The 60948-nt window shown below is 42.4% G+C and overlaps 1 protein-coding gene across 3 annotated transcripts; it reads right to left on the bottom strand.

The window, feature by feature from the left end:
- Positions 1–346: 346 nt before the first annotated feature.
- On the bottom strand, positions 347–44788 carry MCUR1 (mitochondrial calcium uniporter regulator 1). 3 transcript variants are annotated; one of them, XM_056331209.1, is made up of 9 exons: positions 44391–44788; positions 43411–43524; positions 41873–41976; positions 38951–39052; positions 37273–37314; positions 35118–35189; positions 31554–31607; positions 30310–30424; positions 347–2903 (listed from the first exon to the last, which is right to left on the bottom strand). In XM_056331209.1, exons 1-9 carry the CDS (start codon positions 44656–44658, stop codon positions 2863–2865), a joined length of 912 nt encoding a protein of 303 aa, XP_056187184.1. In that variant the 5' UTR covers positions 44659–44788; the 3' UTR covers positions 347–2862. The 3 variants fall into 3 exon arrangements, with proteins under 3 accessions (XP_056187184.1, XP_056187185.1, XP_056187183.1); XM_056331210.1 differs by lacking the exon at positions 347–2903 and adding an exon at positions 27552–27781 and having other exon boundaries at positions 44391–44787; XM_056331208.1 differs by lacking the exon at positions 347–2903 and adding an exon at positions 27552–29024 and having other exon boundaries at positions 44391–44786.
- Positions 44789–60948: the final 16160 nt, after the last annotated feature.

Genomic DNA, 60948 nt, shown 5'->3' with positions numbered 1-60948 from the left:
AAACAGCCACTTCACCTGAGTTATAGACATCTCAATTTCCACTGCTAATGCACGAATTGCTGTACATAGTATGAGACATTGATATTGGCCCTAATTCTGTTGACTGCCTCTCATGTCCAGGAGAAGATCTGACCTTTTGCAGTCTTGCTACTTTGCCGCACTTTCTCTCTACCCTCCAAACCTCAGTCTCATTTCTTCATTGAACTTTCCTGCTCTGTATCCTTTCATCTCCTTTATGCAGAAGTAAAAGTTCCTTGTGGGCAGAGGTGCTTATTTGTTTGTTACAAGTTATCACTGTATGGAATCACATAGTTACATAAACCAGTAATACTATTAATGGCAGAAAAGGCAGCAACTTCTCTTTCAAACTTTTAATACAGATTCTCTATCAGTTTAAGTGGAAGCATGATCCATAATTAAAGTGGCACAATCTTATGTACAGTAATACTGAAGTACAGTGAAAAATGCAGGAAAAGAAGGTATTATAACAACGTCTAATCACAGAGACTATAAATGCAGCCACACAGATCTTTTAAAGGTTCCTTGGTCAGGTATATGCTTACAGCTCAGGATTAGCTCAGGCAGGATTGATGTGAACTGGAAGACAAAACCAGCAAATGCTGCTGGGGCAACAGTGCAGGAAAAGTTTAGGACCCCTGCCCCATAACAAAGAACTAATCATTGCTCATTAATGAACGGCTAGTAACAAATGTGTGTGAAAGCAGTAGTTAAAAATTGGCCAGCAAGAAGTACCAAGTGATGGTTATTTGCGCCTGTGTTTTCTGGCTCTGGCAAGCAGGGGTTCTTTGTGTTTCTGACGAAATGAATGCTAACAATGACACATCCAGCGACACCTTTTCAGGAGGTGCACTGGAGGTGGACATCAACGCTGCCTGAAAGACAACTCTCCTTCCTTTTAATATAGGTCCTAAAAGCAGGGGAAGGTAGGAAGAGGAGGAGGGGCTGTACACAACTAGAGTTAGCCTCATATTTTATCACAACCCTGTACAGTTTCTGAGCCTGTTCAAGATGACCTTTTACTTTAATTTTTAACTGAGAAGAAAGGACATACTGTACAGGTATAATACCTAGCCTCCAAAGCTTAGTGCAGAACTTAAAAAGCATGGCAGGAAGGGGCCAGGTATCTACTCTATTGAATTTAAAGACATTGTCAAATTAACAAGGCCTGAATTGTTATTCTATTTATTAACTTATAATTAAGTGACAGAACATTTTCTTCCACATCCTGAAGGTCATTACCACTGTATATGTATTTTGGCTCCTCAGTGATGTCGAATATCCAGTACTGTGCCTTTTACAAACACATACATGAAAAAAAAAAAAAATCACTAATTTATGCTCTTTCAGTGCTGCCAAGAATGCAGCAAAGTATAACCAAGCTGCATATGGCTTGACTGTGGTAAAATGTCTGCATCCTGCCTACACTACAGGTGTAGCTCTACTGGAAGAAATCCCCAATTAGGTTTCAAGGGTTGGATAAAATCCTCCTAGGGGAACTTGAGTGCCTGGTAGAAGAGCTGTCCTCAGCTGGCTCCAGTTTGATTCCTCTATCTCATATCCTGTGCCTTAAATGAGAGTTATATTCATTGTTGTGGTGCACAATTCTGATCCACTTAATGTTTTCCTCCCACAATTACGAAGCAGTAAGGAAAACAATTTGACTAACGGTGCTTTAGTTACAAAATCAACAGATGCATGAAACAAATTCTTGAATTTGGCATTGCAAGATGACACTCTTAAACATGAAAATACCAAGCACTGCCCTTTGTTTACTAGGGTTCAGATGATGGACAAAGCATTGACTCTAATACTGCAAAAATCTCTTGACTAGCAGCTCCAAAACAAAAGTCCTAGTTCTGGTCCTCCAATCCCACTTGTGCTGGTAGGATTTTGAACTCCCTTGGATTCTCACTGGTAAATCAACAATCAGATTGGCGCACAGCATATTAAGTATCAAAGCCAGGCCCCTGTATCTGGAACAGGACTGGAGATGTTTGCTGCTAAGGGGCACAGAGTGTTTCAACAATGCAAAGAGTAACTGAGGAAATAAACATGAGGTAATAAAAAAAAGGCAAGACAGTTTAATCTGACAAATCCCCACCCCCCTTTTAGGGGGGATTTTTTTGATATATAGTTGAACCCCAAATATGAACTTCAGAGATAAGTATCATGATTATACAGGTTATGGAGTTGAAAGAACCTTTCCCATAGTTGATGCTATTTAAGAAAATGCATTTAATACTAATTTGAATTTACTTTTTTAAAGAGAAGGTCATGCATAAGAGTGGTACAGGAAACATCTTTTAAAACTAACTTCTAGCACAATTACCTGGCTGTTGCACTTGCATCTCTTTAGAGTCTCCTCTATCTGATGACATGAAAGTCACTGCAAGACAGATTAATCTGGCTTTTGAGTATTTTTGGAAGAGGCGGAGACTACAGGAAACTTTCCTAACTTGACAGACCTTCTGTGGCGAGTTCAGGGAACTCTCTGGCAGGACCAAAAAGCAAGTGTCACAGCAAGGCTTTCCTCTCAGATTCAGGCAGTTCTTCCCTACCACATCCTGGGGCTTCTGCAATTTAAGCAGCACCCTGGCCTGGCTGAGTTGAGGGTGCATGTAGTCACAGGTGTAAGGAAAGTTGCATTTGTTTCCCCAGAGGCCACCTTAAGAAGACAAAAATCAGAAGCAACGAGAAAGGTTTCCACTGATTGTACATGTTCCAAATAGGTCACAAACATCAAGTTTAAAAGCTTGTCTCTCTTACTGTTGTGCCTGTTTTCAACAGGCTGAGGAAAAGAAGCATTCAGTGATCATCTGGTTTTTCCAGTACTGTTACAGGTTAATAAGGACTTTGACAGGTTCTGGTCTTCAGGTTTTCATCTGGAAAAAAAAAAAAAAAAAAAAAGGAAAATTCAGTACTTAACTCATCAGTGAAGTTGTTGCTGTAAATAGGGACTATAAACTATACAGCACTTCATCTGCAGATCTCTGTGTGCTTTCAAAAAGGGTTATTGCCCCACTCTTACTGCTGGGAACACAGTGGTGAAGAGGTGCAGTGGCTTGGCCAGAAATCACCCAGATGGCCAGTGTCAAAACTGCAGATAAATCCCAGGACTAATTCTTTATCCCAGAAGCTGCCTTAAATAAATAATACAGAGAATTGTGCAATGGAGCATACACTTGGGAACAGTTGCAGAACATGAGATGAAAATACATATAACAAACTGAAATACTAGGAAGTAATTGGATTTAAGACAAGAAAATAACCATGGAAGTATATGTGAGATCAAACATCACATAGTAAAGAAACTTTGCTTTGGAAAGGCAATTTTTTTTATTAAAACATGCTACATTTTCTAGATGATTGTGTCTGTGTCATGTCTTTTTTGTTAGCGACAATGACTACAGCCCTAAAAAAATAATTTCCTGAAACACAGCTTCTGGCAGTAGAATAGATATATATACACAGACTCTGAATGTAACTGATGGTTTTGACTTGTGTGCGCTAGCTGATGAGTGCTGAATCTTGTTTTGTCAAGTTACTCCATACTCTCCCCAACAGAGTGTTCAGGTGGAAGTTAATGGCTGTGGCAAGCATTAGGACGTACAGGCTTCTTGATTACAGGTGTCTGGGGGCACCCTCAGTCCAGCTGGACAGCCCTAGGCCCTTGTGTTTGGGTGCTACCATGAATACGTGCTCTTTGGCTCTTCACGCTGCCTAGGCTGTGCGGCTGACCACACAGTCCCAGGAGTAACGGTTGACAGACGGATTTCCCGCAAGCTTATTTTGCAGCTCTGGTATTTTGAGTGCTCTGCGCTTCACTCATCCCTTCAGAAAATCAGTTGAAGCAGTCAGTCCTGAAGGAGTCAGCTCCTTTAGCCCTGGGCAGTAGGAGAAATGCACGGAGGGAGATAAAGTAGTTAACATTTACTTTCATTTGTCTGTGTAATTTTTTCCTCACTTCCATTCTTTTCCGTAAGATTCTCTTGCAAACTCCTCTGAGTTTAGGATACCGCACACAACTGCAAATCACAGACAGTCTCTGATATTCATCCTGTACCTTCTGGTTTTCTTTCAAACAGCCCTCAAGACCTTCTACTTGTCTCTTCAGGCCAGTCATACCTTTAAAGTAACCTGAAATCCCTCGATGTGGAATATGTTGCTTAGCTACCTCTGAGCTGAAGGTCAGGCTTAAAAACTGCTTTGCCCTGGGTTGCAGCTACCCACCTTTTGGGCTCTGCGTGAAGAGATCATTAAGGTTTAGTAACACCTGGCCAGCCCTTCGCTGGGAGCCCTTGGAAACACGGCCCAGCAGGAGGTTGTACACCAAGAGCAGAGTCACTCGAAGCAGAGTTAGTGTCACATGCACGCAGGTATGAAGATGTAAATATTGAGTGGGCTGGGATGGATTCCTCAAATTGTTGTGTGTGTTATCCCAGGGTATGGGGCCAGCTCCCTCGCTGCCCCTTCCCCACAGCAGCGGCATCATGAAGTGCAAGTCCTTAAGTCTCCCAGGGCCACGCTCCCCCGCCCTGAGCTGCAGCTGGGGGACCAGTCCCTCTCAGAGGCAGTGGGACAGCCCCGCAGCGAGCCCGGGGGCCACGAGGTTACCCGGGTGGAAGAGAGCGGGTTGCTGCCCACCTCTTGCTGGGGCAGCAGCCCTCTGCCTTGCCCGAGTGCCAGGGATCCCGCTCCAGTGCGCACGTTCCCCGGGACGCCAGATGAATTATGGATGAGTCAGCCAGAATTTTTCCATGCGCTTCCGCTGCTGCACAGTGCTCATCGCCAACTGAGCTGTGGTTTTCAACCGCCGTCTAGGCCTAAATGCTTCTAACATTAGAAATAAAAATAAAATTTTAAAAAATTGCTCTTGGTTTTCTGACAGAGTGCTCTGGGGCAGGGCATGGGGAATCCCAATGTTTGTGCAGTGTCTGGCCCCCGTGTCCATAACGTTTTGCTGAATAGCCTAGCATGTGTTAGAAATCATTCGGGCCTTTCTGCCTGCTTTGCTCCTCTGTCCCTCCCACTAGCTGAGTGTATCGACAGAGTCAATTAGAAGAGACAGCAGCAATGCTGAAACTGATTTGAATTTCAACCAGGATCTGCTAGCAACTAGAGCTATGTACAGAGAGCTGAGGGCAGGCAGTTACTCAAGGACCCAGTGACTGCCTGTGTATGCTAAAAGTATGTTATTTTTTTTTATTTCAGTTCTTAGCTAGATTCAGATTAATTTCTGTTCAACAAATGTTCATTTCTTTTGCTTTTCTTTGAGTACATCAAATGCGCATGCTCTTAATTTGTGATGATCACAGAAAAGAAACAGTCCAGTTCTGGAAATACTTGCTATGAGACAAAGCACAAAATCCTTCTACAACAGCATTTGATGAGTCCTCTCAGAAAAGACTGTAGCTTTTGTAAATGCTTGCAGTGATAAAGCAGCACTGATGTCAAGCTATACAGCATGGGAAACTAAGCATTAATTCAAGCCTTATTATAAATTTCTATTATCTGCAAGTTGCATCTAGAACTCCCAATCAAGACAGGCTTCAGCTGTGCTGAACACTACATCCATAGAAATGCCAGTTTGCACTTTAAAGCACTTAGCCTCTAAATAGACAATGTGAAATAAACGGGTGTGAAGTCAAAGAAATGAAAGAAAGATCCCTGCCGGCGCTTCACCCAGACACCAGCAGTAGCTGCTTGGCTGCATTCGCAGACTGAACTCCGTGTTTATCTTCAGGCAGCCTGAAAACTCATTGATTTTAATGGGAGAGAAGCACTGGAGGATTTTTCCCTGAATACACCTACGATCCCCGAGGAGAAAGCTGAAGATGAACGACGTATTGTTCTACAGGCTAACATGGCAGAGATGGCACAGGAAGGAACACAGGACAATCAAGCTTTTGGGAAGGTCATAACCAGCGTCTCCTGGCGTTGCCGGCAGCAGCGAGAGTCCTTGATTTGCACAACCCTCCCTTACGAGCTATTCAAATGCAGATGTCCCAGTCAGTCCTTTTGAGTTCTCCCCAGCTCTGGTAGTTGCATTTGGCCTTATTTACATAGCATATCATCTCAATTATTCATGCACACATTTCATGACACCTTTGCCATAGTAATTAAAAGGACTCCTGTGGCTGTTAAGCCAGAATATGGTCCAAGCACAATATTGTGATGAAGCTAATTGATCTTTACCCTGAACTACACTATCCACCTTATTTCTAGATTTCACCTCCTGCCATGGGATGTGGCTATGTCCTTGTCTGCAGGATGATGGAGCCCCTTGCAGTTAAGAACCTGCACAGCCTACCGTTCATCATCGGGTTCCCTCTTGGTCTTCTTTTCAATAAACTACAGAGACTGATCCTAAGTCTCTCACCATAAATCAGCTTTGCTTAGATATCATGTAACTCTTATTGCTCCTTCGTGAAGCCTAAATTGTCAATATCATTTTTCTCAAGTGTGGGCACCAGAACAAGACACACTATTCCCTTAATGTTACTGTAACGTCACTGCTTTCCTCCTGTGGAAGGTATCCTGCATCCAGGGATCACATCAGCCTCAGTCACCGCATTGTTTGGGCAGCTCCTGTGCTGTGACTTGCCCACGTGACGAGGTTTGTTGCTAATTCTTGGAATCCTGTGATTCATTCAAAGCTGTCCGCACTGCTGCAGTGAGCGCGGGCCCTCCTGCAAGTCAGAGAGTATAAGTCGCTTTAAGTCACCTTTTTTTTCTTTCCTTTTTTTTTTTTTTTTTTTTTTTTTTGCCTCTTGACCACATCAGCATAGCACCTGCTGAGGTGGCCGCAGGCAGTGAGGAGTGCCCCAGTTCCTCTGCAGGCTGCTATTTAAACATTCCTGTTGTCCTGTGAAATAAACCCCCACACATTTAGCCATGTACAATTAGTCACTGAACAAATTTCGGTCTCGGTCTGAAATAAGTCCACTTTGCCACGCTGCAAAGGCCCCGCAGCCCAAGGTTTCCTGTGGAACGCTGTGATGGCATAAACTGCCTGAAGAGGAGCAGGCTACTTTCTTTAGAGACAGGAGAATCTCTAAGTAAACAAACAGAGCTAAAAAGTGGTAATTAAATAATAGTTCCCTATTTTACCTTCAAAATGAACATACAGTGCTATGTTTAGAAACCTATGTAACAACATGAGGTTTCTATATGTGTATCTATTTAGCCAGAAGGTTTTATTGTACTATTTAAAGTTTAGACAAAAACAAATCAAAGGATTACAGAAGTAGTTGTGCTGTATGTTACAGGTATGATAGCACCATGATGTAAGCCACCATAATAGAATGCCTTTAGCTTGACAAATTAGTTTTTAATTACCAGATCTGAAGACAACATAGTTGTTCTCATTTCTCAAATATTCTATCAGGTTTTCTATCTTAGATATATGTTGGATCTAAGTAAAATGATTACGTTCCATGCAGGATATAAATATACCTCAAAGACTAAAGTGTGCAATGTTGCCCTGCTTTCAACTTTTCTTGTCTGAGATTACAGAGCCAGGATCCACAGAATTAAAAAATAACAATTAAAAGGCAGTAGGTTGGCTGCTTAGCCCTAGGAACATATTGCTGGAAGTTGGGTATAGCTCTGTGCCAACAGATAAAGCATGAAGGAAGAGAAGACAGACACACAGACACACACAGAAAATACATCAATGTAATGTCACTGCAGGCTGGAGTAGAGTGCCAAAAGTTTTCTGAGGGACCTCTGTTCAAAGGATTAAAATAATGCAATTCATTTACACCAATAAACTGGAACACAAAAGATGGCATAGCTTACATATCTGCATATTAATAATAGTGCTGGAAACTGAAATGTATGTCAGTCTCAATACAAAATAGGCACAAATTCATCTCAATTCAGTATCTGCTTACCCCTGTCCTGTGGTTCTGGCACCAGAGCCAATATAATCAGGAAAAAAGTAACACGTGCTCTGGGTCGATGTGTAGGTGCTTTGTCGCACCTAACTGTGACAATTTGGGGACCGTGCCTCTGTGTGATTTTTATATTCTGATTTAAGATGAGAAATTGCTGAGTTACCGAATGCCTTGGTAGATGCGGAGCTGAACTATCAGGCACATGCCTTCCAGAGATGAGAAAGCAGAGTTACTAAAACTCAACTGCTCCCATTCCAAGTGGGAGCATCTTTGTAAAGTCGGAGAGCTGGAGGCTGAATCAGTCCCACCGAGTCTGCCTGATGTCCAGGAGTGAGGAATGGAAGAATATTCTCAGATGCAGAATATGGACCAGGATTGAGCACGGCTTCTTCAGTGCTGTGAGGAATGGCATGGTGATGCAGCCAAGCCTCTCTAATGGCTCTCTGACACCAAGTGGGGCAGTGTCCTGCCCTCCCCAGGCTGTGATCCTGTGGTGGGATGGCTCACCTAGCTAATCCAGGAAAAATACCGCTCACCTTCTTTGGCTGAGTTAGGGTTTTTTTTCCCTTGAAATCCCTGCTGTGAGGCAAGATAAGCTCCAGTGCCGTAGGAAGGGAAGATGCTGGGGTGCATGGCTAGGGAGGAGGTGGAGTGGGATCATCCCTTCTGGCAACGAGTGATTATTGGATCAGGTGAGATGAGCTGCCTAATCCTACCGTGGACCTGACAAGCTGGGGATGAACTCGGAGGCACCGAACACTTGAGCAAAGGAACAGAAAAGACAATCCTGCTTTCACAGCACATTGGTTTAGCTGCGAGATCCAACTAAATTTTCCTATGACGTGGAGGAGAGCGAAAGGCTTCAAAGTCTCTGACCCCCCCAGCCCAAAGGAAGCTCAGAAAACTCAGGCAAGGAGAAACACATAGATACTAATTAATTTGCACAGATCTGTATGTTCCTTGAGCTGCCTCAGTAGGGCTCAATCAATGCTAGCACTGCTCAAACGCATGCCAAATCGCATCCACAAGCACACATCCACGAAGGGATGCTCTGTACTCAGTAACTGTTATAGGAAGGGAGGGACAAAACCTGTGCTTGAGCTATCAGGGAGCGCAGGGTAAAGGGAGAAGCAATTATGTTTTGGGAGATTACAGGAGCCAAGCTGTAAAAGGTCTCATTTGCACAGAGGGGTAACAGAGGGCTTCTGTGCAAGAAACCAGGGACAGAGCCAGCTCTGTGAGCTGCTCAGATTAAACACGGTGCGACAGCACACGGACCCCATACAGCGGGAGCTAACCATCACCACCGTGGAGCAGGACTGTCTGATAAACGCGGGGTTAGCCTCACCTCTTTTTTATTGTAATATTTCCTTGGTTATATATTCAGAGCCCTTTTAGTCCAGGCTACATCTGTATTTCCCAATGAAATTAAATACAACCCCCTCCAAGCCTCCCCCAACACTACCTCATTTACTTTAGGGGGGAAAATGACTTGCAGTCACTGACCCTATTTTTCCCATTATGAAATCATTTATCAGTATGCTAGACTTTGCCTGCTGAGCTAGCCCATATTAATAAAGCAAAATGCAAATGATATGCTTGTCTCTGCTGACCCTGACTTTGAAAACAGGGTTTTTTTCCCCTGCTTCTCATCTTTGACAAAAGAGATGCAGGCATAAGCTTAGAAGTCAGCAGGTACATCTGCCTGTCTGTCAAGTGACCTGAATCCCACTTTTCATTACACAGACTTTCACTACGGTAGATACTGAGAACCGGTGATGCTGTAGGAAATGATAGATGATGCCAATTAGGCTAATTAGACGGCTCCATATTCCTCTACCAGAATCTTTCCCTCCTTTCCCTTAACTCTCTCTCCTTGCAGTCGATTCTTCCCTTCCATCTTGCCTGTTTGCCCGAAAACTAGCTTTGACACTAAAGGATGTATATATATCCATCAGGTTTCAGACAGTGGAAAGAAGTCTCCGAAAACATCTTCCCTACCCACGCTGGCAAGCTTTCTCCTGTGACTTTTCCTTTTCACAGCACAAGACTGCATAGACCAATTCCTAAAGATATTAAGGCTCACACCGCTTCTTTCACATGCTGTTAACACTTCTCTCTCTCTCTCTTGTTCCCTCTGCCCTTCAGACCCTCCACTAACTTTCCTGTACCGTGCACACTGTTATTCTCAATATTCTCAGCATTTCCTGATTTCCTTGGCTCATCTCTCCCCAAGACTAATACCATAACTCATGTACAGCAAGTACTTCCAAGCCTCTTTCCTACTCTGTCTCACATTTCTGACATTCTGCTGTCTACTCTCATTGCACCACTGCTCTCGTGACTTCTGCTTCCTTAAATGATGTTGTCTTTATTTATATCTTCACTAATGCCTGTCTCTTACTTTTGTCATCTCCCTGCCAACTTTATCTTTCCTCTCAACACTTTCTCTCCTTGGCTTTCACAACTCCATCCTCACTTCTCCCTTTTGACAGCTGAGGCTTCCTTTTCCATTCCCATTCGCCATGGAAATCTCAGCAGGCTTTCTCTCCTCTGCCTCTCCCTGGGGATGTGTACCCAGTCATGTTGGCAACATTCTGCATCAGTGACACGTGCATTTATCTTGGTCTCTTCATCCATCCAGTCCTATGTTTTAGCCACTATGTCCTCTTGGGGATGTGTCTTTGCCAATTTATTTTTACATGGCTGCTTGCTGAACTTCTGAGGAGCCCCCTGAAGTGCCACTCCAATCCTTCTACTCTGTTTATAAGTGTTGGCCTTTCTTTTGTCCCGCCCTGTTGCTTGGACTACTCAAAGCCAGTCCTACCCCAAGGCAGCTGGTTTGCAACCTTTCCTCTCAAAGTCACAGCACTCTTGTACATTCCCTCCCTTTTCCTCTCCCCTGTACCCACATGGGAGATATCTATAATCGCCCCTTCCCCACTATTACCAACCAAAAGACAACACAATGATCACTGCCCATTTTCTCACCTGTTTAAACCTCTCCCGACTCCCTCTTTTACCATCATTCCACTTTTAATTTTCTTTCTCCTTCACAGTCACACCCTCTTCTGATTACTTTTACTTATCATGCCATGCGTTTCTTCTTCTGCTTTATCATCGATGCAAACATTAATCCTTATGAAATTTGTTGACGCTCCTTGTTTCACACTTCTTTTTGTTCTGCCTGAATATCTATAATACAAGTCAGAAAACCTGGGCAAGTGATCTTCCCCTGCACCCTGCCCCTTTCAGGTAAACTTGAAGAAACTAGCTAGGAAACTGGAGTCAACTCCTAATTTAGCCACCTAAAAGAAAGAAAAAATGCCCATCAGTGATTAAAGAACAATTTGATAAAACTGAAAAAAATGTTTTTAGTGGTCAGTGGTTTTTTTTCCCCACTGAGAGATTAAAAAGCACAATGAACCAATAAACAGATCAAGCAATCACAAATACAGGAAAGAATCTATTAACTGCCTGGAGTGCACTGAAACAAATATTAAAGTATTTTTAAGTACAATATAAGGGACAGAAATTGTGGTTGCGCTGCACTGAGAAAGGAAGAAAATGAATGAGACACTTACCAGGCTGACAGCTTTTTTTGCCCAGTCCAACAATTCCATAGTCCGTTTGAACTCCTGCCTAGTGCTTTCTAATGTAGGGCTTCACCCTCTGAACAGTGCTGTTGTATGTAGCTCTGTCAATGCCAATCTAAACAAACTAATTTTGCAAGTTTGGAGCCCTTGAGCCTGATCCTCTGTAAATGTAGCTCTGACACCTCTACCATAAGCCATATGAATACTCATATTTGTGTGGGATAACCGGTCCCATAAAAACTCTGCTGACACTTCTGCCTAATACTCAAAGCAATGAGTAAGGCTGAATACAAGTTTGGATACACTTCAAGATGAGTTTTCTCTCCTTCAGATTTTTAAATCAGTATCACCTCTGAATTTGAAGCAGAACAAGTGAGCTGTAGAATGTAACGATACAGAACATGTCTGTGATCAACCACCACCTTGGGCACTGCGCTTTGTGCTAGCGAAGTGTAGTTTGAAATATGGACATGACAGACAGGACAGAATAAAACAAACCTACACAAAGAAAGGGGTGCAGCAGAGAAGGCTTGAATTAAAGAAATGGAATTATGTAATTACTCAGTTTAGCCATGCATGGAGCTGGATCATAGAATCACAGAATGGTTTGGGTTGGAAGGGACCTTAAAGATCACCTAGTCCCACCCCCCTGCCGTGGGCCAGGACACCTTCCACCAGCCCAGGTTGCTCCCAGCCCCGTCCAGCCTGGCCCTGAGCCCTGCCAGGGATGGGGCACCCACAGCTGCTCTGGGCAGCCTGGGCCAGTGCCTCGCCGCCCTCACAGTAGGGAATTTCTTCCTTATATCCAATATAAATCCTGACCCATAAGCTCTCAGCTGGCTCCTCACCCATCCCCAGGCAGAGCCCCGTGCACTCCAGCTGGGTGCTGACCCAGAGGGTGACATTCCCCAAGAGCCCATACCCTTCCATTCCAACGCTCCAGTCACAGGGGCCATCCCACCACACCTCTGTGATGCCAGTAAGATCACAGCCCTGCACACATGCGCACGTCTCTAACTCCTCTAGTTTGTTCCTCATGCTACCTGTGTTTGTGTAGAGGCATTCAAGTTGCCCCCCTCCCCCCAGCCGACTTACTGGCTGGAGTGGCTGGAATTGCTTTATGTTCACGTGTTCCTTTGTTCTTCAGGTGCTTTCCTGCTGACCTGCAACCCACCTCCAGGCTCTGGGCATCTATTGCTGGCACTGGCGTCAAACTGGTAGGAGTGGGCCTTCCTCACCACCTTGTGAGCCCATGGCTGAAGATGCTTTTCCCCTTCTCTGCCAGATGGACCCCAGCAGCCCCCACCAGACCGCCAGATTTCTCAAAGCAAGTCCCACGGTAAATCGGCGGCTTTATGAGTAAACTTACTTGTCAAATGATTAATCAGCCCATTATAAACAAGAGCTTCTCCTACGTACGGAGAATAGCCGGACACCTGAAAGAAAAGTTGTGCATGTGAAGGTTTTTCTAAAACTGGCCAGCAAAATTTCTCTTCCTTAAGGGATTTTTCTCATCCTATTTTTACATGGAGAACTATGTGTTGCTGTAACTACATCAACATAATTAAAACACCATGAATTCCCTGTTAAGGGAGGCTGATAAGCTGGGACTTAACACCGGCCTATTCCCATTGTATGTTATATCACTGTAACAGGATATGTAATATACACATATTTATAGATATGAAATGCTCTACTTGGCGCTCAAAGATAAAACAGGGAAATCAAACACCACCTCAGTGGGGGCTGATAGCATTGCCATGCCTGCAGGGAGAAGCAAGCTGTGCTCCCTGGAGAAGGGGGCTCCAGGCAATGCAGAGAAGATCCCCCATAGCATACTGGGGGGCTCTGGGAGGCCCCAGCTGTGGGGATGGAAGCCCCAGCACAGAGTGGGGCGGAAAGCAGCTGGCGGCGGGGGGGGGGGTGGGGGGGGGGTGGGGGGCGCTCCGTTTTCAGCCAGTTCCCAGGCTGGACCCTGGGGGAAAAGCAATCTCAGCAAACATCAGCGGAGAAGCTAAAAAGCCTGGAGGGTGTGTGCAGTGCTGCCTGGAGAGCTCGGCTGGAGGACAGTGGCCGGTGGCACAGAGAAGGCTAAAAGCAAAAGTTCCCTGTAACTCTCCTGGATAGCTGTGAGTCCCTGTGTGCCAGGGAATCGAGGCACTCCCTGGCAGCTGTATAGCTATTTTAGTCATTAAAAATAAATCTTAGCCTCCCCCTCCCCATGACATAGGCCAAGACAAAGCGACTCAGTCTCTCTCCACAGGAGTAGATCTCAAAGCAAAACAATTTCATTAGCACAATAACCCAGGTTACTCATCCACAGTTTCTGCAGGCTCCTTCCAGATCCCCTTCTTTCTCCGGTGTGCCATTTATTTAGTCCCAGAATGCTTTACTTTACATTAGGGCTGCTGTCACAGCTATTCAAGAGACTTCATCTCCCCGGAGTTTGCGTTCCTGGATTAAAAATTGCTGCAAGTCATCCTTTCTCCCCTTGTGAGCAAGGGGAAAGGTTTCAGCTTGTGCCATTCAAAAAACTCGTCACTATTTCTCACCAGCCACGTGCTGTAACAAAAGTGTAGCTACTTGAACTGCACAGGAAAGGGCTGGGAAGGGTCGGAAGCGCCGCACTACACTCAGTCATACGTATTAACTGCTTAAATGAACATATTACCAAGAGCAAGTGATTTCAAGCAGTTAAACCTGAATTCCAGGCAAGGCCACTGCAGCCCAGACACCCCCCAACTGCCATTCCAGCACCCCCCAAGCCCCCCAGCCTCTCAGCCCCCAAGCCCCAGAACTTGGACACGTTCTAATACCAACTCTAGCACAACTGTGAGCATCAGCACAGTGGAGGGTGGGGTTGGAGAGATGAGAGAGAGAGAGAATTACTTACAGATGATGAGGCTGGAGACAATGTAAACCAGTTTGACTAGGTGCAACTGAGCAAACATCCACGGCCTATAGCAAGTTACGGCAAAAATTGTATAAAACAAATCCCGTCCCCTTCACCACCGCTCTTAGCAGGATCCCCTTGACTCAGCCTAGGACTCATGGGGCCACATTACTGGGATGCAGGCCTTGCCAGTGGGTGTATTTTAGCCTTTTAATGACACGTTTAAGGTGGTTGTTTTGAACGTGGATCTGAGCTGCTAGGTTGTAAGTGTACCGATGCGTTCATTTTGACCCAGTGTAAAATTTCTTAGCAGTTAAGCTGATGACTGGAGCTAATTCATTAGCCACCGTATGTGTGCAACACAAGCTTTATTTTAGCCTCAGAACACAGAAATGCAAGGTGAACAAAATTGGGCTCCTCTGTTCCTCTACCAGACACACCCAACTAAATTAATCCAACAATGCACCAGGAACTAAAGTCTATTTTTCATCCTCTTTTTTTGTCCAATATATCTGGGAGTACTAATCCGTACTGTGTACAAGGAGCCTGTAAAAACTTCCTTCTAAAATTGTTAACAACAGAAGAAATTAGGTCAGCTACTGAAGAGTAGGTTGGATGCAATCAAGTTATAGCCCCCCGGGACACAAAAGGTAGTGCTTTTTGCATTTTCCTTTTGTCAACTTACACAGCTTATTGCTGTGGGAGGAATGCAAGGCAAATAACACTAAGGCAGGATTTGCCAAAACGTTGGAAAACTGTTTGATCATTAATCGCATTTGCTAAGACTGCAATTAGGGTAATTGCTCTGTATTTATTTTCACAACCCCCCTGTCCATGGGGGGATCGGGAAGGACCATCCCCTACTCCCGTGAAGTGCGGCGCAGCTTAGTTGGCTCTTTGTGCCTCTTTTTGCCCCTGAAGCATCAAATACTTGCCCCTGGAAAGGCACAGTCCTAATGGCTGGATACCGAGTAGCCCAGTGGCAGGATCTAAAAGTAGTATCTATTTCATTGTAACTGTATCTCGTTTTCTTCACAGGTGACTAGTTATTCTTTGGAGCGAATTTTCAAAGCGGCTAGCAGGGGGAACATTCAGCTGGGGTTTGGATGGACTTCAGTAAGAGCTGAGCTCCTGAAACACTACCTCGTATTTGAAAACATTCTTTCCTCTGGTGTGGTTAGCAAGGTCTCCGGTTGTGTCAGTGGCTGTCATGTATTAATGCTGCCCCCCCAGTTTGGCTCTAGCTTCCTTTTTTATGACACAACCGCATAAAAAAAGTTCTTGTCTGAATCTGAAGCAATATTTGAAAACTCTGTTTTAATTGCCAGCACATGCATTTCTGTGACACGCATCCCTGTGGAATCTGGGCATTGCTACTTTAATTTAGAAGCACTGATATCATTATAATGAGCATAATACAGACCTTGGACTACGTAAGACAGAAAGAAGAGCACAGCTCCTATTCTCTCCCCCTGCAGATTAAAAACTCCCTTGGATAGTACATCATTCTTCTGAACAGTGGCTGTAAAAGTTTTCTTGTGGTTTGTGTTTCCCACCCCCCCACCCCCCACCCCCCCCCCCATGCTTAGTATTTCAACCAGTACGTATAAAAAGCACTCAGTTTACAGCAAAAAAATCCTGTTCTTCCTGTCAGTGCTACAGGCTCATCCTATGCTTCAGAAATCCACTGGATTCTTTCCCTCTCAGATCATCGGCTACGAGGGTTCTGTAGGATAAATTTATGCCTTGTTTACATTGCACAACAATACTGCGTTCAGGTTCTGCTCTCAGTGTGTGCACACAACACGGAATTGCATCCAGCTCATTTGCTCTCTCTCTGTTTTGTTGTTTCTGAAGAGCCAAGAGGATTAAAAAAAGCAGCAAACATTTGATGTTGTTATTAAACCCAGTTCATCTGACTTTAAGTAAACAAAGTAATAAATCTATTAAGAAATAAGATGTAACTTTCACAGTTACTATTGAAGAGAGACCCATGTCTTAAGGAAGAAAAATAAATTGAGGAGCTTTATGCCAGAGGCATTCTTGAGAAAGGTAAGAAGGTATGCAAATAGAAATCTAATCTGGTTCTGACGTATGTGCTCGGGCAGAAAGCTATTGTTAGACAAACATGTTGTTCCTGAGCAGCAGAACTAACGAAGCCTGATTTCCTACGGATTTGTGTCCTTTGTCCTACATCTCTCTCTCCTTCACCACAATAATCCCCGCTCTCTTCGTGCCTCCGATGACACTGTCACTACCGAGAGACAACAAACTCCGGGACTAGTCCGGAGCTATAAAAATACCCACTGTGGGCACGTGTGTGCTGGCTGGCTGGCGAGCAACGTGCAATGGCTGGGATCCTCTTGCCTTTTCTTCAGTCAAGGCAGTAACCCAACTCTCTGTCCCTTATCCTGCTGCCAGGTTTGATGAACCATTTAAAAAAACCATAATTATATCTAACATTATCACTCTTTCAACTTTAGTCAAAATCTGATTTGTCAGAGGGTCACAACGATTATGAGGTACAGGACAAACACAGATTGCGTAAGCTTTGTTTCCACAGGAAACCAGATTCAGAAGTTCAGCTACTTTTCTCTTAAAAAAATAAACAACAGGGCTAATTAGGAAGTTTTCCCTCAGTCATTTTCAGCTGCAATAGTTTGTGTAATAAATGGTGACTGACCTCCTACCCCACAGTGAAAGTTAATGTCTCTGATTTATTTTTTTAATAAAGAAATGTGCGAGAGCTGCTATTGCTGCTGCTAACACTGAGACATTTTATACGGCTAAATATTTCCAGTCTACTGCACAATCGTTATCGCCCCTTTCCAAAGGAAAACACGGAAAACATGCTGCCTCCTCTGTGGTCCGCTCCCCGTGCGCCTCTCCGTGCCAGCTCAAGGAGAGCTCCTTTGGCCTGTGCCTGCTGCCTGGACCGCAGAGATAATAAGAGCAATAAACACGATCTGCTCTGAGAGCTCCCTCTGGCACATTCCCCTGAATCACGACCTTCTGTTTTGGTTTTGTTGTTCATTCCTGTTTCTTCGATACACGCTCCTACTGCCCCTTAACCAAGCTGCCAATTAAGAACCTTCTTGAAAGGTTTAAAGGCCTTATCTATTTCTCCCCAGGAAACCTAAACAAAGAAGCCAATAACTGAGGATGGGCAAGCTGAAACCTTTCACCTCCCAAATCACTTAATTTCCTCTCCCCATCGCACCTCAGCATCTCAGTTACAGCAACTCTTCTCTTGGCCGAGGAGGGCAGGATAACAGCACCTCGGAGCAGCAGACGTGGGACATCTGCTCCAAGGTGAAACACGGTGCTGCCGGCAGCACGGGGATACAGAGCAAAGCCTGGGAAAAAAGAGGCTTGCAGCGCAGCGTTGCGACATCGGAGAACTGGATGATGATCAGCAGTTGGAGTTGGCGAACGGAAAAGGAGCAGAAGTTACTTGTGCCACCAAGATACCAGGAAAGGCTTCCATTTTATCTGTTTCGCCTCAAAATGGCTGCAGCTTCCCTCAGTCTCAATTGGGCTGAGGCCAGCTGTGGAAATACCACTCCAGCTCTCCAGCAAGAGATCTTGTGGGACCAGGAGAGTGAGGAGCAGCAGAGGTACCCCCGGGAGGAGGGCAGCAAGGCGCTGCGGCTGCGGGGACACGAGCGGACTTCTGCAGCCGGGGGCTGAGTGGGGAAGGGAAGGTGCAGGTCGTAGAGGGAGGTCAAGATGACTGCAGAACACCCGAATTGCTTATCGGCCTGGGAGTCTGGCACTCTAAGAAATGGCTTTCACAGCAGCGTGAGGAACTCCTTCGCTCGTACCAGGACTGCGTGTACCGACGTAACTCTGCATAAACACTAAGGCTGAGCACAGAGAACGTAAAACAGGGCAGATGTGTCCTTCCTTGCCCTCCCTGCATGTGTCCACACGTATCCATACACACGCTTGTCCTCGGTCACCTTTGGGCTGCTGGGAGCAGGACAGCAGATCTGTCAAGGTATAGTGAGTCAGAGAGCAGCCAGGCTAAACACTCTTCCTGGGATTGTTCATCTGCCAGGACCTAGCAGGAAGGGAGGATAATTGACGTCCAGTTTATCTTTAGCTATAATTAGATGTTCTCATATATTAAAAGTATCTTTAAAGAAATTCAGTAGATGATTTCAAGATGAAAATAAGGCTTAGTGCACTTCAGAATCTACATGTTTCGCCTTTCAAACGCATGTTAGACTGAGGGGAGTAGCCCATTAGTCCTGTCTTGAGTTTTACAGTAAATTATCTCAGATGCATTGGCAGAAGATTAGAAGACTAAAAAAAACCCCCAACAACCTTTTAAAAATCACATTTTTCATACTCATTAAACACGAGGGCATGACATGTGTTTTTTGATCTACTGAAATTACTGTCAAAAAATGCTGACATAGTCCTGACACTTGAACCAATGGATATAAAGTTGTGGTTACAACTCTGGTAAAAATTTACATCTAGCCAAGAAAACAAAAATCAGTGTTTATATAAACTTACAAGAGAGGCAAGTTCCCTATGGAGTCCTGTCTTTGCTAATGTAAACAACACTCAGCATAACGTGACTATGTTGGTTCACGCTAGTCTTCCAACTGGATTTCTTCTTGCTGGTTCTACTGGACCACTATTCCAAATCCTAAATTCTCTGGTGGTCAAAAACATCTTTATAATTTCTATCCTAAATGTATGTATGGCAAGTCTATGTCCTTTACCTTAAATAATTCTTTCCTTTCTCTTGTGTCTGCTGCTAATATAGTACCCTTGAGAACATGCCCAGGCTCAGCCTAGCTTCTGTTTTCATTTGTTAGGCTAAATAAATCACATTTCTGAACATCTTAGCAGCCCATCTCCAGCACGCTTACAGTTTGAATTGGTCCTTCTGGAACACCAGCAAACAGAATTCTTTTTGTCTCGCCGTCATGAGGTTACTTCTTAACAGCATTATCTTTGTATCTTCAAGTTTATGTGGAACTTTAAGCCAAGATCTATTAGTTCTATTGTGTTTCTTTTGCCTACAAAGTCTGTTATACAGTTATTACCAAAGAAAGCTGCCAAGCTAGTCTGGCACAATCTATCTACTCACGGTAAAACTATACTTCTTTTCATGCATTTTTTTTTTTTTTTGTAAAATTTTCCTTTTACATCCCCAAGTATTCTTTCCTTTGTGCTATCTGAAAAGTCCCCCATACTACTGGAGGTAGCAAGGCACAGTAAATTAAATTGAATGTACTAGGGAAAAAGCTCAGAGAATCATAATTGTCATACAGATCAAGTGTGGCTTCTTCAGTCTGACGTTGACTAACATTGATCACACACGAAAAAGAATCAAATCAAGATTCTGGCAACAGCCTATGTCAACCCACTGCATCAGCACAAGAAACAGTGTCTATGTAACACCTAGCTGTTCTTGGCCGCGTTCATCAATCTCCGTCACAAATGCTAGGTACATATTTGATGAGCAGTTTCATCGATCCGAGCTCTACGGTAGCAGAGACCACAAATAAAAAAAACAACCCACATACAGGTCTCTCGGGACAAGGTTTAAATAGAGCGAATCTATTATGCTGGCTAGCTAGGGACTCATTACTGAATTCACCATTCTTTGCCTTTGGAAAGGCTAGAATCCATTCTGGGAGAAAAGCCCTTCAGCCCTCGGGATCCCAGCAAAAGATTAGAGTCTCTTTTTATCATTCAACAGTCCTATTTCATCCCCATTGCAGAAAAGATTATGCCAAGGGCCATTGTTTCCTATCCTCAGGCAGGCTGAGGCTGCGATCTCTTCTGAAAGGGCAGAACATAGAGCTCACGACCCTGGTAGGAACTGCAACGAAAAATAGGCAGGAACCACCTCTCTGCTCTTAAAAGCTGGATTTCCCCGTATTATTATGCCAGCAGGAGCTGGAATTCGGAGGACTCATCCGAGTGTGGGGCAGAGCAAGGCACAAAGGCTGGCGCTGCCCCCCTCCCCAAGCCGTGCAGAAGAAGGGAGCGAGGAGCTCCCAGATATCTTTCCCAGCAATGGAACGGCTGTACTCCGCACGCAAGGGTCTGACGCTGACATAATGCTTCCATATCATCTCTGAACACGGGAACTTTGGCACAGACCCGTGAAACCATCCTTGCCTACATAGCTGCTGTCCAAAATTGCCTCGTAACTTAGCAACTAACTTGCTACCTGCTATCACTCATAGGCCTTCTTTAACATCACCATTTCTTGAGCTTTTCCCTTTCATTATGTGCCTGTATTTCCAGTATTCCCCCCCCTTGAAGCAGTGCTTCAAGAAGCAACTCACTTTTCTTGGTTTTGGCCCTTTTTTGGCTAGCTCTTTAATCTCTCCACAGTAATTCTGTCTCACGAGCATCCCCATGGCTCATTCCTAGGCTCATCACCGCATCACATAGCCCACCTGTTACTTCAGGAAGGGTAATTAGCAGGGAACAATCACCCTTTGGTAGTTTGCAATCAGGACTCGAAGTACGATAGAGCAACACAGATAAAAGATCTAAAAACCAACCAACCCCCACCACACACATTTCCATTACAGTTTTCACACCAAGCCAAACGCAGCTTACAGAAAACTTCACATATTTGCAGCGAAGTGTTTCATCTCAAGACAACAGAAAAGCGCACAGAATAAGCCTCCATTTTCTGGATTAACACACCACGACCCCCAGTTCAAGGAACAGCAGCTACACAGGCGGCAAAGGCAGTTAAACAGCCGTCCGGCTGCTGCTGGGGTTTGTCCAAGCGCAGAGAGGAACTGCGTGCCTCCACCTTCATTTATGGACCGAAGGATCTGCCTTTGCTTATGTTTTCTTTCACTGTTGCTACAGTCTTATCTATTCGCTATCTGAGCTATTTAGACAGCACACAGACTTCTAGCACCTTGCAATCCCCGCTGCCCCCCCCTCCCCCCATTTTTATCTGTTTATACATGATCCTGTGGCTTGTTTTATTTGGAGATATTTGAGTACCTCTGAGTCTTGTGGTTTTGCTGCGTGTGGTGATGTACTAACAACGTACAGAAATATTTAAATTGCTACTTGAAATACAATTTGTACAAAAACTTAAACAAGCATCAATCAGAAGACTGGATCATGAAACGTTCGTATAAATAAACCTTTAACTTCAGTGAACAAGTAAAGGCTTGCAAGAGAGCCTTTGGTCATATTTTAATGCACTAAGCACTGCTTCATTAAGAAATACATTAAATCCCTCATTAAGAACAAACTGAAAATCAACCCCTCCCTCCTCCAAATCTCTCTACAATCTGGGGGGGGGGGGGGGGGGGGGGGGGGAAGAAAGCTTAAAAACAATGTTGAAACTACAAATGACATATAAAAGAATCAAAAATGTATTCATGAAATGACACACTGAATATCTGAAGTTAGGAACTGCAAAGGAAAATGAGCTAGGAGTGCCCAAGTACAGAACCATGCTGCTTTTTTTTTTCCTGTTAGGTAACAGCAGAGAAAGAGAATACCTTTCAAAACACTGGCATTTAAGTAAATGGGGATGAGGTTTCTATTAAACATTTACCTTCCACAGTGAGCATGTTTTTACTTTGTTAGCTGATGACTACCACTGTTTATCAAACAGGATTAGCTTCCTTAGATGTTCCCACCCCCCCAGTTAACTGCACTTTATGAATCATCGATTTTATAACTTCGCAGGTGTGGTCCGATACCTTAGGGCAAACTGGGACCCTGTTTCGAACAAGGTAAGCTAACTGCTTAACAGCTGAGTGGACAACGTGTTGTTACATTTCCTTAAGTCTTGGATGCATTTTTACGGAATACCAAAAAGAGAGCAGTATCTTCACATCGCTTTTTTGAGAGCTGTGGTCATGGGCATCCCCAAATCAGATTATTAAAAATGAAACAACTCACACAGAGTAGCATGCTGCAATGCACAGACTGGAAGGCGGTTAGGAGAATTAAAAATAATAATAAAAATAAACTCAGAAGCTTCTACAGTGGGATCTGGGCAGGCTGGGCCGATGGGCCGAGGCCACTTGTAGGAGGTTCAACACGGCTCCGTGCCGGGTCCCACACCCGGGTGACACCCACCCCCCGCAGCGCTGCGGGCTGGGGGCAGGGGGCTGGGAACTGCCCGGCGGGGAAGGGCCGGGGGGGGGGCCGGTCAGCAGGTGGCTGGGCATGAGCCCCCAGCGTGCCCAGGTGGCCAAGGGGGCCAGCAGCACCCTGGCTGGTGTCAGCAATAGTGTGGCCAGCAGGACCCGGGCAGTGACCGTCCCCTGTGCTGGGCACTGGTGAGGCCGCACCTTGAGCCCTGGGCTCAGCTCTGGCCCCTCACTGCAGGGGGGCACTGAGGGGCTGGAGCGTGACCAGAGCGGGGCAGGGGCTGGGGCAGGGGCTGGGGGGGGAGGCTGGGGGGGGAGGCTGGGGGAACCAGGGGCTTCAGCCTGGAGAGGAGGGGGCTCGGGGGGACCTTATGGCTCTCTACAACTCCCTGCAAGGGGGCTGCAGGAGGTGGGGGTTGGTGTCCTCTCCCAGGTAACAAGCAACAGGACAAGAGGGAACGGCCTCAAGCTGTGCCAGGGGACGTTTAGATTGGGGATCAGGAAAAATTCCTTCACCAAAAGGGCTGTCAAGCACTGCAGAGGCTGCCCACGGAGGGTACTCAAATATCTCTGAATAAACCATCCCCGGGGGTATTTAAAAGACTCATCAGACAGGGCGCTTAGGGACAGGGTTAACAGTTGGACTCAGTGATCTTAAAGGTATTCTCCAACCTAAACAATTCTATACTTTTGAAAAAAAAAAATTGGATTTTTAAACAAAGCTCCATTTTAGAGGAAACAAAACCACTAAGATCCCTGCAAGAATTTTCCTATGGACTTTTGGAACCACGAGTCTTATTTTGCACTTTTCTCCTCTAACTTCCATAGCATTTCAGCTGCCTCTTAAAAGCTTCCCAGACCCCAGGACATGTGAACAGTACTGCAGCGTAACATGTGAGACAAGGTAACGAACTACATCAAAGAAAAAAAAAAAAAACCTGAATGAAAATGTACAACCCGCATGCAGCATCCACACAAGACACACTCCGCCTCATCTGTGCATCATCAGTGGTTAATTTTTTTAGCATAGGCTCAGGCCTGCCGCTTTATTTTGTCTTAAAAGCTCAGTGAAGGGCTCAGCAGCTCAGACAAGGTGGTGGTTAGTGCCTTGGCCGAGCTGGCGTCTAAGGAACACAAGGGAACTCAGCATGTAAATCACAAGGCATTTGAACTGACTTCTTTGAAAGCCGTGATATAAAAGATTATCCAAATCTCCAGCCACTATCTGGATCTGGCTGTGGTAAGTAGTCTTTAAAGGGAGCTTGTGAAGTGGCCTTTGTATTTCTTCATTTCTTGCATCACTGGGAGAACTTTGTCAATATATAATGCTTAGCATACCTTGCCACAAGAAAACAGAACCTGAGTAAAGACAGAAGAGTGACTCAAAGTGACATTAGTTACTGTGGACAAAAAAAATCACAAAATGACATATTTAATAGCTGCCTATTCACAGAGTAACATGTGTTGCTGACAATCCTACGTAAGACAGCTATAAGATTTCTAACAATGGAGAAAGACCACAGCAAGCTGGAGATTAAAAGCATAAACTGTATAAATTCTGTTTTCCCTTCATGCTGAGAAACCCGCCCTGCTTCCCTTCACGCCCCTTGCCAAGGTAACTATTACTCACCCTATCAGTTCTGCAGCAAACCCTGGAGCCCTGCAGACAAGCGTGATTTGACCACATTCAGTTGCCTGCTCTAAGTATGCTGTTATTATAGTGATGTACCGTACAGTTCTGTTCAAAGTTCTCACAGAACATGTGCTGCTTACCCGCAGGAAAAACAAAACAAACAAAAAACCCCCAACACACCACCCCTCCTTTTTTTTCCACTCTACATTTTTACTTACACAACAAGAAGAGACTATTCATGAGTAGCGTTAGTCATGACTCTAATCAAGCTGATATCGTTTCAGAATACGACGGGGAACCTAATGAACCTCTAAGAGTTTGATAGGGTGTGTATCGCAACAGCAAAGGGAGTAGGGTATTTGAAGTATCACAACACATTGATGTGCCTCACTATGGGGATAAACACTGGCCCAAGACTGATTATTTGCTGCAATATCTTTTACTCATTTCCAGTATTTTCTTTTTGATACCAGCTGGGCATCCTCCCAAGAAAATTGGAATCTTCTTTCTTGGAATGGACAGGTTTCAAAGGAACACTATGCAAACACTGCTATCTTTCCTCTATGATCTTTATCTAGTTACAAAACTGCATGTTAAGGACAGGAGGCAACTGCTCTGATGTAGAATTTAAGTGTAAAACAACACTGCTGCTTTAAAATGTTCGGCAATAGGGTAAAAAGTGGTTTAAGCCAAAGGAAGCTTTCCTAACAAAGACACAGCAGACCCTCTATCTCCAAGATTGTATGCATTTGCTTCCGATTAAAACAACCCCCAATATTCCAGCCACATATTTGATTGTAAATTAATTCTATTTAGGGACTGAAGGAAATCAATTGCTTATAAAGAAAGCTTTACTCAAAACAAAACACCACCCAACCCCCAACAAAAAGCCCTATAAATTCAAATACATAGAACTAAAGGGGAAAATAATTAAAACGAAAACATAGTTGTCAAACTAATAATTACTGAAAAAACTTCCAAATACATTAAAACATTAAAAAAGTAATTAATTTTACAGTGTACTTACTCCTTGAAAAAAGACTTTGCATAGCAGTTTTGTTAATATTGAATTGTCCCGTGAGTTCTGATCATTTGAGAAATCATAATAAAGACAGTTTACTTGATTCCTGGAAACTCAGTGGGAGATGCCAAACTAAGTTTTACTCACGTTATCATTAATTCAAAGGAACTAATCACACAGATTTAGCTAACTTTGCTGATTAAAAAAATACCCACACGCAAAAAACCTCACCAGTGTTCCTGTGCAAGGTCTACAGCTGGTATGAAGAGGAAGAAGAGAAAGCCTGTGAAGCAGTATGACTCAATATCTAGAAGATAAAAGCACACCTTTCTCCAGGGTCAACAGGAACCATTACTAGTTGCATGGAGCTTGGATTTCACCATTTAGGAAAACGTCAGTTAAGTGAATATTCACAACTAGAAGAAGGCTTATTCTAGTAAACCAAAACATTTGTGGTTAGAAAAATTTGAAGATTTCATACCTACATTAAAAACGTTTTCATTTGTCAGCTCATCGTTTTAAGTACAACTCCACAATGTTCTGGGAAATGAACGATGCCATCAATGCTTCAATAGAGAAAGGGCTAGGCAGCATGTGATTTGACTGTAATAAAATACTTGAAACAATTTAGTTAATAAATACCAGTAAAAAGGAGACTGCTCCCTTACAGATTTTTACTGAAAACAAGAGGGAAAGCCAGACAGAAAAGCAGTTAAAATCAGTATACTCCCACTAACATATTACAAGTAAATACAGGGTTGGGTAGTGGAGGGGATTGGTTTTTTGTTTGTTTGTTTTTTAAAAATCCTCTGGATCTCAATTTGTTCTGCAAAACAGAAAAAGCCTTCAGAGCAACTTAGGTTTTCAGCAAATGCAATGATTCTCAATCTGCTTCCTGAAAGGAAACAAATCCCTGAAGAACCTCCTGGGTCTGCTGTGTGAGCGTGGAAGTTCACAGGGAAAACTCACTAGTTTTAACAGAGGCAGACACTACTCTTACATGCTCTCACTAGATGGGCTGTTCCTGAAAGCGTCAGAGCTGGGGCTTAGCGTTAGCTGCATCCTCTGTTCTTACAAACTAACCTAAAGAGAGAGCCTGAGAGATTAAACTAAATGCTAGAAAAAAATTTTTCTTTTGTACTTTTTTTCCCCGTCAGGCAGGAAGCAAACAGATAAATTTATGAATCAAGGGGGAGCTGCTGCAAGTTTTCACAGGTAAAGTGTTTTTACAGTAACAGTCACATTTATTTTTCACTTCCATCTTTTGAAAGAGCTCTGGCAGTTAAAAATCAAAATACAAAGTCAGAGAACTGAAAAGTATTTCTGTAAATTTCAAACTGCTACTGATTCACATTAGAGACAATATACAGCACAATACAGAGTCTTACAGAAAAGAATTTGGAGAATTGCTATTGATGAATTTAGTGATCATCTGACACAACTGTTGCTTCTCAAGAGCTATTTAGTAGTACATCCCGATGTACTTGCTTCTCACCTGAACCAAAAGGCTCATTCTTTGAGTTTAAATCTCTTTTGAAAGAATTTGTGTCTGGAAATATATGGAGGGGTCTTCTGCTTTTTTGGAATGCTAATAAATGTAGTACACATCATGAGACCGTGTTCGAAAGATGGCTAAACTGATCTTTAAAATCAGAGGAAACTGGAGAAAATCTTGCATTTATGCATACAGAAGTAACAAGCTTTTACACTTGAAGATTTTATGGGCTAGGAAATAATAATTACGCTCTATTTATAGCATCCTTTTCCTGAATGACATATTAACTTCATTCCTTGTTTAGAACACTCACCAAGAAGTGCTGGTTTGCCTGACACTTGCTAATTCCAGGACATACTGCTCTATAATCTTTCACTTCCTCCTTCCACCTGCCATAAAAAGCATTTTTTTGCATAGTATCTGTTTTTCACAGCATAGACCCTGTATTAAGATTAGTTCTAAATAGTTATCTTAGCAACTGTTTATCAGATGCTCAGGCATATGGGCAAAGATGTACGGATTACACAGACATATAGAATTATCTGTCCTGGGAAGGCAAGAATCAACACTGAAGTCATTCCAAACAAATCACTGCTTGTCTAATTTGAGAAAGTGTCAAGTCCTCTAAGTTAGTACAAAAAATATTTTTTTAAACAAAAAAAGTGAAGATCTTGAATACAGATTCATTCAATTTAGAGGGGCTGTTAAGTTAGTTTGCAATAAGTTTTCCTTACATTTGACTGTTCTTTCCTCTTCAGTGTGTTAGAGGGGCTGTCAACTTTGCTAATTCTTAGCTTAAAAGAAATCCTATTAGCAGTGACTTACCTTCAAACAAAGAGACTAAATTCAAATTATAAAGTTGCATTTATAATGAAAACTCAGCATATTCTATGAAATATTCAAAATTCTTTATTTCAGGCCAGTATTGTTACAGGCATCCATCTCTTCTTCCTCCGCACTTGCATATGATCAAAGCTGGCACTCCCAACCACCAAAAAACTTCAATGGTTGTTACAGTGCAGGCACGAAGTAGCCAAACAGCTTTACTTTCATTAAGCAAAGCCATGATTGTGCTCTAACAGCATTTATTACCAGTGCATAGATTGTTCTCTCCTCCTAAGAGCAAACAAGGAGGAATTTCCCTTAACTGAAGGAACACAGATGGCAGCTCTGCTACTAAAGCAGTCATTTCATCCGTGGAAGAATGATAGTATCTGGACACAACCGCTTACTGGTTCACATCGGCTTACTCAGAACTGCATTAAACATCCTTGCAGTCTCCATTACTGCTTTTGTTATCATAATCACTATCAAAAGTTCCACATTTGAAGAACCAACAGGATTTTTAAAAAGTAAAACAATTAAAAAAACCCTAGAAGGCTCTTGGTATTGCAGTACCCTCACCTAAAACCCTGCTTCCTAACCATGATTTAAAATCTCTTTTCTTTCCAGAAACATCAATTCCCCACCATCAAGAAGGTAGCACCAGAGACACTTCGTATCACTTAACCCTAAGTTAACACAACTAGTGTATTGTACTGCATTTCAAACTTCCAGTTACAGTGGTAAAGCTAACAATTAGCAAATGGAATGAGTATGAGATACTTACATGTCCCAAAGGCAAGCTAGTCACAAAAACCCTCTACAAATATATTACAAACAAAGCTAGCAGCAAACACTGCTATCATTACACATACTCTTTCATGAAACATGACTGATTGGACAGCCATCTGGAGAACAAGCTGATAACTATGTTATAAAAATAGCAAAACAAGTATTTGATCATAGTAACTGTATGAAGTGTTAGGAGGGAAGTAAGCATGGTTCAGTTAACACAAATTCTAGTTATACAAGAGTGCCTCCAAGCCACAAAACACGTAGTTTCAGTTTTACATTAATCAAGACTTCCGTCTGCTACATGCAACTGACCCCGGCAAGCATGTCTGAATAGGCAACGGAACACAATTCCATAGATTCTTCTCTACAGGATGCAGCCCCATAGGATTGGCAGGAATGCCCGTCTTTGCTTGTATGACACTTTGTAGCAGCAAGGTGTACTGCAGTTCAGAGCGGAGAGAATTGGCAAAAACGCATATACCATGCTTTCATCAGAGGTAAGTTTCAAAATATGCACGGTAAGTGTACAGTTTGTCTCTAGGCACATCTTTGGTTACATTCTCAATACAGTCTGCTTTACAAAAAAAAAAATAAATAAAACAGTCAACACTTGGCTAAAGTCCAGGCAAAGATAAAACTTTTTTTTTTCTTTTTCAGAAACCAAGTCCCTCTAAATTGACGATTTATTATATCCATAACCGATAAAATCCCAGTGCTACAGTAAGGCACGTAAATACTGAACCTGAAAGAAAATAAAAACGAGGAAGGAAATGGAGACATTAAATCATTAGCTCTTGGAACATTTCTTCAGAAAGCTATGTACACATCTTACTACAATACTAGAACTATAACCACCACCACTTCCCCATGTTAAGAAAATAAGATTTTGATTCATAACAAACAATTTCAACATGGAGGGGCACAAAATTGACAAATAAGAAAAAAAAAAAGAAAAAGAATGCAGGAAAACTGGTCTGGAAAACTATCAAAAGGACGAAAGAAACCCTTAGCTGCTTACATTCCAAAAAAGATCAAACAGCAAGTTACAACTGTAAAGTGAGGAAGCAAGTAACAGGATTATTAAATCACTGTCAAGTATTCAGCGAACAAAGAAATGAAAGCTATCTTTAACAAGGGTTATCAGTTTGAAATTTCTTACATTTCCATTTAAATGAAATTAACTTTTAAATCAACACAAAATAGTTTTGCCACTGTTTGCAACAGGAACACTTCAAACACAACACAAATTATTATTTTTTTCTCTCCCATGCAGAGTTCAACGTGTTGTTGAGCAGGGATGGTGGGGAAAAGAACTTCCTCTCATTTTAATAAAGCACCTTTTATTTTCCGGTAATGGTTCTCTCTAAAGGATATGCCTGAATAGACGTAAGTGATTGTACTTGTGACAAAATCCATTGTAAAAGAATAATCAGAAAATCTAAACCAGAATAATAATTTTCTACTGCAAACCTGCTCATTCGATAGCACTGCATACTCAGTAGCAAAATGTCAAAATATTAAAGTTACCCAGGGCAATAATGTAGGCGCACACACATAGTACTTTTGTAATGCACATGCCTGAAAAATGGGAGTTTAGAGAATACATGGCACTGAACAGTCAGAAAAGCTGAAATGTTCCATTTTGCACACAGCCCTCCATCAGACAGATGAAGAAATCCTAACATGCATGCAGCAGGCTGCTTTTATAAATTAAGTCAGGCACAGAAGAACTTTTTGGCCCTTGTTAACAGGCTATCTTTTAGATTTCTTATATACATCATTATTACAGCATAAAGCAGGGGAAAAAACCCCAAGTCATACAGCCACAGCCCATGCAAAATCAAGTCGCATATCATAGGAAACTTTGCCTCGGTTAAGTACACAAATAAGGCTGCTAATCTTGACTGAGACTATTTCAGGTATTTTTTTTAATCTGGGCCTTTATGAATACAGTCAATCGAGAGTTTGCCAAGTATTTAACAATGTTTAACAGTTTCACTGTCAGAGACAACCATCAGATTCCTTACCTGCCAAGTACTTAATATTATCAAGCTTGTGCGATTCCAGCATTGTTTTCAGATCTGCAACTTCTGTGTCTATTTTTCTGTCTGTCTGCGTCAGAGCTCGATCTTGTTGTGCGTGCTAAAAACCAAAGCAACAAAACGATGCTATTTGCATAGTTTTGAGTTTATGTATAAGTTTAACCCATCCCTTCAAGCTGTATTTTTGGTTCCTCCTTAAACGTATTTACTTTGCATTCAAAGAGAACAAGTTCCTTCCTAGCTGATTATATTCAAGGAATTGAGTAATCTGGTGAAATCAGGGAATGTAGATGATTACATGTTACTTAACATGTAATCTAGCAAGTGGCAGAACTGTATGACTTTCTTATCTCAATCTAGCAGCATAAATATTAGCTTCAGTCTGTCTTTCAGTGCACCGATATTAAAGTCACTGCTCAACTGTAAGAGCTATTGAGAAGTCTAAGAGCTTCTTGTGACAAAAACATACCAGAGCATAAAGATTTATGGATCATTAGAAAAACTGAGAAATGGTCTTCTGATTTAAAAAGCATGTCTTCATCTTATAATGAGTTCTACCACAAAACCAGCTACAAATTCAGAATCTGATTATGACAGAAGACAGGACTTCTGTAAAAAAAAAAAAAGGATATAATTATTACTCAGAAAAGACTGAAAGATCAAACTTGCAAAACCTAGAACAGCTGCCGAGTTGCTGATATTTTCAAATCAGCAGTACCGAAACACTGTGAAATCAGTTAATGATTTACTGCTAGACTTCTTCCTCGGGATAAGTGCCTATACTACAGGAAGGAAACAAAAGGAAGAGGAAATGCTTAGTAAAACACTCCTCTAGAATGAAGCCAAATGAATCTAGCAATGTGTTTCCGTCTCACTGAACACGGGGGTGGAGGTGGGGATAAATTAATTTTACATTAAGAGTTGAATTCCATCTAGAGAAAATACTACATGCACGAAGTTTCAAAACAAAGTCATTACTGAACATTTTATACATACACATGCAGAGGGTTCAATCATGTATATATATATATATAAAATATACCCTTTTTTATTATGTAGACACGTCAGTTACCTGTACCAGTATGAAAATACCCTGGGAAATAATAAAGCACAATGACATTTTGTACATTAAAGTGCCTAAAGACATGAAAAATTCCAAAAAGAATACCAGGTCAATAACACAAATACAAAAAGATTTGCTGTGTAATAATCAGCTACCAAGTTCTTACCAATTCCACTATTTCTGTCCTCATTTCAAGTAGTTTTCTTTCATTAAGTGAGTACTAGAGGGGAGGGGGACAAAAAAGGAAGAAAAAAGAAAGAGATAAACAAGATATTGTCATTAAACATTCCCTGCCCTTAAAAGCATGTTTCTTTGTTTCCAAGTTCTGTAGAAAACTGAACCTGAACAAGATCATTGTCTAACACTTAGGAGACAGTACTGGAGGATAATTGTCCTTTGGAAAAGCACAATTTAGACAGGTGTTCATCCACACTCCTCTGAACTGTACAGCACAAGTCCATCAGACACTCATCTTCTGCAAAAACTGTATCTATTAATAAGTAGCTGGAAGAAAGGTTGGCCAATTTGCCTTTCAGAAGAGCAAAGCTCTACGATTCTGAACAGTTAACTAATCCATTGAGGATATACATGCACAAATAAGACTGAACCATCTACCTTCTTCAGGAAAGGGAGTACAGATTTAAAACATTGTATCAAACTTGGCTAACACAGAAATGTTTAGCCAGCACTGCACCTGCTCACCACTTGTTTGTTCTGACCATCATGTCATGATACATTTGTTAAATATAGAACATTTGTATCTCATGTTAAGCCATTTGTAGAACATCAGAAGTTGTGGTTTATTTTTAAGTCACAACTATTTGGGTTCAAGGAAAGTTAAATCCAAATTAAAGAAGAATACCTTTAAGGCAGGTTACCTTTTTGACACACGAACAGGCATGATTTACCTTGACATCTACAATGGCTCCTGTCCTACTACTGGAGCAATTAAGTTATTGATAGAGATGCTAACCCACCAGTCTATAGTGCGGAGTATTAAGGTCACCGGGCACCCATCTCACAATCCTCCGTTACACAGCAATCACCTCATCTGCTGACATTCCCATGTGGAAAGTCACTTCATTTTTCCTCCATTCTGGAAGCTTATTCCACTTCAGTAGTAAACTCAGATTAATCTACATAAATGCTTCAGCATTGAAAAACCCTCCTTAAAGATCTAAAGCTCTCTTGGGACTTTTGACTGATCGAAACATGAAGTTAAGAGACAGCAGGATGCTACAAATGTATAAAATGACATAGTAAAAGACAAATAACAGTATGTCTACAATTAGCAGCAGCTAGTGACTGTTTCATTAAACGAGGAGAGGTATACCAAAAAAATTCAACATTGTATATAAATAGACATTTTTACAAGCAGCAAGATGGCAGAATATTTATAAAAGAATCTAATTAAAATTATGTTTGAGGTGAAATCTCATTGCAGATTTTGGACCTCACATTAATAAACGGATACTATCAAAAGAACCATGACATTTTAAATAAACAATTTTATGTACTGAAACAGTTTGTCTATTTTACTTTTAAATGATACTGTTAGCCAAATAACATATTTTCTGAATAATTTATATTCTACAAGCTCTTTAAACTTAGGTTTAAGACAGCGAACTACATCTCTACAAAAAGACTACTTTCACTGCAATGTATCACCACACATCTATAATAACACCAACGTATTGAAAAAGGAGGAAAAACAAGGTTAAGCTTCCCCCCTGAAATCCAGCAGGGAGATTCCCCCTTAAGTCCATGTTTTTCACAGTGCAGAGAAAATCCAGTTTGGCAGATGCATCTTGAGGTTTTTAACAGCAAGCTTAGAGACACCATGATGCATGAACACATGAAAATATATATGGAATTTTGTACCCTACTTCAAGTTTTTAAATCACATCTGTATCACTGCAGATATAAAGCATAAACAGATGTGCATTAAGCAACATAGGATTCTCCAAAAAATGTAAAGTGGAATCAAATAATTAAAAAATAAAGCATTTAGAGATTGAAACATTAAAGATTGACCACATCAGTGTTAAATTAAGAAATTCTCCTTCAGTACTTACTTCAAGCAAAACTGAAGGATAAGGACATTTTACTTAGTGCTTCAAGTTAAATCAGTTTAACCTTAGGACATTTCTCTTCTGAGTAGTAACTTAGTAAGAAAACAGAGCACTGTACCAAATACTAGGAAGAAAATTAACTCTATCCCAGCCAAAACAAGGTCACACAGTAACCTTTAACTACCCTAAGTTTTACCTTCAGAAAGTTAGACATTCAGCCTCAAGTCACATTACAATTGAAGTAAATATGATAATGATGCTCTGCCTACTATAGAAAATACTGGATTACATCTCTCCCCCAGCTCAGCATATATACTACAACTGCTCCCCATTCATCTGCCTTCTTCCTTTTCTGCTTGTACATGGCAGAGATGGCAACTAAAGTGGGGGAGTGGGGGGAAGAAACTAGAAGTTTTCATAGAAACTATGAAATTATAGTTGCACAACGGACTGCAAAGTTGGTCAGCTTTTGCTGACTTTTCGCACAGTTTGCTTTTTGTTGGAGGCAGTCAAAACAATGTAGTGTTCTGCACAACCGAGTCCAGATTCCAGGATCCTACGTAAATACACAAGAAAACACTAGTGCTGAATTTATCACTGGTGAAATGTTTTAAAATAGATTTTGTATGCCTGAAGCATTGCGAAGCTTATAATTTACACAGTTAATACATTCCATGTGATGATTTTTTAAAACATTAGCATGTAGTATTAACATTTAAATGAGAATTCTACCTGCTCAAATTGTACTTTATTCAAGCATCTACCATGGGATAACAGACTGTTAGTCATAATAAATCACTGACACAGCTGTTACCTAAACTAATTATTGTGAAAAACGTCAAGGGGCACACACAGAAGGTAAGTGATATCTACTTGAACAGTTCTTATTGCCTAGACTGGAGATAAATATTATGTGTTCATTACACACCTGTGAAAAAGGACCAAATAAGAAATAATATTAATAGAAAAATATCATTAAAAGATCTTTCAATTTAGAATATGCAACTTCTTTGAGCACCTAAAAGCTATTAAAAAAATATCTATGGGAACAGAACTCTAGATACTAGAGTGTTATATATAATGCAAAAACTTGTTAATCTTCTAATTCTTCATCTGTGTTATTCTAATTTAAGATCACATTGATTCAGTTCTATCAGATATTTCAAAGTTCAAAACGATCTGAACCAGTATCAGTTCCAAATAAAAGAAAATTGTAACTATTTTCACAATAGGTACTTCCTGACAAACTAGCTACGCTATAAATTCTTTAGCTATAGGCAAATGAATCATCTTCAGTGATGACACATTTAATAAATATGTAAGTTTAATCAGGTGTGAAAAGAGACATATACTAATAACATAGAAAACCTCTAGGCAGCTAGTCAGCATATTTAGATTAAATACAAATATCTGATATATTTAAGTGTAATATGTTAATCCGGATATTAAACCAACATCAAAACAGACAGACATACAAAACCAAACATGGCACCTTGTACTATAGCAGCATAAGGATGAGTAACTTGGATTACTACCACCTTGAAGCTGAGTGATACTATAGATAAGTACGAAAATGCTCTTTGGGTAAGATGCTCTTACACAAATTTGGAGAGGACTCCATGTAGAGATGTTTCTAGAAGAAAGTAGCTAAAACTTACCAATTCTTTTACTCTGCTCTTCTCTAGGTTTAGGTTTAACTTGTTATCTGCACGAACTTTGGTAATTTCATCCTAATGGGAAAAAAAAGATAGAGCAGCATGCATGATTTTCTATTTAAGCACGAGCAGAAAGAATTAGACAAATATATTGCGCCTTTCCTTACACATCTCAGGAATGAATCTTCTCTCTAACTAGTGTACATAATTTTCAAAAGTGTAAGTATTCCTAAAATACTCAAGAATTGGATCTCACAATCAAAATCTAACAATTGATTTTAAAATCAGAACACTGAGAACAGCACTTAATTGAGAGCATATCCTTCTATAAATGCTGGGAACGTTTCCTATACCCTCTAACTCTCTCTGATTTCTAGAAATCCAAGGTCTAGGTACCCCTATAAGTTGGACTTGCTCCACAAAGCAACCTGAATCCTCAAAATAACTTCAAAAGGAGTTTCTAACCTTCCAGTGTAAAAAAAGCATTCAGAAAAAGCTATAGGCATTTTAGAAGTCACAAGATGTTTATTATATTTTTTAAAAACCTAACTTTTCAAAACTACTCTAAGTTGCAGACTTCCATTTTATTTCATCAGTGACTGCGATTCCTGCTTTTCTCAGTGACAGCTGCCATTTTAATGCAACCTCCTGGCAGGAATTCCAGCCAGCTGACAGTTTGTCATGCGGCAAACTGCTGATCAGATGAATGTGTGGGAGAAGCAAAAGATTGCTGATGTTCTGGGAGTTTCTAGTATTAAAACCAAGTAAGCATCTCTCAAGTAGGCCAATGTCAACTAGTCAAGAGTTCATTAAGTTAGTATGGACAATAATCAGACTCAATTTCTATGTTTGAATTTTTGAACTGGTTTATGATTTAGATGTCATTACAACACGATACATTACAGTTTAATCAATCAAAAATTAGAAATAATTTTTTCTTAAACTTCTACAACATTGCATCTTTTTGTCTTTTAAAGGAAAATGTACAAGCAAACATAAAATAACTTGCCCTTGTGAGAATTACATTTACAGCTTAAAGTTAAATTTAAGACATCTAGCTTTTAAGAAAAGATTACTCACACCCTTGATGCTCTACCAGTGGATTATACTAACTCATTAATATGCAACTAAAACTACAAAATAAGTTACAATTCAAAAATTAGATGCCAAAAGTATTTTTAAATGGTATTATGAAAACAGTTGTATTAAGCACTTCATAATACAGTACTAAACATGCAGGATTAGCCTTGAGAAATTTATATTCTCCTTTTTAAGAGGACAATACAAAAAGACATTGATGAGAATAGGAAAGAAATGGCAAGGAGGCAGTAGGCTGAGTTTGGCCACATGGACAGCTAGCTCAAGTCCACAGTCTGACAGTTTCACAGACAAATCCTAGGGAAGGAAGAGCGTTCCATCCTTCCACCTAAGAAGGACATTTCAGCAGGAAACAGTAGTTCTCAAATAAGATGTCCATACTCCCTAAAAGCAGTTAATGTTCCTAGTTTCCAATCATAATCACTCTTGCAAGACTGTTTGTTTCTGTGTAAAGGCTGCTTTTGACTCCACACCCATTGAAATAACAGATTTTAAGATGTTTCTTATGGTAGAAGGGTATTTGGAGTGCTATTCCAGCCAAACAAACGAAGAACAGAAACACAGCACTGATGCTTAAACCTGGTAAGAATAAGAATAAGTACATTTTCTACAGAGAGTCTGTTTTCTTGTAATGGTTATTTGGTTATATGGTCCCAAACTTTGTGGTCTAAAGCAGCCATTTAAAAGCTATTGTAAATTTTGGACAGCTAACAGGTAAGTCTTCAAAACACAACACCAAACCCACAACCAAAACTCAAACCAATTAGCAATTCTAAAAGCATGCTGCACCTTTACATGTAACAGGCAGCCCTAAAAGCAGAACTCGACTCAGCCTTAACCATGACATAGCAGCTGCTTTCTGAAACTGAATTAAGGACACATAAGTGAAAAAAAAAAGTACACATGGAATTGTCTTTGTTGCAGCTCACAGTATACCATCAACTGCAATTTCAGTATCCTGTGTATCACAATTAAGTACAGCTTTTACATTTGTTATTTTTTATTTTCAAAGCAAACTACACAGGTGTCAATTCTTAATTCTGTTGGTACCGTATCTTACCATGACTTGCTTCTTTATCTGCTGGAGTTCAAGTTTTATTTTCTGAAAGAGCAGAAAAAAATTGTGCACTTTATTACTGTACATAAACCCATGTAATCTAGAAACACTGATGAATTTGCATGATCAATAACAATGTCTATAATGCATAATGTGAAAAAGAAGGCAAACCAAGCGTGGTTTAACTATGTCCTCGGTACACGTACAGGTATGTGCGTATACACACATGTTTACTCAGTACTGTGCACTTCCAAACAGCACAAGACAGAAGCCAGTGATGTCCCACAGCAGTAAAAATGGCCAACAGCATAGGATGGCATTAACAAGAGTAAAAGCAGCAGGCTGAAGGAAGTGGTTATTCCCCATGTTCAGCACTTGCGAGCCTGCACTGAGTGCTGTGTCCAGTTTTAGGCTCCCTGGTAAAAGACAGACATTGACAGACTGGAGCAAGTCCAGTGGAGGGTCATGAAGATGACAGGGGGCCGAAGCACACTATGTTGGGGACGGGCAGTGAGGAGGACAGAGAGCTGGGTTTCTTCAGCTTTAAAAGATGGCTAAATGGCAATCACACTGCAGCCTGCAACCACCTAACGTTCTCTAGAGGTCCTTTCTAATCCAAATTTTTTCTATTACTTTATCTCTTTCAAAAGATACATGGAACAGGTAGAGCTGTAGCATCTTCTATCATGGAGATCATCCAGTCCAATCCCCTGCTCAAAGCAGGGGCAACTAGAGCAGGTTGCTCAGGGCCATGTCCAGTTGGGGTTTGCGTATCTCCAGGACAGGGAGTCCACAGCCTCTCTGGGTATCCTATTCCAGTGCTCTACCACCTTTACAATAAAAAGGGTTTTCTTATGTTTAAACAGAATTTCCTGCATTTTGATCTGTGTCAATTTCCTATTGTTCTGCCACTGGACAACACTGGAAAGAGCCTGTCTCTTCTTTATACCCTCTCTTCAATATGTGAATACATTGATGAAATCCCCTGAGCCTTCTCTTCTCCAGGCTAAGCACTGCCAGCTCTCACAGGCTTTCCTCATAGGTCAGATGCTCCAGTCACTTACTTGTCATCTTGTTGGACAGTTTGTTGACTCTGTCTAGCACGTCCATGCCCCCTTGCACTGGAGAGCCCAGAACTAGACCAAACACTCCCGATGAAGTCTTACCAGGGCCAAGCAGAGGAGAAGGATCACCTCCCTTGACCCACTGTCAGCCCCCCTAACACAGCCCAGGAGGCTGTTGGCCACCTTTGCCACAAGGGTTCATCACTGGCTTGTGGTCAACTTGGTGCCCACCAGGATGCTCAGGGCCCTTTCTGCAGAGTTGCTTTCCAGCTAGTCACCCCCAGCCTGTCCCAGTGCATGGCACTATCCCTCCCCAGGGGCAGGACTTGCCATTTGTATTTGTTCCACTTCAGGAGATTCCTGTCGGCCCATTTCCCCGGCCTGCTGATGTCCCTCTGAATGGCAGCACAACTGCCTGGTGTATCAGCCACTGCTCCCAGCTTTGAATCATCTGCAGACTTGCTGAGGGTTCACTCTGCCCCATCAACAAGATCATTAATGAAGGTGTTAAACCATACTGGCCCCAGAGCCAACCCCTTGGGTACGAGACTTTTTTTACACCATGGGAAAAAATAAGCAAGTGCTAGAGTAGCACTTTCCAAAATAGTGATTTTTACCTCATTTTCTGAACGAAGTGCTGAAAATTCACTTTTTTCCAAAATAATCATGTCCTTTTTCACGCCACCAATATGGGACATTACTTGCTGAAGTGCAATTTCCTTTAAAAGAACAAAGAAAAACCTCAGAAGATGTAACAACTATAATGCTTTTTCTCATCTGTGCCTACAAATATGACAGGTTATTTTGGTACCCCAAAAGTTTTAATTCAGGAATTTCAGATTGAGTATCTGAGTTTCAGAAAGCAAGATAAATCAAGGGACGGTGGCAAAATAAGTAAGTTGGCCACGTTTGACAAAATTAGCAGACCAGAATAATTCAGTTAATAGCCTAGGAAATAGTTTCTTCCAAGTCTTCAAATTCTTAAGGTAGCACCGGCATTAGGGAGAGAAGAGGTGTCTCTGAGCTAAGCGAGAAAACCCTGCTTTCAGACCTAAACTCCTCAGCGCAACCATACTGGTTTGTAGTTACCTCCTTTGTTACCTCACCCTGCAAGAGGGCTCACTCTGCTTCGCTACTCAGAATCACGCACTATACTTACAGTTTTAATTGCTCTGCTCAGCCTGTTACACTGAACTGACAGAAGACAAACAAGAATGCTCTGCAATTTTCAAGGACGGCAAAGTCTGGAGACATTGTTCTAGCTCCTACACAATCCACACATGCCAACAGGGACTGCCTTTTCTCTTCTCTGAAGATCTCCTTCTAATAAGTAGTCCCTTGGTTTTGATTCTGGACTAAGAACCCTACAAATCTGACACAGCCACTCAGGAAATGCTACTCTAACTTGCAGCATTATATTTCCAAGCGGCATCTGGAGGAGCCTCACCAGGTAGCCTGGCCACAAGACTGAAAAAACGGGGTCAGTGTACTGCACACATTACAAAAAGTCTACAGAAAGAGTACTGCCATGGACACCTCTTCTCTTACTCCCAGATGTCTCCAATCTTGCTTTTGTTCTCTCTTCAATGAACTCAGAAAACAGAGAACAGAATCTTCTACATTCCTTCTCTTCCTGATGTCTATACACACACACACACACTTATTTTTCCATAAGGTTTTATCTAACCAGTGCAAAACTATCTTTTTCATACCCAACTATGGCCTAATGGTAATAACTACATCCAGAACGTTCCAAACCTTATTCCAATTCCTCATTCTCTTTTGGCACAAGACCTTATGCAAAAAGACTACAAAGAAGTACAGGTTTATCATGTTGCCCAGAATTCATGGCATGCACACCTCCTGAGCTGCTTTATCTTAGCACGCCATACAAACCTGCACCTTTAAATCTTAATGGCAAAAAGTCACCTAAGGGTCAAATCTGAGTCTCAGAAAACATCTACCATCAGTAGCAACATTGAATTCAGTACAAAACGAAGGAAAACTTGTTTACTTTCATTCAAAAAGGCTGAGCACAGAAGGATGTTGAGATTGCTTATTGCAGACTGCTTACTTAAAATACAACCAACCGCAGGAGAAAGGGTCCCTTTAGTGTTGCATTCCCTGACAGACTGTGGAACAAGTTCAGCGCAGGAGGAGGAAGCACTCACATGTCTTCTTAGCCTGGAATCTAAAAGCTAGGAATGATGGGCTGGAACCTCCCTAGATGGAAGGCAGTGCAAAATCCAGGTATCCCACTTCTAAATGAGATGTTGTACTGCCAAGACTATTATATTACCAAGACAGCAGCTGCTGTTTTCTCATGTTTTAAGACAGCAGCCTTGTTACTATGAAATAACTTAAAGCTTGTGCTCAGAAGGTGAGGAGTTGGGGCTGTAAAGCCCAGCCTCACGGAGCGGCCGAAGAGGTTGTATGCTTCTTGTCAGCACTATCTCACAAGCTTATGTGGCAGGGAATCCAGCATAGCAGATATTGTGAAAGCCATTCAAAGATGCTCAAGTTCCACATGCAGTGAATCATGTCTTACTCTGAATTGCAGTTTCATTTCTGAAGTCAGATGCCTAACAGCTCAACATGGCAATATTCAACACTGTCATGACCAATTCCTTAGACGGATTTACCGTTGTATGAGTTGACAAAGGGCCGTCACCCTTCCCCACCCCCCCAAAAAAAATGACAAAAAAAAGAAAAAACACAGCCAGTATTAGAACACGCCTTGCCTCCAGACCCAATTACTCATCAAAGCAATCATTCCCTCAGAAGTCGAAGCTAACAATCCAGTTCACTTGTACACCATTTCTTGGTAGCCAGGAAGGATCTCTGCAGATATTCAGCATTATCAGTCAACCTCCAAGCAAGTTTTCTTCACTTCCTCCCACCAAAACGTACATGCTGGGTAGGTTTAGAGGATACCACAAACAATGTATGCATCAAAGGAAAAGGAGATAGACTTCTATATTAGCATACAAACTATACACTTTCCTACATCTTATCAGTGTATACAACTACACCAATTATGCCCTAAAAACATCATATAAAAAAAAAATTCAGCTCAATTCTGACACAATATGAATGTCATTGTGACATGAAGAGATAAATAGAAAGGTACCATATAACAGGGTAGTAACAGAAGGAAACTGTACTTCCTTGTTACAAGTCCACAAAAGAATAAGTAGGAGCTGTAACTATTCAAATCCATGTATTGAATACCTCCTATGTCTGTCTAAAAGCCTTCTAAGTGATTCTATTTCACACTATAATAAGGCTGAAACGAAAAAGCTACCCGTGGTTTGCATACCAGCTCACAGCACCTAAATCTCAAGGTCCACCACAACACAAATATTTGATGAAGTCAAGACAAATTTAACTAGCCAACAGATACACACAGGGATGTTTGTTCTTCATGTTCGCACTTCTAAAATATCTCATCTAACAAATAATAACTAGCAACATATATTTCATTAGCAGGCATACAATGTTTTGATTTACTTTAGGCCCATTGTTGTCTCTGATCTAACCTGTTGTACTTTGGTGACCATGTCCTTGTAAATCATATCCAGGTTGGTGTTCATAATTTCCACTAATGCAGATACAATGACCTCCGACTGCCGAGTTGTGAACCCTAAGCAAAACAAAATGCAACAACATTCAGAAAAAGATCTTAATCTGAACAGTTTACAGAAACGCCACTTGCTATACTCAGCGCCAAGTTGAAATGAATGTCAGTTATGAAAGACACTAAAACACTCCTCTTGATCCAGCACTAACAAAAGAACACAACTAGTCAGTACATCCAAGTTCCTCCACCTCACAATTATGTTTGTGACATAGTATAGCTGCTTCTGTAGCACAGCACTATTACAATTATCAGCAGGATAAATGCTGGAAATTATCTAGAAGTATTCTGGAATGTCATGTGTCACATGTGGTTATTTCTATGAGCAAGAATTCTCACCTGAAAAGCAGACACTTAATTTCATTATACTTTGAATCTTCCAGTACCGCTGAAGATGTGCAAAACTCAGCAGTTGAAAAAAGCTAACTGCTCTGATTTTAGGCCTACGAGCCTCTGAGTCCCTATTAGAAACTTTTCAAATTGAATATATTGCGAACTATGGTAAAACATTGTCACTAGAAATACTCTCAACTTCTTCACTTTCAAAATGTAGAAGCAAAAATTCCATGAACAAGATTTGATCATTATGAGAAGAAACACTTGGAAAAGCATGATTGTTTCAAACTAACTAGCAGTTGGCACATACGGGGTCTGAGAGTGAGACGCTTTCAATAGCTGAGCTAGTGCAATAGTTTGCCACCACCAAAGGGAAGAAGAGATACCCCTCTCTCCTTATCCCTCATCCCCAGGGCTCATTCAACTAGCATCTCAGACTACCAATCCAGCAAAAGAGCTGGCGACTTTTCTGAGAATTAGGTTGGCCCGTGGAAAGAGAGAAAAGCCATGTGGCAGGGGAAAGAGAGCAGACACTCTCCTTTTCAGGGATGGAGAGCTGTTAAAAGCCAATATAGCTGTACAGAACTTCACCTTAGAATACCTTCCCCACCTCAGCAACATTAGTGTGAACCCAAAATAATCTATTCCCTTATGTTTTAGCATAAAAGCAGCCATATTTCAAATAGTATTCTACGATCTGTCCTAGAAGCTGCATTTTACATAGTATTCTGCATTCAATCCTATTGTATTACATTGTTATATATTCAGGGTGTTATATACTAAATACGTTGGAATCCAATTAATACATTTTAAACCACTACCTTGAAAACTCTGTTTCTTACTCCAAATTCTTAAAATTTAATTTCTTTTTAGCATTTTAATTACCATTAGAATAACACATTGTTCCAATCAAAGTTATATAAGCTCACTGTTTCCTTTTGGAAGTAGAAAACCCCCTACAAGTTCTTATCCAGTGTATATAAAAATATATCTGTAAAACTGAAGCTGTAACATCACACATCAAAGAGAAGTAACAGACTTTGTAAACTAAAACAACACTCATAAAATCCCATTTAAAAAAGCCACCTGTTTCCAGCAAATTACCATTTTCTTCCAAGAGGCATACCAGCGCATGAGTGTCAAAAAAAAGCTTCCTATTCCCCAGTAAGGAAATATTCCCTTTGCTTTGTAAAGACGATGATGCAGAGATGCTTACATCTGAAAAAAAAGAGATGAAAAAAATGTAAGTTACTTTTAAGAAAGAATAATTAATCAAATTGTTTGCTTTCCTGGAATTTCCTTACTACCCCAAATACTTTTTATTTATGACAAAATTTTAGATTGTGCGTCGAGATTAACACAGCTTGCTTCAAACTGAAAAGGTATCGAACGAACAAGCGCAAGAGCTTGAAAACAGAATACGCTACTGCTGTACTTGTGAAACGCTCTCCAAGAGGATGTCCTGGAAAACCCCCACCAAGTGTCAGGGTCTGGAAACTTGTTCCTTTACCATCGCCAGCACAACCGGTGGAAGCTGTGAGCACTTCCAAGCTTTGCAGACTAAACTCACAGGCTCTTTCCATTCTCTGTTAAAAACACAAACCTTTGTCGGTTGCCTTTCTGACAAAAATCACTCACAAACTGCCATTTAACATTTTTACAGAAAATATTTTCAACGCTGAATGCAAACCTAAGCCAGCGTAGTTTCCACTGGGACACTCACATAACCCAGCTGGCGGGAAGAACGCAAGCTGGAACGTGAGGTAAATCGTCAGGAGGCCGAACTCTCTGTCCCGAAAGACGTTGTATTTTCAGACATATATTTTATTTTAGCCGTATCTATAACCATGAATATATATTTAAGACGTATATTTTAAGACAACTGGACAAAAGACACGGCTATGGCTTAGCTGCCTTACAGATCAATAAAAAACAGCCAATTTAGCCTTCGGGGGAGAAAACCCCTTCCCCTAACCGCCGCTACGGGCAGCCTCCACCGCTGCCGCGGAGGGCGGCGGTGCCCTGCAGACCCCCGGCTCCCCCAGCCTCGGTGACTCCCCACCCCGCCCCCCCGCTCTCCTCACCCCGCTCCCCGCAGCGGCTCTCCCTGCCGGCCCCGCCGACGCGCCTCCCCCACCCCTCGCTGCCGGTAACGGCGGCCGCGGGGCCCCGCGGCGCGGCCGGGCGCTGCCACTCGCTGAGGCGGCGGCGCGCGGGGGAGGGGGCCGCGCGGCCGTCACGTGAGGCGGCGGCGACGGGCGGGAGGGCGCCGTCCGCGCAGCGCGACCGCAGCAGCAGCAGCAGCGCCCGCCTTCCACCGCTCACTGCCGCGGCCGCCTGGCCCCTGGCCATAGCCGCGCCGCCCGGTCCCGACGACGGATAGAGGGGAGGAAGGAGGGGAACGGCTGCTGCCGCGCCCGCCGCTACAAGGAGGACGCCATCGCCGAGCACGGGCCGCCCCGGCGCTTCACTTCCGCCGCGCGCCGTGTCTCACTTCCGCCTCCGGCACGTGGCGAAGCAGGCGGGTGGTGCCGCCAGCGGCCGCGGTTGATTCTGTGGCTCACGCGGCGGCCGCGCCGAGAAACGCGGGGCGGGCGGGCGGAGCCGGTACCCTCCCGGGGGGTCGCGGCGGCACCGGCGCTGCCCGGCCCCCGTGGGCCGCGACCCGGGCTTGCTGGGGCGCCAGGAGCTAGCTGCTAGCAGCACAGGCTCTCCAGGCGTCGCGCAGCTAGCCCCATCCTTTACTGAAGTGAATAAAAGAGCATTTTGGGAGGGTGGTTTGTGCCGGTCCCGGTCCCCGTCCCACTGCCGCCCCCACCTCATGTTTACGTTGTGTTTAGTTCTGGGCCAAGAGCAGCATTCAGCAGCCAAAAGGGCCCTGATGTCAGGTGTCAGTGTTACTAACGCAGTAATGAGCAGAATTTAGGGAACTGGGTGGATCTGGAGCCTTAGTTAAGAACTAGGTCTTAGAACTTAAGGATTCAAAAAGTCTGGGGCCTTAATGGAACACTTCCCTTGGCGCGGGAGCGGGCCAGGCCGCGCGTTAGCACTGCATGGCAGCACGGGTGATACAGGTGGCCTTTAGCCTTACATGCTGGTAAAGCAAGTTTACTTAATATTTGCAGGGAATTAATAGGAGAGGAAACCAGCTTGGCCCACTGCCATTTTCTGTGGTGCGCATACTTCACGGCAAGGCTGTTGGCCTGTTCTGCTGCCGAAAGATCGGCCGGAGAATCATTCTAAGACTTATTTTGAAGTTTCGAAAGCAGGGGTGGTTCGTTACGGTGCTGGGAGTACAGGGGTATCTCCTCCTAATGTGCTCACCTTGTCCTCAAATATGTCCTTTATATTCTGCATTCATTTTTCCAGGATCCTTATATATTTCGTTATCTGCCCAAGATTCATTTACATTAGTCCCTCCTTTTGCACATGCGTAGTTTCTTTTGAACTGAGTCGAAGGGCTGCTTTTGCAACCACTGACCCAAATTCATTCCCAAATACTCCATGACCTGGTCATCTTAGTCCTGTTACGATGTTACTTGGCAAAACCTGCTGGGTTTCCATGAGGTTCGATCAGTTCTTTTCTCTTACCTGTGAAGTTCAATCAGTTCTTTTATCCTAGATGTTCCTTTCAAGTTAGATCATAAATTTTGTCCGTTCAATACCACACCTTCTTGATCACTAGCTGAACAATTACACTAATATAAGGACTTCTCGTTTACAATTGAGTAATTATACTAAGGCTGCGCATATACTAAGGTTATACATTAAACCTAAGGTTATACATATACTGTTATACATTAACGCCCTGGCATCACTGGTATGGGTTGCATACATGTTCACAAAAAACACGTGGCACCTTTTGTTCTTGCCAGAATCGATAATTATGGTTGGTCACTATGAAGATGGAACCACCCAGCTCCATGCGGAGGCAGGTGAACCACCATGGCACGGCTCATCCCAGCGGCTGGGACAATGCGTGTGCACGAGGCCAGCGTCTATTGCAGCAACTCCCTCCAGCTGCTGGCGTGGTAAAGCAGAATGCTAGAAGCCGTCGCTCTTACTACAAAAATAAGCTATAAATAATACCTTTCTGATATACTGAAGTGGTAATCTACTTGCGGGCTCATCCTACATGAATAGCCATTTCCCAAACCGCTTGCACTGCACAAGTTGGGGGGCATGGGTGGGCTCACCCACACAGTTGTTTGTTTTCATTATAAATAAAAGCAGAAACTTGCCTAATGTGCCTTGCATCTGCTTGGCTGTTGTATGCACGTTGCCTGGCATTAGCATGGCAGTAAATGCTGACATTTGTGAGCCTGCAGGCAGTTGTGTTTTCATCTATGGATGATTCAGAAATTGGCACAGTGTATTTTCTGTGATACTCTTTCTTCGATACTCTTTCTTCAATGATCCTTTTCAAAGCTCTGTGCTTGCTATGACAATTGAAAGGCAAAATTATGACTACTGAGCTGTCTCCTTTTGCATCATCTGCCGGTTTGCGTTTTGCAGGTGATTTCTGCTCTTGGATACAATGGCAGAGGATGCATGCAAGAAGCGCTGTATCGATGAGGGCTGTGATTGCAGCTGGAGTCAGCCCATTCCAGGTCAAATACACCCACGTGCTGGCCATCACACAGTGCCTGTTTTCATCTTCTTGAAGGGAAGGAAAGTCACTACCGCTGGCTACAGAGATCTCCTCGTGCAGCTGACTTTCCGTCTTTGTGTCAGAGATCAACTCATTCATTTTTCCCGCTTCCTGCTGTCATCTCCCATGTCCCCTGTTTCGACCATCTCCACGTTGAAGGTTGGTGGATATGAACCAGCAGGTGGATTCACCGAGGCCTGGGGGCACCCTCGGTGGGCTGCAGTAACTTCAGGGCTATCAGTTTTGCTAACTGGGCATCAGGGACTAATTCCTGCATGAAAAGGCATAAGCAGTGTAGTCACAAGCCAGGAAAGGACGGGACAAACAACTTTCTGCTGTCTCATGATTCTAGGCTGCTTAATGCTTGGCTTTAATCTATCCATTGCCCCATGGAAGTCATTAGGTCTTACTCAGGGACTATAAATGAAGCAAGTGCTGAAGGTTACATGCTTAGTGGCCTGAAAACTTTCTCCCTGCTGGCACACAGCGTTCGTGGATCAAAGAGTTATAACCCCCTTGGCTGCAACAGTGAAATCTGCAGAGCAGGATTAAGAAGTTGTGGATGACCTTAAAAACTGGGGTAACAGAAATGGCGAAGTGATGCAAAGCGCAAAATAAGGACTAATAATACCTGCTGTACTTTTAGGTGAAGACTGAAGGGGAGAGTAACACGAGCTCTGAGAGGTATGGTTGACCCACCGATGTGCTATGGCCACGAGGAAAGCAAACGTAACACTAAGGTGCATCAAGTAGGGTATTTTTAGTGGAGTTTCATGGAAAGTTTCATTGACCCTTGAGTATAATGTCATTTCAAATACAAACCACAGTTATCCAATACAGGAAATTTGAATTCATATTCACACTGGCCACCTAGCATCAATGGAATAATTAAGGGGAGTGGAGTTTTTTCTGTCGTGGGTGGTTAAAAAGAGATTGGCTTGTTTAGCTTAGCGAAACAAAGCTTGAGAGGGAATCTTGTTTCCATCTGTAAACAAAACAGGAGCTTAAAAATAGGCAGAGAAGAAAAAAGAAATGCTTTGTGCAAAAGGACATTATTGAGAAAGGAACATTTGGTGTGAAGTGGCCAGAAATAAATGTCGATTGGAAATTAAAAGGTTTTTACTCAACAGAACAGCCCTTGTGAAAAGCTTCCCAACAGGAATTGGGAGGGATCAACAACTGAAATCAGGTTTTAGATGGATGTGGTTGGCTTGTGAAAGGGATTTTACGATGCCGTTACTTGTAATAGCAAGTTCTTGTGCCTTTGCATTAATTTTCCACTATAGAGGTTTTTCACTTTCCCCCCTTCAAGCACCTGGTACTAGCCAGTGTCAGAGAAAGATGAATGAGCTAAAGGGACCACAGGTGCAATCCAAAATAGCATTGAATAGTCCTGTTACTTAGAATGTTTTAGCACAGTGACTGTATAGAGTTGAGAGGGATTAACAGCTGTCATGGGTGATGAATACCACAAACTGCTCTTAATTCTAAATGGGAAAAGCTAAAAACCTCCCAGGCTGGAAAAGAATGAGAGTCACCAGTGCATGAATGCTTTCCCACTTTGAAGGGATTAAAAAAAAAAAAAAAAAAAAAAAAAAGCTATAACAGCATTCAAATGAATATGCAAATGATAAGGTGCATTTGTGCATTTGGAGTCATCTCGGTGCTGTTCAATCAGGGATAAGTGTGCCCCAATGGTTTTAAAGCAAAGGCGGCATGTGACATACTGAAGATGGAAAATAAAGCAATATAATTTTTTTTCCCTTGTCTACAGCAGATAATAATTTTAAGTGTTCAAAATCTTCTGTTCTTTTCAGGTGGATGCATAGGTGAAGTCCTTCTCTGTTATTTTGCTTCCCTTTTAGTGGAGAAAGCAATGATAACTGTGTCATTTATTTCTTCCATTATATTTGTTTATATATGAGAACGGGTATATTATTCGTAACGAAGAATCACTGAGGAATAAAGCTAAAATGATCCTACCCGTAGATGGCAGCAACTGCTAATGGTGCTGGCTGTCAGTGCTGCTCCAGTTCAAAGTCATAGGACCCAGACAAGGTTTAAACCAATCGACCTGATCCCCCAAGTTGCTAAACAGGCATTCCAGGGATCTTAAAATGGGGTCATGCACCAAGCTCCTTGCAGAAACCCCCAGCAGAACACATCTCCTGGAAGCTGGTTCAATTGCCAGAAATAACCCTACTGTGATTTCTTCATGGAAGGAGGTATAATATTTATTCAAGTGCTATGCTTGACATCAATAAGAAATGGCATTTGTATTAGAATATTAAATCTTGCTATGTTTTCATCAGTCGTGTTTGACCTGTATAAGGAGCAGATAAATACCATCTATGTTTAAAGCTATCAAAGCTGAGTGCCTTACAATGGAGAGCAATTTGGACCAATATCCCTTCCCACCAACCCAAGAATTACCTTGTATAGAAAACATCGATGCATCCGCCACCTTTGACTAAATAAAGGCGGGAGGAATCGTTCTCATGGCACGGAAGGGCAGCAGTGGCTGCCTCTGATTGCCATATGCAGGAAGACAGCAGTGAGGGAGGAAGTTGTCTGTAGGAGTTACTTATTTTTTCTTTATCTTTACACCTAGGGAATCATGTAAGTTGCAAATAAGAATTTCATGTCTCTACAACCCTGGTCTTACTTCTTTCCTAAAGGAGTCCCGCAGTGGGATTGTCAGGCAGGACTTCCGTTGCTGCATTTCAATCGCTCCTTGGAGATCCGGCTTATACTGACAGGAGATTCAGAACAAAATGTAATTTCTGAGCAAGCGAATAGGGGAAGAGTAGATTGAAGTTTTGGAGTCATCTCGACAGGAAGGAAAGAAGCTGAGGATGGTTGTGTGCTGGCTTTTTAACTTTCTGGAAATGCATGTGTTACTTACATTTTTTCCCAGACATCTCAGGCAGGGCAGTGCAAATATACAAGAGAAAGTCACCAGCGTACGTGTGCTTTTTAAGAAGGACATCATATGTTTTGAAGAGAATTAGGATCAGGAGCAGTGTGAGGATGCATAAACAATCTGGGTGTGTTGCTCACAGTTTTAAAGTTTTACCACTGTTATACAAGGGATAGTAACACTAGTGGGCTCTGGCATAACAGGCATTGTGTGGAGCGCGGAAGGTGTGTGCTTGAGGGAGGATTTCAAGGAGGAGGCAGCGCAGAGGCTTTCTGGAGTAGTCCAGGGGTGTCTTCCAGGCATAAACATGCCAAAGAAACATTACAAGGGTCATTAAGCAAAAACATCCATGGAAGGGACAGACATGAAGCTAAGTGGTGGAAGGAGGACAGAAGGGATGAGTATACAGGTTTAAAAACCCGTGTGAGTCTGCACTGTGGATATACGAGAGAGAAGGGGCTGAAGCTCTGCAGACGGCGTGATGCAGCTGGGAGAGTGGCCGGGGAGGACACCAAAGGGGGCTGGAGGCATCAGGGTAAGGGCCAGGGGACTGGTGATAGCAGTGACATTTTCAAATGGGCTGAGTGGATAAAATGGGTGTCAGGAAAGCTTCGTGTTGTCACATCAAGAAAGGGAAAGGCTGATGCAGGGAAGGGAAACGGAGGTGAAAAGTGGACAGCCGTTACGTGCTATTCATTATCCTGTGAGACCGTTAAGCAGCAAATCAATTACAATACCAAGCAATTGTGTAGATAATGAGTTAAGCAATGAAGCAGTTATACAGCAAATAATTTCTGGTATTAAATAAAAATGGGGAGAATCAACAGCAATATGAATCAATTATGCAGAGAACTATTACCAAAGTCAGTCAGTTAAGTAGAGAAACAGTTATACAGCAAGAGAATGAATAAATTAATTATGAAGTGGGACCATTATGTTAGGAATTCATTATGCAGAGTCCTCCTTTGTGATAAGGGGCATGTCTGAGGGAGCTTTGCACACAGGAGAAAAAAAAAATCCAAACCAAACCCATAAAAATAAATGCAATGAAGATACAAGCCCCGCATCAGTTTTCAGTCACTTTGACCGTGACATTCTCTCCAGAGCCTCTTTGGGTTAAACTTACCCGTGTTGCAGCAGATGCTGAAGCCATTGCAGAAGCAGAGGAGAAGCAGCCTGTCCTTTGCTTGCTTTCCTCCACTGGGGATGTGGAGGTGAGAAGGAGAAAGGTCAGAGATAACTTTGTGGCTCTGACAAGTGGGATGTAGAAGGAGCCCATAGTCTTTGGAGCCATCTAACCTGCACAGAGAGGCTCAGGGCTCCTCACGGCCCCAGGATCACTCAGGGCTGAACTTCTTGGCGTGCTTTCTACCTAGGACCCTGAAAGCTGGATTCTCCTCTGCTTTTTCCATCTCTACAAAATAGGTGTCAACTGTCAGCAAAGAAATGTTTCCATCTTGTCAACCCTCTCTACTGTTATAGCTGGACAAAACCCAACCAGCCTTTTGGACATGACACTCTCTGATGGTGCCAAATGTAACTGTTCTGCTTCAAGAGAAGGCTGCCTTACTTTAAACAAGTAAAAATGCAAGACAGACCACAAAGCGGTGGAAAACAAATTTCCAAGTCTTCATTCCCGTGGTAACAATGAAGTATACTGATTTATACATCGGACACCATATGCTGTATTATTTTTTTTTGTTTCAGTGTTTTTCACGCTCAGAAAAAAACAGAACAAAAACCCTGCAAGAGAGAAAGGAGTCTGTAACATCCTTGAGGGAACAACACATTTTACCAGCTAAGTGCTCAAACCCCTTACCTAGACAACACTTTTGTCTAATTCTGTGATAGACCGGCTTGATTGCTGGATCCAACCCAGAACAAGTGCTGAACTAGATGTCTTCCAACTATTACTTGTTCCAAGCCTGGAAGCTAGCAGGATTCTTGAGATGGCTAGTGAAATATCACTCCCACTGCTCCCATTCCCCCTCCCCACCAAGGTTAAGACTGCTGTTTCCCACAGCAGCTCAGAAGGGCACTTGTGAAGAGGTCTGTCTTACCTCAGCAAAACCCACAGCCTCCTCTTGGGCTGACAGGGCAGTGCAAGCACACAATATTTAAGTCTAAAACATTTGTTTCACACAAACAAGTCGAGATGTATGTTCAAATGCAGAAATTGTCTTATCTGACAAGGTTTTAATGTCATATTTGTTGATTAGAGAAGAAAACAGTGGTCTGTTCTTAAGTTAGAGCGTTTGGGTTACTAGGATTGTTTTTGGTTAGCAATGAAGTGCAAGGTTAAGATATAATAATAATAATATAAACATTGTAATAACTATTCAGATGTTTTTAGCAGAAGTAATTGTGAAACTAGTAACAGCAATTTCTTTATACATTAGCCAGTATTCTTACAAAGCTTAGAACAGAAATATGTGAAACAGAAAAAATGTGACCTAGAAGTAATTTTAAAGGAAAACTGGAGCAGAAGCAGGTTGATGTGGTTAGATGCCACCCTATTTCTGTTCAGCCATGGTAAAAATGCTGTAAACTACTATTGGCATCTGACAACAGAGAACGTTAACTTCAGCTCATGGTATTTGCTCCTATCTGTGGCTTTCTGTCATCATTTCTGTGCAGCACATCAGAATCAAACCTAGCACATGCAGTCCGGATTAACTGCACCAGATAATCACTAAGGCGATGGAACAAGATCCTTATGCTGAGGTTCAGGGCTGCTGAACTTAGCTCTGCTTTTATGAGGACCTAGTCATGCAATTAGGCATTATGCAGATATATGAATGTAAACATTTATATATGGAAAATATCCAGAAACGATAAAAGCAAGAGATACAATTTCAGCTGCACTAGTCTGCAGCTAGTACTGTTTTTATTTTGGAGGGCTACGCTGGGGCAAAGCTGCAAGTCATTAACAAAACATTTCCTCTTTCCCCCCCCCATCCCTTAAGATATGAGATCTGGAAACAATATTTTTCAGACATTCACACAGGCACTTTATGCTGGTCATTGCACTGCACCCACATAGATCATTTTCATCAGGTTTCTAGGTTTCCTTAAAGGTGCCTGCAGCCTTTTAAGTCCTGTTTCTTTTTTTTTTTCCCCCCCTTTTTCCTCCAGTTGCCTTCCAGCTGAGGAGGCAGCAGTGGCACTAGCCAAGATGTGCTCTCAGAGGGCGTGCTTGGCGACTTGGTCGCATGTTGGTGCCTGTTGCGGTACTCTCAAAACTAGCTGGCTGCAACAAGGCTTTTACCACCCCATACCAGGTTAACTTCAGTAAGTAGCTCCCACGCCTTGCCCCAGCACAGCCACCAATCCCCCACAAGGTTTCAACAGTTCATCTACTGTCCATGATGTTTCTTTATACGCTTCAGGTCAGTCCACCCTGCTTCTTGCATCTGCTGCACCCTTCTCCTCATCTCTCCTACCTCCAGGGCACACCCTCTCTCTTTTGTCCCTCTGCTTCTTCCAGGTCTCTCTGCATTGGCTGCTCCTCTTCTATACCCCTTAGAGCTATTTAAGTACTCGGCAGGAACCAGCCACAGCTGCACCTTATCCACATCAGCCCACCGCCCCTGAAGCCAGCCCACAGCTGTATACCATCAATGCCAATCAACTTGCCTTCATTCCTCCACAGGTGCCTAGGTCTCCCTCAGATGGGCTCACTTAGGAGAAAGAGGTGGAGAGAGGTTCCCCTTTCTCAGCTGCAGCAAAGGGACATTTGGGCCCCCCTGGGGTGGCCAGGATCTCCTGACCTCCAGCCTTGTGGATTGCCACGTTCTGCCTGAACTTACAGAGGCCCCATTAGAGTTGGAGATGCTTCTCTTTTTCTCTCCTAATGACCACCAAGACCCTAGGCTTCAACAACCTGAGATTTCTTTGTGAAGTGGGGAGATGGATTTTTCAGTGCATGCCAACTTCATTATTCTGCACAAAATCCACATTTCTATTTGAGCCAGAAACAGTTTCAGGGAGCAGGGCAAACCTGCAGCATGCTCTGTGCAAAACAGCTCAGACTGGCTGTTTGTTTTCAAAACAGGCTTTCAACACCATTAGACATCTCCCTTCTAGAACTATCTTCTATTAGATCTTTGGAAGCTGTTTCATTGGATTTAATCTCATGTTATTGGTTTAATGCAATATTAATGTTAAACCTCCTTTGTTTCTTATGCTTGCCATGTTTTAAGATGTGTAAAACTGAAAGTAATGTATATATCTCAAGCCAACAATGCAAAAGCCTAAACACCTACCGTCAGAGTCTGAGCTGCAGGGATATCTGACATTGCAGGTAACACTGCTGTTCTCTGGCAACACCAATCAGTGTTCAAAGACTTGTAGGGCTGTAGGGAAAGGGAGGACAACTTGCCAACATGAATCGGGAGAAAAACCCATGTTACAATCTTGTTTACAAAAATGTAGACAAGGAAGGATAAACCCCCATGTTTCCTTTCTTATAACTCCTGTGTGTGCTGGGGTTTGTTTTTCGTTCACTCTCGGCATCAACAGTATCTTTGGTTAGAGTTGCAGTTTAGGAAATTGCTTGCCTTGGCTTAACTGACCTGCCTCCTGGCAGCCTCCAGTAGTTGCAGGGGCTTTAGTGCACCTAGACTAGATGCTGGCTCTGAACCCAAGGCTCTGTGGTTGATAATTATTAGTAGTTTGCAGGATACTGTTAAATGTAACTTCTTGTTTGATCCAATTGATTATTTTTCCCTCCATGGAGAAATGCAGCCTCTGTAGTCTCGAGGTGGTGACTTTCTCTTTTGTGCAATACTCCGTGCGTAGATTGACCAAGCAGGTTATATTCGCTGTACAACTGCATCATTTCAGCTCAGAAACCTTTAGCTTACAGGCAGCTGCCTGTTAACTGACGCTGCAGTCCCACAAAGCCACCAGCCAAACCGATGGCCTTGAGGACATGCAGTCAAACTCCTCCTGAGCCTGAAGGCATTGTCTGTCTAGGAACGACCAAGGACTCTACAAACTGAAAAACTCCAACAAGGTCCATAGTGTGCTTTCTGAAATGCCTGTTAGCTGTGACGAAGTTACCCAGACCTAACGGGTGCTCGGAGGAGACTGTCCTTCCAGAGGGGTGGTTTGTAAGGCAGAAGGACACAACCATAAGCTACTTACACAACTCTAGATGTCATCTAATGCTTTGTTTCTTCTAACAATCACTTAACTATGAGACTTGTCATGGACAATAGACATGGGGAGGTGACATAAATGCCAGAAGCTGAGTGCGTGGCTGGGCTAAGCCTGGCCGCTCTGCAGTGCTGTAGGCTCAGCTACAAAGCGGGGGCTTTCACCTCTACAGCTGACATGGAGAGCCATCCCCGCTGGAGTGACTCACAGGAGAACCGAGATACAATTAACTTTACAAACATAAATACGATATAAAAGCAGCACCTATTTAATTGGGAAAACATTAACATGTCAGCATCATCTAGAGCTTTCCTAACATAAATACTGTGAAGCCAAAAGACCTAGAAGAAAGCACCTTTAAATTGCGATAGATAACTGCTTAGCTATTCAGAAAGAGAAAGGAAATTACCAACTAACAGCTAACTTTCCTATCTTTAGGATTTCACTAGACCACAATTCCTTTTTAAATAAAACGCACATCTCCCAGAGCACTTAACTTCTCCCCCTATCCTCATTACTACAAATGAATACCGTGGCTGGAAGAAGAAAGTAACAGGTTTCCTTTTGTTAACGAACAACAGCCTAGCTTACAGCATTTCCTAAGGTTTCCAGATGGAAGAAAGGAGCCCAATAAAAGAGTTTGCATCCATAAGGTCATTTGGGGACATAATTACCTGCGAAAGACATTGAATTTTGGGGAATATGTGAGAAGAGATTTCAGTTCTGGGTGCCTGTTTGTTTTTTTTTTTTTTGAGATAGGTCCTGCTTGTGTAGAAACCTCTCCCCCACACTGTTCTTTCAGTGTCAAATTTTGTTGCATTTAAGAAAAGTACACATCGTAACAGATGGCAAAAATGCCATTGAATAATCTTCATAGTAGCAGAAAGCTAATTGCTTGTCAGCAGAAAATTCCTTTTCTAAAACTGGCAGAAACCATACAGAATATCCATGTTGTTGCTGAAAGGCTCAAGCTCGTCAATTTTGTAAAAATCTGACAAAAGTAGTCTGTACATTCATATAAATATATTTAGGTAAGGTACAGCTGCTGAAATAAGTACCTAACTGATAAATGCTGCCAGTGTGCCCAAATGACATAACAGAATTTAAGATGAAATTACTTCAGTTGTGACTTGGCCATCAGATGAGGAGGGGTGCTCTGGCTTTTGAAGGAATTTTGTATTAGTTTCTACACACTGAAGCCTTTCATTTTACATCTTTTCATTGAAAGCGTCATGTAGAGATGTATTCTGCCTGCTAAATAATAATGAATGCTCTTTTTGGCACCACTGCCAGAAATAGCAATATTACTTTAATTCCTGTATTACAGATGTAAAGCCCCTAAAATATAGCCAGTGACTGTTTTTTGAACATACTTTTGTCAATAAGGCTAAGTCCCTACAATTTGGTAGGGCAAGCAGAAACTCGTGTGTTTAAGTTATCTCACTTTGTTAAGGTTACTGTGAATGGCTGAAGAAGCTTGAAATGTTTTGCTTTATATGCTTTTCTCCTGAAGGAATGGCAAACCCAGCCATTACATCTCATAAACCTCAGCTCAGTTCCTTACGCTCCAGACTCACCCTTCTCGCTGCTGCAATGGGACCTACTGCTGTTTCTGGGTGCTGAGTCGGTACTGCAGCAGGTCCCAGGTGTGGGAGCTTCGGTCCTGCGTGGTGCTTCCAGCTCCTGTTGCCCTACCTCCTGTACGGCACCTGCTGGTGGTACCCACAGCTGCCCGGTGCTGGCCCTGATGGGATGCAGTGGGGTCTCCAGCATCAGCAGAGCCTCTGCCTGGGTTGTCCTGAGCATCTCCTCTAAAATCCAGCCTGAGTGTATCCTTATGTGGCTCATGACGTCTGATGAATCACACAAGTAAGTGAGACAGCTGTGGATGCTGAACAAAAAAAAAAAAAAAGGTACTTTATACTTCAAACAAAACAAACCCCCCTAAATACCACTCCTAAGGAAGGTCACTCAATTTGCAGTGCCTGACAAAACTAATCAGCCTGGATGACTAAGCCATTCCATCTTTTCAGAGTACAACACTGTGTTCACAAAGAACATCACCCAGAAGATGACTTTAAGACTTTCAGCAGAACTAGTTCGATAAAGTATTTAGATTTTTCATATAACTGTCATCCAAACACTCTGAAATGCAACAGGAGCAGATAGCCATCATCTCTATCTTAGGAGAGGTGCTAACCTAGTAACAACCCAATAATTTTTGCTGTATCTTTACTTTCATACACAGCTGTTGATGTGAAAATGATGTCAATATTTCATATCCAGTGGAGTCTTGTCCTTTTATTTTTATGTAATATTGGAGACACAAATAGCTGAAGAATAGATATAATTTATTGCTTGCTAGGAACACAGAAGAGCAATACAGGGAATCTCACACCCACTGATACCACCCCTCTTTGCTGCGCCAAGGAAGTCACTTGAAATCCCAAGTTTTTCCACAGAGTTTATGTCTGGCCTTCAGTCTCTAGAAGTCAAACTCAGAAGTTACGTCCAAACTTCAGGCTCAGGTTCTTATAGTCTGAAAGAGCTCGTGTCTGTTGGCTCTACAAGTCCAGTATAAAGGACCCCTATTTTTCCCTGAACACGACTGTGATGGGGACAGAACTTCACTGGTAGGGAAATGTGATTCCAGCTTTTCATTTACCAAGAGTATTTTTAACTACTTATTTTGAGTGACTGCTTTGCACTTTGGTTTAGTGTTATTTTTATAAAGATGATTTGTAGCTGTGTGAAAGGTGCTGAGGGTGCGCTTCCAGAACCCTTTTGTACATATGCAAAAATAACGAATAAATAAATAAATGCTCCTTTCACATGACCTCATTAAGAGCAAAGCCAAATCCCTGCAAAAGCAAGCCAGCTGAGCAGAATTTTCCAAGTGCCTTTATTACGACATTATTTCTATTCCCATTGCAGCTCAGGGTCCTAGTCACAGACCGGGACGTTACAATGCCAAGTACCACACAAAAATAAAAAGGACGTCTTTGCTCCAAGGGGCTTTTGTAACAGCAGTGGTCCAAACGGAGCGATGTCTGCCAGTAGGACCCAGGAGCATTTTTCCAAGTGTGGAAGTGTGAATCAGCACTTTCTTTTTTATGTCGGCTCAAGGGCAGATGGGATCAGTGCGATGACATCGGAAGTTCCATTTCAGCAACGGTGTATAAACTCATAAATGCTTCAGAAGAACCGAGCTGTACGCTGGCTGTACTTTGAAGAGGTAAGTTAAAACCCAAGTGCTAATCAGCCGCCTATGCAGAGATGGAGCGGGGACAGTCAACTCGGGTTTTCAAGTCAGCGTTGCTGAGGGATTTTGCTTATGTAAACACTAGCGATCGTGTTTTCTATGTCTACAACCATCTGAAATTTTGCATAGCTGCAGACTGAACATCTGCATAAATCTGAATGAAAGATTTAGAAAACAAATAAGAAGATTATGTAGTGAAACTGCGTCTTTGTTGCAGCATTTCGGAGCTCAGACACAAAAAATCAGACACATATGAAACAAACAATACATAATTGCATTTTCAGTACGTATCATCTGTCTGGATGTTAACTTTTATCACCTACATCCTCAGGTCTGAGCTGAAGGTGACACATTGCTGGGAGCAAGGAAATCATTATGGATTGTTAGGCTAGTATTGAAGACACTGTTTCAATAAATGGGCTATATGGACACATATTGGTGGAGGTAAAGGCAAATGGTCCCATCTCTCAAATCTCATTGTGGTGGTGATGCAGATGAACGGTACTGCTGAAGCCCCAAGGTTCCACTAGCCCAAAAGTGACAGCAGTGCTTTTGTTAAAAAGGATTTAGCTCATGGATCCCCATGGAAAGTGACACCTCTCAAATTTCCAGGAGTGCAGGAGACTTCAGGGTCCTACACGTCAAACCTTTATTCATGCATCCATGCCCTAGCTATGTCTTTTGTGATATCCTCCCAGGTGGTGATCGTGCCCTGCCACGTGCCTGTCCTCATGTGTGCAACATGCATGTGATCTGAGGCTGCAAAGGATGAAAACAACCACGTCTTCTATACAAAGAGGAAAAAAACCACCCCAGCCTTTACAAGGTGATTTTACATATTGATTATCCCTCTGCAAGACACATGCGTTGTTAAAATGACAAAATCACACCGATTGTTGGCTCCCACAGCCGCCCCAGGTGGGACATACCTGCTGGAAAATAGCCTCCCCTTACCCCGTGCCCTGCTTTCCTTACCGCCCTGAGCCTGGGGGAATCACACCAACAGCAGGGCAGAGACACGGGGCTGGGAGCTGGGAGACTGGAGAGCAGGGAAGGACTAGAAAGAGAATTGCTACTTTAACTGGCTGCCTCTTTTCGTTACTAGCACCTACAGTCCTAAGTGGTATTACGCCCCATTTCCCATAAGAACAACTAAATGCAAAGACAGTTTCCCCCAAAATCTCAATTTTTACCCAATTGGGTAGAATGGAAATATCTGTGCACTGACCAGAATCGAAACTTTGTCATTCAACTGAATCAAAGTATGTCATTCTAGATCGGAGCAAGACAAACCTGGACTGCCAATACTGATGTTCCACATCAGCTAATTTATCTCGAGATCAGGACCTTTGCTTAGATGAAACCCTGGAACTGCAGCATCGTTTGCCTGCAGGTTGCAGCTTGCAGCAGCCCTGACCAGCTGTTAGCTGGAGAGCACAGGGAGGGAAGGGGGCGAGGGGAAGGAGGCAGGATGGCACTTCAGGTGGGCAGTTTCATGTTGGGACTGTTAAAACTTTTCAGTGAAATTAAAATGCAGCTGGAATTGTTTTTTGAATGCTAGAAATGCAGCTTGGAAGTAGCTGGTGGATTAAAGCTGCAGATGAAAAGCCATGGGCATTTGCAGCAATCGAGCAGTCTGGAATCTTTCAGAAAAAAAAAAACCCACCCACATTTTCAATAGAGCGAAAATACCAGGCAAATACACCTCTGTAGATTTTTCCTGGCACTTTCTTTCATCAACCAGCTAGTAATGTTAGTATTCATAGTCTACATATTATTTTTTCCCAAGGGTATTCCTTTAAAAAGAGGTCGTGTTGAAAAATGTGGTTGAAATGACTGACTGACAAGCAAATCTTGCTGGCCACTATTTTGGGGTCTCAGATAGCCACTCTGTACTGCTGAGGTGGTTGACAACATGCAGTTGAAATCACTGCTGGCCTCCTTTGCTTCTTCCTCTATTAGCTTCTATTGTCTTTAACGTAAGCCTTGGTAATTCTTTCACTGATTTGAATAAATAGTAATTACAGTTCAGTAATCCTTGTTACAGCATAGCCTAATTAGTCTATGTAGCTGACTGAAGCTTTTTAATCATGAAGACAGAAATGAATTAAATATAGGATAAACAAGAAAAAAAACCCCACTCCACGAAACAGTTTTCCCTACAACATCATAAAAATGTTTCTCAAGGAACTATGGAAAAAAGATTTACTATTTTAAAAAGCATTTTAACTTCTTTTCCTGGGTGACTGCCAATTATTAATTTGTTGACATTTTTATTTTGCTCTCTTGGGTCTCAGCTGGAAGACGGACCATGTCTTGCAACGTAGATAACATTTTTATCCTTAAGTAATCTTCTCCTAGGAGTGATGCTGCATGCATAAAATATCTGACATACAATAGACCAAACTAAGCTCTTGTACAAGTCTATTAAAGTCAACAGAGCTACACTAAGAATGAATTTGGCCCAGTGAAGTATTCTGGAGAATAATGCGAAGCCTATCAGATTACGTACAAGAAAACAGAATACCAGAGCTGCACAGTCGGACAATTTAATCCTATTTTCGTTTCAGCTCAAAAGCTTCTTGGTTGCTAGTTTCTATTCTGCATGGGCTTTTATACTGTAGTCATCACCACAATATCCGAGTATCT

This window comes from Falco biarmicus, chromosome 3, assembly GCF_023638135.1.
Source record: "Falco biarmicus isolate bFalBia1 chromosome 3, bFalBia1.pri, whole genome shotgun sequence".
Lineage (NCBI taxonomy): Eukaryota > Metazoa > Chordata > Aves > Falconiformes > Falconidae > Falco > Falco biarmicus.
Note: the sequence above shows the minus strand (reverse complement) of the source record. Positions and strands in the feature narration are given on the sequence as shown.

Bases quoted from the DNA above. Each gene is read 5' to 3' on its own strand.
- MCUR1 (XM_056331208.1), bottom strand. From the start codon at position 44,658: ATGGCCAGGGGCCAGGCGGCCGCGGCAGTGAGCGGTGGAAGGCGGGCG. The intron at 31,608-35,117 runs GTAAGTTTTAGC...CCTCCCCTCTAG, and splicing joins AGAGCAGAGTAAAAGAATTG to TACTCACTTAATGAAAGAAA. The intron at 29,025-30,309 runs GTAAGGAATCTG...ATTTTCTTTCAG, and splicing joins TAATATTAAGTACTTGGCAG to GTTCAGTATTTACGTGCCTT.